Here is a 72,089-nt window from a genome sequence, read left to right as displayed (position 1 = left end):
TAGTTTTAGTTTTTCAATTTGATTTAAGATATAGATTTAATTTGGTTTAGTGTTAGGTTTCAATTTGGTTTAGTGGAAGGATCAGCCTTAGGGTTCAACTTGGAATATAGTAAGGGTTGAGATTAATATAATTGATCAATTAATTCTATTATTAATTAAGTTTTGGTTAGTGTTAGCTTTAGAATAATAATTTTTTCTGTCATAATTTAAATTAAACTTTATTGAATGTTTATATGTTAAATTAACAATAATAAAAATAATACTTTTCCAACATTAATAAGAAAATGTCATATAAAGTATTTAAATTAAATTTAATAGAAAGTAATAATTTTTTTTTACCTAAATTATTTTATATTCAATAAGATTACTTCAACATTTAAAAAAATTAGGTTGACCCTCACTAAAGGAAATCCCAAAGTAAAATCTAACCATTATAAATCTATAATCTTGATTGAACCCTAAAAATAATCCTAATTCAATGGTTAATATGTTTAATTAGGTTTAGGATCAGGGTTGAGGACCACCACTGAAATTAAGAGTTAAGGTAATTACAATTTATTTAGGTTTACTATTAACGTTTGGGTGAACAATTTATTTAAGAGTTAAGGTAATTACAATTTATTTAGGTTTACTATTAATGGTTTGGTGAACAATTTATTTAAGAGTTAAGGTAATTACAATTTATTTAGGTTAATAACTATTGGGTGAACAATTTATTTAAGAGTTAAGAGTTAAGGTAATTACAATTTATTTAGGGTTAGGGTTCAATTCCTTTTATTTTTGGAGTCAAAATCAAATAGAGAATCAAAATTACCATTAGGATTATAAACCAAATTATAATTTAACATCAACCAAATTATGAAGATAGTCAAGCAAGCATATTTCTTATACTTTGGTTCATGTTGATGGTACATGTTGTATGGTGTATATTATTCAAATATGCCAACCTTTTTCTTTTTAGAAAATTATATTCCAATCTTTTTCTTTTTAAATGGTATTGATGGTACATCCTATAATATGCCAGCCTTTTTCTTTTTATAAAATGGTATTGATGGTATGTGTTATGTTATTAATCAATTAGACCTATCTTTTACATTTATTATTTTTCGTAATAATTTTAGTTTTATGGACAATGGACATGATGATGTTTTACATTCAAGCATATTTTTTATACTTTTGTATATGTTGTATGATGTCTATTAATAAACTATACCAACCTACCAACCTTATTTTAACAAGGTGATATTGATATTTTAGCAATTGAAAGAATTATTACAAACATAACTGTATTGAATTTTTTTATGAGATTTTAAATAAATTATTTAGATTATTAACAAAAATAACAAAATATTAAATTAAATAATGTGGCTCCATTGCCTTCATTATATATTATATAATGACACATACCACAGTGAAAATACCTTCCCATTTAACCAAAATGAGTGATCATAACAAAGAAATTATAGATAAGATCATCTGATTAAAATTGGCATATGACAATGTAATATATTTGGTATCCACAGGTTTCATTTAAACTAAATACCATAAAATTGATAAAAGTGCGCTTGGTGACAGTCAGTTCATTCACTCAATCTTGCTTTCGTGAATGTAAAGTTACCCTAAAAAAAGTTTATTTAATCCGAAACATGCACTATCAAGTCTTCCTGGAAAATCGTATTTCCTTTTTTATCTTACCAGTCTGTTGCATACTCAATTCTTATCAAATATAGTACTAAAGCAATTCAATTCAGTTGTTTTCCACTGTTAGGATGGGTATCCAAACAAATATAGTCTGTATAAAACAAAAGGAAACAAAAAATTGACAGTAACCATAGAAAATATTTTGAATATTTCACTGAAAGCTTGCACAATATCATTAAAATCTGTCTCAAAAAAACTATTTCATCGTTTCTTGTACCCATTATTTGGAAGGAACAAACTGTTGTTTACAAATAATAAAGCCATCATTGTTTGAAAAATAAGTAAAGAAGGAGAATCTAAAGCGAATTTTATAGCAAATTGATTAGAACAGGAACTGCAAAATATCCTTAACAAAAAAAAAAAGAATTTTCAAACCCCAACTTTTTTTAAAATCAAAGGATGCACATTTAGAAAAAGCTCAAATGTTGCAGAATCTAAAAAACAAATCTGAAGCAAATTTTATAAGACAACAATAAGAATCTGAAGCTAGAAACAACCGCGAAGAAAACTAATGAGAAATAAGAAGAGGATTTTTAATGGTCTCAGCTTTGTAGCAAACAATATAAAGAGTAGTGCAAATAACAGACAACTGTGGAAATCAGAAAAAAACAGTTACATATCTACCAATGTTGTTCAAAAATATTACGGAGAGAAGGAAATAAGAAAAATGTTTTCAACCTGGTATTGTGTGGTTTGTAGATTTTTAATGTTGGCATCTTATATTTGAAATAACATCTGCTGCTGAAATCAGAAAAGAATGCTTAAAAATCGACAAATGTTGCACTAAATTCTTAGGAAAATAAGAATGTTTTGCACGTGGTATGATGAATGATGAAATTTTAAGATAATTTTCGCAACTTCTGTAGAAAACAATAGAACACAAATTTTTGAATGATAGAGAATTAAATGAAGAATGCACTGAATATAGTCGATAGTGGCTTACCTAGTATATCACTGCCATAGTAAGAGAGGTGAATTAAAATTCCTTTAAGCACAAAGTAGACTGGTTTGAAAGCAGCTGTATGTATGTAGAAGAAGAAGATTTACGTTACAGAGTAAAATGAAGTATGGATATTTTGTAAATAAAAAATAATGTAGTTACAGAAGGCAAATCATAGAGAATTATACCTCAGCTATAAAAGTGTATCATACGTTTTGAGAAATACATAGAGCAAAATGAAGCATGAAAACTTTTTTAATAGAAATGTTGTGTTTAATCGAATTGATAACCGTTTTTAATTGCAATCTTGGACGGTTGCAAAATAACTAATTTGGCGTCGAGAGAAATGCGATTTCATTTGCATAAATATCGGCTTACTATAAATTAAATCTTTAAAATATCTCCATCATATTTGCATGCCCACAAATTTCGTTACAAATAATGACCACTCAGGTTGTTGGCAATTGTGACGAAAATATCTACGCCGGAAATGTTGACGGATAAGCTTACGTCGGAAATGTTTACATCGGAAATGTTGACACGGGTTCACCCATCCTGCAAATGAAGGAAGCCTCTCGGCTTAATAACACGTTTAAATAAGCTTTTTAAAAAATTAGGGGAAATGATGAATAGCAATGAAAATCAAAGAATTATTAGAACATATTTTTTTATGTTGCCACAAACTCACAGATAAAAATGTATGAATAAAAGATCCGATGTTAGCGATCAAAGCCCACCATCGTTACGGTCTATGAGAAAAGTAAAAGAAAAGATCATTTTATGCAGTTCTTTAGATTTTGAGTTTGAGGCTTCATGGAGGAGTTTTTTCCTTTTACATTTGCTAAGCTTAATCATGGATAGCATGGTCCTGGATGTATATTGTATATTCTTAGTTTTTATATTATGGGCACAAAATTTATCCTTCTTAAGGAGAAATCTTTCTAGGCCCTTGTCTCAGTTAACTTCTTTATACTTCTCTTGTCCTATTCACCTTTTTTATCATATTCTGGCTTTCTTATGTCATCTTTCTCTATTCACTTACACACACGTTTGCATTGAGGTTGATCTTTTAAAATATTTGAAAGAGTAAGATGATATTCCAATTGGTCAAGTGCATCGTACGTAAGGGGCTATCTTTCTTCATTTTTCTAATACTTATTACAAATCTTAAATTTTAATCTTCTAAGCACAAGAGAAAGAATTATCCTCTTCTTATTTTTAGAGTCAACCTTGTTAGATTTTGCAAGAAGTGAGAATCGAGCCAGGATATGATGTTGGTTGTTGATCGTATGCAACTCCAAGCAATAACATATCGAAGATCAAAACAACTAGATGAAGAGAAATCTGAAATGAAAGAAAAATAGAAACAAAGAAAGAGAATTTTAAGAAGACTCTCAATACCCTCATCGCAGTATTAGTGAACTAGGTAAGGTGAGAGTAGAGTGCTAATTATATAGAAAAATAATAACATATACATCCAAGGGGTGCATTAACTCTTACTCCCCATAAAAAGTGGAAGGTTTTACTTGGTCAAATGCCAAAACATGTGGCATAAACTCCTTACATGAAGACAAAAAGGAGTTGTGAAATGTGTCACATAAAGCCAAAAGAGGGTGTGAGAACTAACTACCTCATAACCCACTTAAGAAATGACAAAATGGTGATTATGTGAGGTGGTACAACAAGCTAAAAGAGGGTGTGTAACTCACCTACCCATGTGAGGGAGAGAGTTACACATGTAGGTGAAGTATTTTACCACGTGTCCTCAAATTAATCACGCCTAATAGTCTAAGCAAGCTTATTTTATATGTGTAGGAAAAATAAATTACCCTTAACATAAGAAAAATAAAAAAACCACAATAACAACCCCCTTAAGCATAACTTAGGTGGGTGAAAAGATAGGTCCTAATGTAAATGAGGCCATGTTAGGTACCCATGTACATGGACATCCCCCTGAAAGAAGCCCTCCTTTAATAGGTTTAGCCCCCTTAAATAGAGAGTAAATGCACCAACCCCAAAAGTAGAAGCATAGAATGAAGGATTAAGAAGTCCCTTTTGAAGTAGACACATATTGTGTGACATATGACAAGCAAAACTCACAAATGAAGGGACTTTCTTTCAGCAAGGGGTTTGGGGAAGATGTTTGTAGTCTACTCTGATGTAGAAAAATACATAAGATCAATGTGATAGACTTATAAAGCACTGAGAGGGGAGGGTGAATCAGTGATAGCAAAAACAATAACACTTTAAACACAAACTGGTAAAAACAATTAACTAGTTTACTTAAGACTTTGCATGCAATCCAAAGTGTTATAACAACATCCACAGTAAGTAAAACATTCACTATAACACAAGTGTTTATACGTGGATAACCCAACTGGAAAAAACCACAGTGAGATGGGACTCACAAGTTAACTATCTGTAGAAATAGGTAACTGACTGGTTAAGGTCTACAAAGTTCTTTGTTGGGAATGAATCTTGTTAAAGATCCCAAAGCCCTGTTAGGAGCTATACCCAGCTAAAGGTAGTACCCTGTTAGGAGTAACCTCGATAGAGGATTTCAAATCCAAACTAATGGATCACCTGGCTAGAGGATTTGTACAATGAACCTTGTTAGAGCATACCCGGTTAGGGGATTTAACTATTGTAGTGATTAAAAAACAACAGGTGGAATAATCTAGAAATAACACATCTTTCTTGTATAGATCCTCTTCTACTCACTCAATATTGTATCATCAACATACTCTGAAATTCGCATCAACTCGAACTCATAACATCACTTGTATCTCGCATTATAAAAATAATTCATCACAATGTCATTTTATAGACATTAGATTTCATGTCAGTCTTAAGAACCTCATTACAATTTCCTAGGTTCAGTGTATTTGGACAATTTTACATAGCACATCATAGATCACCGTCAAAACTGTCAGTTAGAGATAACTCATCACGACCGGTGATAACTCATCACAAAATTTGTGAAACCGGTTTGAACACCAATACTAGTTGAGTGTTAACCACTTCCATTCACCTCCTTGTTGATTTCCACTTCATCTCCAAACTGGTAACAATGGAATTGATCAAAACAAATTGTCATTCTTGCATATACTGGTTGTCTACATATACTAGTTTAGACACCTTCATACCGGTTGGACTTCACTATACAAATGATACCGGTTTGCAATACAAAGACATAGGAGTAGTACCGGTTTGACTTAACTAATATGTATGTGTATATGTGTTCTATCAATGACAACACATAAAGTCATCTAATACAAAAATCATCATCAAGCCAACAATCTCCCCCTTTGGCATTGATGGCAACACTTCAAAATTTTTGAGACAACTAAGTGTGCTTACAAAAATGTACATACATATTTCTACTCCCCTTTGCAAACTCCCTCTTAACAGTACATACAAAATTTTACATCACATACATATTCCTACTCCCCATTTGACAACAATGTCAAATTCAAAAGTAAAATACATATATTACATCAAAATTTGCATTAAAAACTACATATAGAAATATAAGAGTTTTTACAATGGAAGTCTTAAGAAAATGTCAATGAAATGAGACTTCATTTGTCCAAAATCATTATCCCATGTCTCTAATAATGTTTCAAATATCTCAATAGTTGTCATAACTTGTGTAGCAAATTCTTCCATTGCATCCACTGTGCTCATCTCTGGTGTAGCCAAAATTGCTTTAGAATCCTTATATGCCCTCTGTAGAATTTCAAGTTTGGGAATCAACTGGTTCTTCAGTTCTTTCAAGGATCTTACTCGCTTAACCTGTTCAAAATAGTAGACATCTAACATATGTTGCAAAGTATGAACCGATATGCCAAAATCTAAAGCTGAGTCCTGAACAGGGTTATATGCAGTACTTATCTAGTCCAATTCTTTCTCCGTTCCTTCACGTTTTTGCTTCAAATTAGAATAGAAGAAAGAAACTTTAGATATATTGACCAAAATTTTACCTCCTTTTTCTATAGCGGTCCTCAAAAGATCTTTTTTTCATAGATAAGGCAATCTCGCCTTTATCAATATCTGACATTAATTGCTCTTCCCTCTTCTTCTTATAACCTTTTTCAGCTAAGGCATGAGCTACCTCTTCAAGAGATTTCATTTGGTCAGTAGCATCAGTAACTAGCTATCCATGCTTGGAAATAGGGGTAGACAAATTACCAGTGTCAATCTTCGGTAGAAGACTTGACAGAATGTCAACAATAGTTTGAATTATTTCTGCTTCTTTTCTCTGCTCTTTCAATCTTTTCTTTTGAGCCCTAGATTGCATAACAGAAGCAATCTACATAATTTTAGATGCGCTCAATTTGTCCACATCAATTGGACCTTGTATACTGATTGAGTCATCATCATCGTTAGTTTGTTGCTTCACTATTATTTTTTCCTTTTCATCTTTTTTCTTTGCTATCTTCTCCCGTGTTTTCTCTTTCTCTTCATCCTTTTGCTTTCTAGTCTCCTTCTCTTCAACCTCTTTCTCCAGTTTCTCTTTCTTTGCCTTTGTTTACTTCTCCCGTGTAGCTGTAGTGACCAGTTGTAGTTGTCTTTCAACTTGGGGTTCACTTTCCAGTGGTAGTTGAATATCCACACTAGGTTCTATTATCGGTGTTTCAGTTCCTTCCTATGTATGAGTAATGTTCAGTTGCTATATAGTTTCCTTAACTAGTTCAATGACATTACCAGTTGTGTCAATAGTGTCTTGGATTTCTTTAGTATCATCTACAAAGAATATAACCGGTGGAGAACTAGTGTCATCCTTATGCTTTACAGGATAGACAACATCTAGTGTAATAACCTCTTCAACATCTAGCTCTAGTGGAGGTCTAGTCTCTATTTGATCAGGTTTATTTTCATAGCCTTCCAAAAGTGCATTCATCCTTTGAATATTTTGGGCTATAAGATCAGTATCATCTTCAACAAGTTGAGTCTTTCCACCCAATAACCCCAGTCTTCTTGTCTTAGAATGAAACTATCCTTTAAACTTAGCAAGCAATGCTAACAACTCATCTCTAGACAACTCAAGAAAATATTCAATGAAAACTCTATCAATAATTTCTTGATCCTGATCTACAACCATTTTCCATTTATTTTCAAGAATAGAATATAAAGAATCAGAAATGTTCTTTTCAATATCTTGAGACAACCGATTGTATTGGCACAGATGGTTGATTACCTCTTGAACAATTTCTTGTTTTTGATCTTCATCAAATGAATCCAAATGTTCCTTTACATTATCAAACCTTTTCCTCCCTAATATTTTTAATGTCCTCTCAAAATCAATCATTGGTTTGTATGATGTAACATTAATAGGAGTACTTTTCTTTGAAATGTCTCCTACTAGTTTGGATTTCTTACCAGTCAATTTCATCTTCTTTGGTTCTTCTTCAGTGTCAGTATCCTCAGAATCTGCTTGAAGAATGATATGTCTACCTCTCTTCTTTGTTGCAGTCCGCTTCTTTGTATATAATTTGGGTATAGGTTCCTTTTTGATCTAAATACTTCTAGTGATCCTTGTACCAGTGGTCACAGAAGTTGCTTTCTCAACTTTCTTCTTTTTCTCCTTGGTACTACTGGGTTGAGCAGGTGCAATCCTTTTCTGTTAAGTTCCTAGTATTTTCTTCTTCTTATCCTTAGAAGATGCCAAATGGTTGTTGGCGTAACCGATTAACAAGTCATAGTTGACTTCATAGCTCATTTCTTCCATCTCTTCTTCTTTGGGTTCAATGGCCTCCATAAGGAAAAAGTCAGTGGTTACAGTGAAATAAATGTCTTTTTCAAAGTGTTTCACCACTTAATCTGATAGCCTTAATCTCATGCTCATCTTCTTTTGAAACTCATTTAAATATTTGTTCATGGCAACAGGATATGTGTTCTTCACAGCCTTAATGCTATTCTTTATTTGGGCTATAACCGATATGTCCTTTGACCATTGAATGTCATCAATTCCTGGTATGGAATTATGAAAGTAGAAGAATAAACCAATCAACAGTTGACCATATTTGAACTTTTGGCTATTGTCATTCTTAATTGATTTTAAGTTCAACATCAATTGATTCCTCATTGCCTCGCATAAATCATAATTTGCATTCTCTACCATCATCCTGTTAGTGGCATGCACAACAACAGATGGTACATTGTTCATCCTAGTGGAATGGAAGATCTGATAGCCAATAACCATAGTTTCAAATCTGACTATTGGATCTGCATTGTTGTTGACCGATAGAGCACGACCGTCAATAGTGGTTTGTGTCAGTGCAATCACAGTATTCTTTGAGATTATTCTCAATTTTGGTACTTCACCGGTTCGCCAGAAACCAATCACTACATGAATAACTTCCTTTGTGATTGTGTATGACCTATCAAGATACATATTCCCTCCATGTACACGACTAAGGATAATCCTAACATTCTCTTCCTCAAAATATTCAAGAAAATAAGTTGCATTATGAAATCCCTTTTCATTAACCCTAATATATTTAGGTTTGATTTTCTTGCTCTTATCACACAAAGATTTGAGCCGAGAATAGATTGCTAATGATCCTAGATCCTCAATTTTGCAATCAATGTAACTAGACAAATCTCCTTTAATAAAAACACCATTAGGAACTTGTGGCAATGTATTATATGATTCTATCTTATCTGATCCCATAAACTCCATAGCTTGTGCAACAATCATAAGATTCTCTACAGGTGTAGACAATGATTGCATTTGAAATAATCTGTCTTACAAGAGAAGATTGATCAAAATGCCTTAATCCCTTCGAGCTAGTAGGGTTTCCAGTCGATCTCATATTTTTACACCTATTTTTCCTTTCTTTATCTTAGAACCTGATTCAACTTTTGATCCATATCACAAATCTGTTCGCAATCAGCTTACAATGCTTTGTTTTGCTCTGCAAGTGCTCACAAATTCTTCTTCAAATGCAATTAGGGTAATAATAACTTAGTAAAACTTTCTTTTATAAACTTACCCACTGCATTAATTACACTACCAATAGGGTAACAAACCCTAATTATTGCTTAACAAACTTGCTTATACCGGTAGGCATATAACAGGCTGGTAATCCTTAGAAAACCGATAGATAATAATATAAAAAATTCTCATGTTACAACTCGAAATGAAAAACTCTCTTACCATACACTCTTCAAGGGGTCCAGAAGTAGATTTTCCACTATGCTCCCCTTAGGCTTGTTGAAAAGCTCAGTTCATTGGTGTAGGATTCTCCACAATAGGTGAAGGGTTTGATTCTTCTATTGGCTTGTTCTCACTTTTTTTCTTGCATATTTTGTTCATTTCTGCTCTGGTTTCTTCAACATCAACCTTATATTTCTCTTTTTGATCTTCAGAGTGGTTTACTAGTTTGTTCTAGTTTTCTCTACAAAACTTAGCCATGTGTCCCAGTTTGTGACAATGATAGTAGGCCATCCCAGATTCTCTCCAAGGTCCCACATTACCTCTTCCAGTCCTTCTCCTACAATTCATAGCCACATGACCAAAATTATTGCAAATTGTGCAAATTATATTGTTTACATTTTTCATCTCATAGGGATTGAATCGGTTGACATAGGGTTTTTGCTAGTTCATGTTTCTTCGGTTGTCATAAGTCCTTCTCCAGTCACTGATAGGTCTTGGATTCATGTGAGGTGCCATATTGTTCACTCCATATCTGCATTCAACTGATCTATGTCCATACATATTGCATGTGTAACAATGACCTTCAAATTTCCTAGATACATATCTAGTATTTGCATTATAGCCTGTGTTCTCATTAGATCTTCTTCTATACACATTAGAAGTATGTACATATTTGTGACAAATAAATCAATCAGGTTTGAAAGATTTATTACCGGTAGGCTTCTTAGCCTTAGGAGCAATTTTACCTTCACGCGTGTTTCTCTTGGTACCAAAAGATTCTCCTTTCTTTGATGTGTTGAATCCTAATCCAGATGTGTCATATTTCATTCTTTGAGATTGGATCTGTTCATCCAACAGAGAGGAGCTCTTGTTAAATTTGTCAAGCTTTCCATTAGCCTCAGTAAGATCTTTGGTAAAATATTCATTATTCTTGGTAAGAGTCTCTCTAAGAGACATTGCCATCTCAAGATCTAACTGCAGTGCTTCTTTCTCTTCCTTCTCCTCTTGCCAATGTTCATGTAAAGCTGCATTCTCCTGCTTGATCTTGGAAATCTCATGATCTCTCTCTTTGATCAGGTCTTCAGCTGCCCTCCTTGCTTCAAGTTCTTGACTCACACAGATTTTTAGGGCTTCAAGCTCTCTCCTCAAGTTTAGATTTTCACCATTCAGTTTCTCCACTTCTTCAGCCAGTGCATCAATATTAGCCTCATCTGAAGAACTATTATCAGAGGTCTCCAATAATTGCTCAGTCATCTCTCTCCTCTTCACTTGTGAAGCTTTGAATCTACCTCCGAGGGTTTCAAGTTGTTCCTTGGTTGCATCAAGTACTCTAGCAATCTCTCTATAACTCATATCCCTCATATTGACTTTAGGGTTTCCTTCCAAGTGGTTAAGCCTTAAGAAAGTTAGGCTCTGATACCATTTGATAGACTTATAGAGAACTAAGAGGGGGGGGGGTGTGAATTAGTGATAGCAAAAAGAATAACACTTTAAACACATACCGGTAAAAATAATTAACCAGTTTACTTAAGACTTTACGTGCAATCCAAAGTGCTATAACAACATCCACAATAAGTAAAACATTCACCATAACACAAGTGTTTATACATAGAAAAACCAACTAGGAAAAACCATGGTGAGATGGGAATCACAAGTTAACTATCTGCAGAAATAGGTAACTGATCGGTTAAGGTCTACAAAGTACTCTGTTGGGAGCGGATCTTGTTGAAGATCCCAAAGCCCTGTTAGGAGATATATTCGGTTAAAGGTAGTACCCTATTAGGAGTAACCTCGGTAGAGGATTTCAAATCCAAACTAATGGATCAACGGGTTAGAGGATTTGCACAATGAATCTTGTTAGAGCTTACTTGGTTAGGGGATTTAACTGTTGTAGTGATTAGAAAACAATAGGTGGAATGATCTAGAAATAACACATCTTGCTTGTATAGATCTTCTTCTACTCACTCAATATTGTATGACCGACATACTCTGCAACTCGAATCAACTCAAACTCATAACATCACTTGTATCTCGCATTATAAAAATAGTTCAGCACAATGCCATTTTATAGACATTAGATTTCATGTCGGCCTCAAGAACCTCATCACAATTTCCTAGGTTCAGTGTACCTAGACAATCTTACATAACAAATCACATATCACCATCAAAACTATCCATTAGAGATAACTCATCACGATGGATGATAACTCATCACATAATCTATGAAACTAGTTTGAACAATGATATCAATTGAGTGTTAACCACTTCCAACTCATATACTGATTGTCCTCCATCCACCTCCTTGTCGATCTCCACTGCATCTCCAAACTAGTAACATTGGAATTGACCAAAACAAATTGTCATTCCTGCATGTACCAGTTTTCTACATATACCAGTTTAGACACCTTCATACTGGTTGGACTTCACTATACAAATGATACTAGTTTGCAATACAAAGACTTAGGAGTAGTACCGGTTGGACATAATTAATATGTGTGTATATGTGTTCCATCAATGACAACACATAAAGTCATCCAATACAAAAATCATCATCAAGCCAACACAAGGATGGCTTCCTAAATTAGCTCTTGAATGTAGTACATATGTATCTCAATATGTTTCATCCTCTGGTGATAAACTGGATTTCTTGAAATTTTTATAGCATTCTAATTATCACAAAAGATGATGGTAGGCTACTTTACTAGAATACCAGAATTAGTGAGAATATTTTTAAGCCAAATAGCCTCAGTGGTAGCATTGACAACCCTTTGATACTTAGTCTTTGTTGATGAACGATCAATTATAGACTACTTCTTGATTGACCAACAAACTAGACCAGAACCAAGACAGAAGAAATACCCTCAAGTAGACGTGTGATCTTCAGAATCACTTGCCCAATTAGAACTTGTATATCCCACCAATTCAATATCCATGCATGTTGCAATACTGAATTATGTACTTGTGAGTACCCTAAATATAGTGGAGGATTTGCTTGGATACTTTCCAATGCAACTCATGTGGCTCCTACATGGTTCAAGAGACTATGCCCACAACATATGAATGTTAGGTCTTGTACGAGTCAAGTATATGATACTCCCAACAACCTATAGATATAAGGTGTGATCAACCAAGGGTGAAGAAAATTTAGCCTCAAGTTTGACTACTGATAAAAATGGAGTTGGTGCAAGCTTATAGCCATCCATACAAAATATGGAGAACATATCAAGTGCATGCTTAGGCTGTCCAAGGTAGATACCAAAAGATGATTGAGTAATCTCAATCCCTAAGAAGTATTACAAAAGACCCAAGTTTGACATCAGAAATCAATTTGTGGAGTAGTTCTTGCAATCTTGATGGTGGTTGAGTGACTCTTTGTGATCAACAAGTTATGAAGATAAAGAACGACAAATGTGAGAGTGTCATCCCTGTAAAATGTATATGTTTGAATAAAAATGGAATTGAGTAAATCTATTTGTTAGAAGGAATAAGTTCATCTTGGCATGCCAATCTCATGGAGCCTATTTGAGGCCATAGAGAGACTTTCAAAGTTGACACACAAGTGAGGGATCTAGAACAAACCCTTGTGGCAACTCCATGTAGATTTCCTCCTGAAGTTCACTATAAATAAAGGCACTCTTCACATCCATTTGATGAAATTCCCAATGATGGGTTGTAAATATAAAAATGACAAGTCAAATAGAATTCTGTTAGAATAACCGGTGAACAACTGAGAGGGGGGGCGGTGAATTAGTTCTCAATAGATTATATTAATCAAACCACTTTATAACCTTTAACTGAAGAACATAAACATTGAATACCAAAATAGTAGAAACAAATACTGGTAAGAAATAAAAATTAAGAATGAAACAGAGAATTAACACAATGCAACCATACCACATAACACCATGATTTGTACGTAGAAAACACGGTAAAGGGAAAAACCACGATGGGAAGCCTACCCACAGTCAGATAATACTTTTGCAAAAAGTATGTGATACAATAAGGGCCCTGCACATGTAGAAAGGCACACTGTTTAGAGTGTACTACTCATTACAAAGGAGTCTCACTGACTACATAGAGGTTGTAACCACCTCAATATAACTGGACAACAATCCAAAAGAATGAACTGCTAGTGATAACATCTACCATGCCTAGTTATAGTCCTGATAAGGTCAATGTTGGTATTTTGGTATGGTTTTGTCATTGATGTCAACACTTATCAACACTTATCAACTCTGGCACTTTGGAGAATCAACAATGTTCACCGACAACCAAGAGACTTATACACAGTCATCGATATCTGCTACACCGGCAGGATATAATGTTCACCGAAACTTGGAATGACATGGAAAACACCTGGTTATGTCAAAGACATCATTTGGACACTTTGTCTTGAAGATTTGTTCATTGGCATATTCGTATTTGCATATTTGCTGTTACCGGCAAATAGGTCCAGGTTATGCACTGGCAGGCTTATCTATTCCAGATAAGCACAACACGTTTTGGAGATGATTTGGTTGTTATTATAAATGTATTAAGCTGACATGTTGAATCAGATATTGCATCGGTTATTGATTTACTTGTAGTTATTTCATTGTAATATCTTTTAGAGATGACCTACTAAAATTGGTCTTAGGTTATGGTATATATTGAAGATCTTATTTGTAAGATCGATATGCGATTGGGATAAGGAATTGAAAGAAGGTATATGCGAGATTAAGAAGAGCTATACACACAGACATTACTTTAAGGTGAAGCAAGGTATTTGTAAAGACAATCAGAACTACACTGGTACTGAATCTAGCATATGAAGATGTTATTTTGAGCAGTACATTCTTATTGGATTTAACCATCCAATTGTAGTCAGTGTGACTCCTATTTGTGTTTGAGCAGTGAGCTCTAGGCGCTTGGCCTTTCTGCATGTGCAGACCCTATTTGTATACACATACTATCTACAGTAGTATCATCTGATTGTGGGTAAGGTTTCCCACTGTGGTTTTTCCCCTTACAGGGTTTCCACATACAAATATTGGTGTTATGTGTTGTGGATGTTATTGTCTTTTTGTTTCATGATTTAATCTTAATCGGGACTGTAATTAACTGATAAACTATCTAGCGACATAACATTTTGTTTACCGGTATTAGGCATTAAGGTTAGCTAAGTTGTTTTTGGTTTGAATTTATTTGACAACTGATTCACCCCTCCCCCTCTCAGTTGTCTTCGGGACCTAACAATTGGTATCAGAGCTTAGTCCTCTTTTTGCAGAAGCTTAACAACTTGAGGAGATCTAATGTCTACTAACTATTTCAGGAAGGACAGTCCCAAACTTGATGGAACCAACTATGGTATATGGAAGATCATAATGGAGACACATCTAAATTGCATTGGAAAGGACATCTGGGATGTTACAAAGAATAGCTATATAGCTCCTACATCCGGTCAGCCTAATCCACCTACATTGAGAAAAGATGAAGAAAATGATTGCAAAGCAAGAGAAGCACTTTTGAGTGCATTAACAGATTAACAAATCATGGGATTATCAGATAGGTCTACTGCTAAAGCTATTTGGGATCATTTGGAAACATTGAATGAAGGAGATTCCACAGTTAAAATTGCAAAACTTGAAATCTTCCGGGTCGGGTATGAAAATCTAAAAATGGAAGAAGATGAAAGGATTTTTGCTTTTATGGAAAGAGTAAATGAAATTTTTTTGGGTATTAAATGTTGTGGAGGAACCTTAAGTGAAGATGAAATTATTTCAAAAGTTTTAAGAGGATTGCCACCGACATATAAAATGAAAGTTATTGCTATAAATGAGTTGAGAACAATGCCTAATACATCAGTAACTAGGGATACATTGATTGGAAAATTTTCAGCTTTTGAAATTGAGGAATTTGGTCATGTTGCTACTATAAAGATAGATTTAGCTTTTAAGGCATCAACATCATTTGCACCATCTTTTGACAAATCTGATTGGAAAGCCTTCTATGCAAGAGAACTTGAGGAAAGCAAGAGAGAAATTGAAGAACTTGAAGAACTTGAAGCACTATTTGCAAGGAAAATGCCTAAAGGTCCAGTTGGAAGTAAGTATGAAGGTAAAGCACCCTTTAAATGTTTTAACTGAAATAAGATTGGTCATATGGCTTCAAGATGCCCTGATAGACATGCTAGACTAAGAGAAGAAGCTAGAAGAACATACAAGCCTAACCCTGAATATCAGAGATACAGATTTAAGAAGAATAAAGATAAATCTTGTTATCTTGTTGATGAAGGAGTCACTGATGATTGTGATGAATATCTGGCAGACAATGGATGGGTTTTTGTTGCTATAACAAAAGATCAACTGACACCTACTGTTCAACTGGTAGAGTAGGCCCTCGCAACTAAAGTTGAAATTAAGGATGAATGGATCATTGATTCAGGATGTTCACATCACATGACTAGTGATAAAGGTAAATTCTTGAACTTTCAGGAATACAATGGAGGTCTGGTAATATTTGGAGATGATAAAGCTTGTTTGATCAAAGGAAAAGGTACCATATCTCTTAATGGCAAGCATAATACTGACAATGTTTACTATGTAGAAGGTTTAAAGCATAATCTTTTGAGTGTTGGTCAATTAGTTGAAAAAGGATTTCAGTTACAATTCAAGAATGGTAAATACAAAATTATGAACAGAACTGGTTTGGAAATTGCAACCGGTAATCAAACTAGAGGTAATATCTTTCATTTGAATAACAGTGAAAAGACATGCTTGATTGCACATATTGATGAAAGTTGGCTATGGCATAAGAGACTCTATCATGTAAATTTTGATTGCATGGTAAAAATAAGTACTACTAAGGCAGTTAGAGATTTACCTAAGATTGTTAAGCCTCACAATCTGGTATGTAAGGAATTGCAATTTGGAAAACAAGTTAGAGCATCTTTTAAAACTATTCCAGAAAAATCAAATAATGCTCTTGACTTAATTCACACTGATTTATGTGGTCCTGCTAAAACTAAAAGCTTACAAGGTGATAGATATTTCATGCTAATCATCGATGACTATTCTAGAATGTGTTGGGTTACTTTTCTTAGAGAAAAATCAGAAGCACTCGGAAAGTTCAAACTATTCAAAGCAATGGTAGAGAATGAAACTGGTAAGAAAATGAAATGTCTGAGATCAGATCAACGAATTTATTACATTCTGTGAAGTGAATGGAATCAGAAGACAGTTATTAGCACCCTGGACACCACAACAGAATGGAGTTGTAGAAAGGAAAAACAAAACTATCTTGGATGCAGCCAAAAGTATGTTATCTAAAGCAAATCTACCACATGTATATTGGAGAGAGGCAGTAAGCACAGTGGTCTATACATTCAACAAAGTTCACATCAAAGGAGAAACCGGTAAGACCCCTCATGAACTACGGTTTGGTATTACTCCTACTCTTAAATATTTTAGAATATTTGGAAGTAAATGCTATATTAGAAGAGATGAGTATATTGGCAAATTTGATCCTAGAAGTAATGAAGGAATATTTCTTGGTTATTCATCTAAGAGCAAGACATATAGATGTTTTAACAAGAGATTGTAGAAAATTGTTGAGAGTACAAATGTAAAGATTAATGAATAATTTAGAGGAACTTCAAGGTATATAGACTCTGAACCAGCAACAAAGATACTGACAAATGAATTGAATCCACCGCTACAGAATGAAGATCCAGTTATACCACTATCATCTGAAAATTCCACTATAACTGAGGAACAACAACAAACGAAAACACCCTGGTATGTAAGACTGAATCACTCTTAAGATCAGATAATTGGAAACAAGTATAAAGGAGTTATGACAAGAGGAAGACTAGAAAATGAAGAGGTATGTCTTATTTCTCAAATAGAACCATCATCAATTAATGAGGCATGTAAAGATAAACACTGGATTAAAGCTATGGAAGAGGAACTAGAACAAACTGAGAAAAATAACACATGGACATTAGCTCCCCAGCCTAAAGACAAAAATGTGATTGGAACAAAATGGGTATTCAGAAACAAACTTAATGAAGATGGTAAGGTAATCAGAAATAAAGCAAGATTAGTGTGTAAGGGATATTCTCAGAAAGAAGGAATTGATTATAATGAAACCTTTGCACCGGTAGCTAGAATTGAGGCAGTCAGATTGTTCTTGGCTTTTGCAACACACAAGAAATTCAAAGTATATCAAATGGATATTAAATGTGCATTTTTGAATGGAGATATTGAAGAAGAAATTTACTTTGAGCAACCTGATGGATTTTCTTTGAGAGATAACAAAGATATGGTTTGCAGGTTAAGAAAATATTTGTATGGGTTGAAGCAAACTCCAAGAGTTTGGTATGCAAGATTGGATAAGTATCTTTTGAAGATTGGATTTTCTAAAGGTAATGCTGACAACAACTTATACTATAAAGTGACTAATGATGACATCTTGGTTATTGAAGTTTTTGTTGATGGTATAATCTTTGGAGGAGAAGATGGATTATGTAAAGACTTTTCTATTGAAATGCAACAAGAAATTGAAATGTGAATGATTGGAGAGATAAAATTCTTTTTAGGATTGTAGATTTCACAGACTAATAAAGGTGTATTCTTAAGTCAATTCAAGTACTTGAAGGAGTTACTAAAGAAATTTGGGATGGAGAACTCTAAACCGGTAAGCACACCTATGACTACAAATGACAAATTATCACTAAGGGATGAATCTACACCTGTTAATCCGACTAGGTACAAGTCTATGATAGGAGGCCTACTGTATTTGACACAAACAAGACCTAATCTTATGAATGCAATATGTATTGTTTCAAGATTTCAGAGTAATCCTAGAGAAAATCATGAATCAGCAGTAAAATGACTTTCCGGTACTTACAAGGAACTACAAATCTTGGTTTATGGTATCCTAGAGATGAAAACTTTGAATTATGTGCATACATAGATGCAAATTGGGCAGGAGATGTGGATGATAGAAAAAGAACCACCGGCGGAGAATTCTTTCTTGGAAGCAGATTAATTTCTTGGTTGAGTAAGAAACAAAGTTGCACATCTTTATCAACAGCAGAATCAGAATATGTTGCAGCAGCAACTAACTATACACAGGTATTATGGCTTAAACAAATGTTGAAAGACATAAAGGTAAAATACAAGGAACCTATAACTATCTATTGTGATAACACTATAGCAATTGATATATCTAAGATTCTCGTATTACATTCCAAAATCAAACATGTTTCTATCAAACTAAATTTTTTGAAAGAGAATGTTGAAGCAAAAGAAGTAAAACTAGTTTATGTGAATACTAAAGAGTAGATTGCAGATATTTTCACTAAACCTCTGCCTAAGGAGACCTTTGAATATCTTAGAGATTAGCTTGGGGTCATACCCCCGCTGGTAGAAACTTAGACAATTGATGTTTGTCATCAACCAGGAGAATTAACAGAGAAATCTTTTACTCCGACTTTGATGAGGAGAGCTACTCTCAGGGGGAGTAGTTGGCATACTGAATTGATTGGTATTTTGTACTTGACCCTGGCTTTTTGGCTTTGGAATTTGATGTCAAAGGGGGAGAGATAGATATGGAAAAATAGAAGGAAAACACATGTTACTCTCAGGGGGAGAGATTGTTACTTTGGAGAGATTGTTTCTGAATTTTGATTTCTGGTTATGATCTCTTTTGAGAGATTGTTGGTTTTTGGTATTTGGCATTTCTGTTTTGGCACTTTGATGGTTTTTCCATCTTGTGTTGCCATCAATTCCAAAGGGGGAGATTGTTAGTATTTTGGTATGTTTTTGTCATTGATGTCAACACCTATCAACACTTATCGACTCTAGCAATTTGGAGGATCAAAAATGTTCACTGACAAGCAAGTGACTTATGCACAGTCATCGGTATCTGCTACACCGGAAGGATATAATGTTCACCGGAAGTTGGAATGACATGGAAAACACTTGGTTATGTCAAAGACATTGTTTGGACACTTTGTCTTGAAGATTTGTTCATTGGCATATTCGTATTTGCATATTTGTTGTTACCGGCAAATAGGTCCAGGTTATGCACTGGCAGGCTTATCTATTCCAGATTAGCACGACACGTTTTGGAGATGATTTTTTTTTTATTGTAAATGCATTAAGATGACATGTTGAATCGGATATTGCATCAGTTATTGATTTACTTGTAATTATTTTATTGTAATATCTTTTAGAGCTGACCTACTAAATTGGTCTTAGGTTATGGTATATATGTAAGATCTTATTTGTAAGATCGATATGCGATTGGGATAAGGAATTGAAATAAGGTATATGCAAGATTAAGTAGAGCTATACACACATACATCATTTGAAGGTGAAGCAAGGTATTTGTAAAGACAATCAGAACTACACCAGTACTGAATCCAGCATATGAAGATGCTATTTTGAGCAGTACATTCTTATTGGATTTAACCATCCAATTGTAGTCAGTGTGACTCCTATTTGTGTTTGAGCAGTGAGCTAATGGCGCTTGGCCTTTCTACATGTGCAGAGCCCATTTGTATACACATACTATCTGCAGTAGTATCATCTGATTGTGGGTAATGTTTCCCACCGTGGTTTTTCCCCTTACAGGGTTTCCATGTACAAATATTGGTGTTATGTGTTGTGGATGTTATTGTCTTTCTATTTCATGCATTAATCTTTACTGGTATTGTAATTAACTAATGAACTGTCTACCGACATAAAATTTTGTTTACTAGTATTAAGCATTAAGGTTGGTTAAGTTGTTTTTGGTTTGAATTTATTTGACAGCTGATTCACCCCCCTCTCAGTTGTCTCTTGGACTTAACACTCAATACCAGAGGCCTTTGACCTCTTACATAAACCTAATTCGATCACCTATGACAGACCAAATCTCCTTCACATATGATTTTTCATTCCATGACTACGACCATGATCTACAATGAGATCTTACATCAATTTATACAAACCCTAAGGCCTAAAAGATATTACAATAAGATCATTACATACATCCACATTACAATGATATGCCTTGTCATCTTTAGACGAAAACAACATTAACCAATCTATAAATCATCCTGGTAACATGTAGAGAACATGTTACATGATACCAGTACATAACCTAGATAGGTACTGGACCTAATTTGGGTCCACCATGCCAAAGCGATGTCTCCAATCAGTCGAGGCACAATCAAGGATCACCTTCTAGATCCTTAATCCCATCTAGAAGTCGCATCGACACCACTTATGCATCTTGTTAAAGATTCTCAATAAAAGCTCTGCGGGTAAAACCTTAAACCCTTACCGGTATAGGTTTACTAGAGTGTATGATAGAATCCAATCATCAATTCAATACCAACTAACCAAAACATACTCCTAAAACATCAAACCAAACATATTCCATTGATTCAAACATGTCGATAGTATCCAACTGATAGTTCTTTCTACCGGTAACCAAAATTTGTCTGTGGGTAACCAATCATAATAGCTAGTGTTGATATCAATGACAAAACATCAATGCAACTCATAATCAATTCCTTCATATTGCTAGCAATCTCCCCCTTTGACATTGATGGCAACACTAGATGTGAAAAAGAAAACATCTAAGTGCTAAGAAATGCCAACCATTTCTCATAGAAGATATAACAATGAAAAACTAAAAAAATCCCAACAACTCCCCCTGAGGAGTGCAATCCAATATGAAATTGTCTGAGTCTCTCTCCCATATGACATATTATGACATTATTTTTCACATATAACTCTCCCCCTTTGACACCAATGCCAAATATATGACATAGATATCAAAATCCTGTGAATCTCAAAGCTAACTACTCCCCCTACGTAGTAGCACCACTACATCAATCCAGAGCAAAGGATAAGGATGATGATGCATACCAAACTAATGCTATACTCTATTAGTTAAGTTTCTGTCGGAGGGGTAGATACCCCTAACCTATCTCTCAAATATTCAAATTATTCCTTAGACAGTAGTTTAGTGAATATATCTGCAATCTTCTCTTTAGTGTTCACATAAACCAATTTGACTTCCTTTTCTTCCACCTTTTCCTTCAGAAAGTTATATTTTATTGAAATGTTCTTAGTCTTAGAGTGAAATACCAGACTCTTAGATATGTCAATAGCTGTAGAGTTATCACAATAGATAACTACCAATTCACTGCAATTTACCTTGATATCCTTCAATATTTGCTTCATCCACAAGACTTGAGTGAAATTAGTTGTTGTTGCAACATATTCAGCTTCTGTAATAGATAAATAAATGCATGAATATTTTTTCCTAATCCATGAAATGAATTTATTTCCAAGAAAGAAAGCTCCACTAGAAGTGCTCTTCCTATCATCAGTATCTCTTGCCCAATCTGATTCTGTATATGCACATAAAGTGAAGTTATCATCTCTACAATACCATAAGCCATATTCTATTGGTCCTTGAAAATACCAGGATATCCTCTTTACTGCACATTCATGATTTTCTTTAGGATTACTTTGATATCTTGGAACAATACTTACTGCATTCATAATATCCGGTCTAGTCTAAGTTAGATATAACAAGCCACCAATCATATATTTCAAATTCATTCTTCATATTGTTAGAGAATTCCATGCACAATTTATCTTCACCTCCATAAATGATATCATAAACAAATACTTCAATATTCAGAATATCATCATTAGTGATCTTGTAATATAAATTACTATCAACACTTCCTTTATTAAAACCAAGCTTCAAAAGATATTTATCCAACCTTGCATACCAGGCTCTAGGAGCTTGTTTCAATCCATATAATGGTTTCCTTAACCTGCAAACCATATCTTTGTCATATGTCAGTGAAAACCCATCAGGATTCTCAATGTATACTTCTTCCTCAAGTTCACCATTCCAAACTGCACTTTTAACATCCATTTGATAGACCTTATAGTTCTTGTATGCTGCATAGGCAAGAAATAGTCTAACAGCTTCAAGTCTAGCTACTAGTGCAAATGTCTCACCATAATCAATTCCTTCCATTTGAGAATATCCTTTACAAACCATTCTAGCCTTGTTTCTTACAAATTGACCATCCTTATTTAGTTTATTTCTAAAAACCCATTTAGCTCCAATAACATTCTTATTTTTAGGACAGGGAACTAAAGTCCAAGTGTTATTCTTCTCTATCTGATCTAATTCATCTTCCATATCCTTTAACCAATGTTTATCTTTACAAGCTTCACTAATAGATGCCATTTCAATTTGAGAAATAAGACATATACCTCTTCATTTGCTAGTCTTCTTCTTGTCATAACTCCCTTGTTCCTATCTCACATGATTTTATCTTCAGAATGATTTAATCTTACATACCTTGGTGTCTTTTGAACTTGAGGTTCACTATTCTAATCCTCAATCATAGTTGAATTTTTTGATTGTACTGGTGTAACTATCTCAGTGTCTTGTACCGGTCGAGGCATTGCCGGTTTAGTTAAGATCATTTCCACTGTCGGTTCTCTATCATATGATATAGATTGTTCTCTATATTGCTCATCCACTTTCACATTTGCACTCTCCATAATTTTTTGCAATCTTTTGTTATAACATCTATATGCTTTTCTCTAAATTGAATATCCAAGAAATATCCCTTCATCACATCTAGGATCAAACTTCCCAATTGAATCATCCCTTTTGATATAACATTTACTTCTAAAAATTATGAAATATTTAACAATAGGTGTATGTCCAAACCATAATTCATAAGGAGTCTTACTGGTTTCACCTTTGATATGAACTCTATTGAATGTGTAGACTATTGTACTCACTGCTTCTCTCTAGTAGATGTGAGGCAATTTGGATTCCATCATCATTGTTCTTGCTACATCCAAAATGGTTCTATTCTTCCTTTCCACTACTCCATTTTGCTGAGGAGTCCAGAGTGCAGATAACTATCTCCTAATTCTATTTGTCTCACAAGAACTATTAAATTCATGAGATGTGAACTCACCGCCTTGATCTGATCTCATACATTTGATTTTCAATCCAGTTTTTGTTTCCACCTTTTCTTTGAAGATCTTGAATTTCTCAAAAACTTCGGACTTCTCCCTTAGAAATGTCACCCACATCATTCTAGAATAATCATCAATTATTAGCATGAAGTACCTATTACGTTGAAAGCTTCTGGTCCTTGCTGGACCACATAAGTTAGTATGAATCAAATCAAGCACATCATTAGATTTATAATGTATGATCTTAAAAAAAGTTCTGACTTACTTTCCCAATTGACATTCCTTACATATCGGATTATGAGGCTTTATAATCTTAGGTATATCTCTAACTGCCTTTGGTGAACAAATTTTAATAATATAATTAAAATTAACATGACACAACCTCTTATGCCATAACCAAATCTCATCAATATGAGCAATCAAACATGTCTTATTACCAGTGTTCAAGTGAAAGATATTACCTCCAGTCTAAGTACCGGTTGCAATCTCCAAACCAGTTCTGTTAATGATTTTGCATTTTCTATCTTTGAACTGAAGTTGGAATATTTTATCCACCAATTGACCAACACTTAAAAGATTATGCTTTAAACCTTCTACATAATAGACATTATCAATATTATGCTTGCCATCTAGAGAAATAATACCTCTACCTTTGATCATACATGCTTTGTCATCCCCAAATATGACTTGACCGCCATTGTATTCTTGCAGGGATAGAAATTTTCCTTTATCTCTAGTCATATGATGTGAGAATCCACTATCAATTACCCATTCATCCTTGTCTTTAACTTTTGCTGCCAAGGCCTTTTCTTCATTTTTGATAGCCGGTTCTAGTTCATATTCCTTTAAATCATAGAACACCCATTCTTTTCCATTGTCGGATCTACTAGGAGAGTCTCCTAGTGGTTCATCCTATAAGTCATCACTTACTCCTTCCTCATCTGCTATGTATCATAGTTTGTTTTTCTTGAATCTATATCGGTTCTGGTTAGGCTTAAAAGATTTCTTAACCCTTTCATCAAACCTTACATTCCTTTCAACACATCTAGATGCAAAATGACCAATCTTATTACATGCAAAACATTTAAAAGGTACTTTTCCTTCATACTTACTTCCTTTCGGGTTTTTAGATACTCTTCTAGCAAATATGGCTTCAAGTTGCTCAAATTCTTCATCCTCTTTCCTCATATCTTCCAATTCTTTTGCATATAGGGCTTTCCAATCATGTTTTTCGGTAGATGATGATGCATGAAAAGAAGGTTCAGTCTTTACAGCTCCAGAGGGTCCAAATTCTTCAAGCTCAAAAGCAGATAATTTCCCAATCAGAATGTCTCTTTTAACTGAAGTGTTTGCCATTGATCTCAATTCATTAATTGCAGTAGCCTTCATCTTTTAAGATGGTGGTAGGGCTCTCAAAACTTTAGAAACTATTTCATCTTCACTCAGAGATCCTCCACAACATTGAATTCCCATGACAATCTCATTTACTCTTTCCATAAATGTATCAATTCTTTCATTATATTCCATCTTCAAGTTCTCATATCTTTCCTGGTAACCATCAAGTTTAGCAATTTTGACAGTAGGATCACCTTCATTTAGAGTTTTCAATTTATCCCACATAACCTTTGCAGATGATTTATCAATCAATCCCATGATTTGTTGATCAGCGAGTGCACACAGGAGGGTTTCTCTAGCTCTGCAATCATTTTCAATATTTTTGTCCAAGTCTGCAGGAGAAGGATTGCTAGATGTCGGATCATAAGGTGTATATCCTTTCTCAGTGATCTCCCAAATATCTTTTCTAAGACATCTAAGATGAGTCTCCATTCAGATTTTCCATATCCCATAATTTGTTCCATCAAGCTTAGGGATTTCTCTTTTGAAAATAGTTGCCGGTGGATTTGAAGTACTAGTTGCCATGGGATCTATCTCAAGTGGTTAAGCTTCTACAAAAGAAGACCAAATCTCTGATACTTATTGTTAGAATAATCAGTGGACAAATGAGAGGGCAGCGGGGGGGGGGGGAGGGGGTGAATCAGTTGTCAATAGATTATATTAATCAAACCACTTTATAACCTTTAACTAGAGCACATAAATATTGAATACCGGAATAGCAAAAATAGATACTGGTAAGCAATAAAACTTAAGAATGAAACATAGAATTAACACAATGCAACCATACCACATAACACCATGATTTGTATGTGGAAAACCCGGTAAAGGGAAAAACCACAGTGGGAAGCCTAACCACAATTAGATAATACTTCTACAGAAAGTATGTGATACAATAAGGGGGCTGCACATGTAGGAAGGCACACTGCATAGAGGGTACTACTCATTACAAAGGAGTCTCACTGACTACAAAGAGGTTATAACCACCTCAATATAATTGGACAAAAATTCAGAAGAATGAACTACCAGTTATAGCGTCTACCATGCCTGATTACAGTTCCAGTAAAGCTCAATACTAGAGGCTTTTGACTTCCTACATAAGCCCAATTCGATGACCTATGATCGTCCAAATCTCCTCCGCATATGATTTTTAATTCCATGACTACGACCATGATCTACAATGAGATCTTACATCAATTTACCTAAACCAATTAGGTTGGTCACCTAAAAGATATTACAATAAGATTATTACATACATCCACATTATAGTGATATGCCATGTCGGCTTTAGACCAAAACAACATTAACCAATCCATAAATCATCTTGGTAATGTGTAGAGAACACGTTACATGATATCGGCCCATAACCTAGATAGGTATTAGACCTAATTTGGGTCCACCATGGAAAGCGATGTCTCTCATCAGTCGAGGCATGATCAAGGATCACCTTCTGTATCCTGAATTCCATCTAGAAGCCGCACCAACACCACTTATACATCATGTCAAAGATTCTCAATAAAAGATCTATCGGTAAAACCTTCAACCTTTACCGGTATAAGCTTACTAGAGTGTATGATAGCATCAGATCATCAAGTAAATACCAACTAACCAAAACATACCCCAGAAACATCAAACCAAACATATTCCATTGATCCAAACATGTCGATAGTATCCAACTGATAGTCCCTTTTGCCGGTAACACTAGTTCTTCTATCGGTAACCAAAATTTGTCTGTTGGTAACCAATCATAGCAGCTAGTGTTGACATCAATGACAAAACATCAATACAACACATAATCAATTCCTTCATATTATCAACAAATTCATCTTAGCAATTGGTGTAAAAGTCTCAGAGTAGTGAATCTTGGTAACTTGGGAGAATATTTTTTCTACCAAGCAAGCCTTATGCTTATCTATCAACCCATCTACTACAACTCATTTTTATAGATCTCACTCTAGAATACTTGAAGCTTCTCAAAATGACTATGTATTAGAATTTGAAGCAATAAAGAGATTGGGAGCTTGCTAAAACTATGACCATGTTCTTCTAGTATCTAATGGATTGTTGGCAATTGACACTCATCCAGTGAATTTTAATGCATGGGTAATGGATTAGGGTTGTCATTGATGCCAACTCTGCTTGGAAATCCTATCTGGTAGTCATGGTTTTTGGTAACCAGTGGAGGAAGTGATTTGGTAATCTGTCATTGGTATCTCAAGTTAGAATAGCACTTTTGGTTTGGAATCTTTATGATGATTATCATGGCGAGATTTGTGCATGGGATGATAGGGCCAACATATAGAAATCATTTAGACATTATTTAGTTGATCCACATATGTTTTGGTTATCCGGTCTAAGTTGACACCGAGTTACACGTTACATTACATATTATGCTTGGCCAACTTGACAAATATTTAATTTTGTGATTGTGGATATATATGACTGATATAGAAGATATTTTGGGTGATGATATGAGCGAGTTGTGACCGAGAAACTCTTTTGGCAAAGTTTCACATGCACATTCTTGATTTGGTACCTGATTGAGAAGAAGAACACAGTAGAGTTTCAGAGGTGCTACAGTGATACCTTTTGCACTTAACCAGAACTCATCTAGGCATTGTTTGATTCTATTTCGGAGTTCATTCATTTTAGTTATCATTGTAATTGATGTGTAAGTCAGTGAGACTTTCATATTGTAATTGAACCTTTGATTCTAGGCAGTGTGCCTGAGTGCAAGTGTATACCCCTTATGTAATATTTATGTACTCTTGATCACAATATATAAATATTGTGGGTTCTAATCCCACTGTGGTTTTTCCCTTTCCACGTTTCCACATAAAAAATCTCGGTGTTATGATTTTGTGGTTGATTATCTTGTGTTTCTACATTTTACTTTCTTACATTTGCTTCTGGTGGTTTGAGAATAAGTTTGAAAGTGTATTTACTAGTAGAACACTGATTCACTACCCCCCTCTCAGTGTTTCTTGATTACAACAATTGGTATCAGAGCCCAGTTCCTCTGAGGAAGTCTAATCTCTTGAGGAAGGTCTAGGAGATTGAATCAATGTATTCTGGTTTGCAGAGATAGCTTTGTGTGGCACTTGAGGATCTTGATGTAGCAAGAAATAAAATTAGTTCCTTAAAAAGAAACTTGAATGGAGTTGAAGATTTCATTAATTATTTAAAAAATCAAGTAAAGACTTCAAGAAACAAGAGGAAAGAGTTGATGGACATGTTGAAGGAGAAAGAAGAATAAACCATGGTAAATCAGGACAAAGTTGATGAATGTGATAAGCTTTCTAGAGAGAATTTTGTATTTAAGAATGATATACAATCCATTGTGATGAAATTGACTAAGGAGATTGAAGACCAGAAGAAGAATGAATAAAGTTTGACTCAACTCATTGAAAGACATATCGGATGAATACTTCAAGTTTACTTATGAGAATGATCAGTTGAAGCTTGAGTTGACACAACCAAGGAATAATGGTTAAGAACTTGAAAGACAAATTGTTGCCCCAAAAGATGACTTACTACTGTGAATGAATACAAAGACAAATTCAATTCTAGCTCAGCAAGGCTTGATAAGATGCTGGAAAGTTAGAGACATGGAAAATACATGTGAGGACTCAGATTTGAGAAAGGAGAATCCTACGAATTTGGACAAGGCAATGCAAAACCTAATTATAAGAAGAGCAAGAATCCTTCGGTAAGACAACATAATGCCTATAAATTTAATTGCAAATTTTTTACTTGCAATAAATTTGGTCATATGGCAAATCAATACATAAGTAGGATGAATAATGGAATGAATAATATGAACAATGGTCCTACCTTTACTGGACAATGTTTCATATACTATAATTTTGGTCATAAGTCAAACATGTGCAAAGCGGCAATGAACAATTTTCAGAACAAGAGATGTTATGCTTGTGGGATATTGAGACATATCTCTGACCAATGCAGGATGAGACCAAATCAGATGAATTTCTGACCTATGTAGAGAAATGTTGTTTGCAATGCATGCAACAAAATCGGTCACATTGCAAAATTTTGCATAAGAAAAAATAATGATCCGGTAAACAAAGGGAAATCAGATGAGAAAGGCAAAGCAAAGGTAGAAGAGATCAGGAACAAGCATGAGAAGATGTGGGTCAGAAAAGATGAATCCAAGGCAGACTGTGGATTTGCAGCTAAATCCGGTGCGGGATCTTCATCTGGTAACTAAGCCATTTGACCTTAGGGGTGGTATCTTCATGCACAATCCTGTAGAACCCCCTAGAGAGATCTGTGATCGATCAACATTGATTGTAGATGCTTGGAGACGATTATCCAATTACACTATGAGGTCCATATAATTTTGTGTTGAACCATTTGTATGATGATTATCCTACACTAATTAAAGTGATAAAAATGAGTGACAACACTATCCTCAAAACTTTGTACAAATTTTTTCTAATTTTGAACATTTCCTCAATTATTAGTATTAGTGGAATATGAATCATTCACAAAACTAGTCTTATTGTCATCCATCTTTAATGGATTCTCTAGTCAAATGAATGTCTTAAAAATTAGTTAAATAGTGTTTCTACTTTCATTAAATTTCGTTCACATCACATCCACAATATAAAAGTTTGACGTCGTTGTCTTTCACTTTAGTGGATGTTCAGTATCAAGCTTGTATTTGGCTGAAATACAATTGCTTATATTAAGAAAATAATGCAGAAAAGGAAACTAAATGTAACACCCATTGAGAAAAACAATATATAGCATTGTACAAGTGCATGCTCATTCTTATAATAATTCATTTGTTCATTTGTTTTATCCCAACCATGGACATAGAACTTGTTCCAGTAATCTATAATAGCGCTTGGGTTTACATCAATTGATACATCTGCTATACAAAGGATGCAAGTTTTGTTTCTGGTGGGTTTACCTTGCAAATGTTAAGAAAATCATTAATGCTTGTAAACTTATATTCAAAATAAAGTTTAGTAACCTCCAAATCTTCATTTGTCATCTCATAGTTGGTTTGATCACCTTTGATAAAAATACTGTGGAAAATTGAAACGGGGATGTTATCTAGATTAGGTAAAGTTACAATAATACATACTAGAGTTAGAATCTTTAATTGGGATTATAAATATCAATAAATACTAGGGAAGAGCATCAGTTATGGGTCATGTTTCAGATATGTTTTCGCTTTGTTCACTCAATTTCTCAATTACTCATTTTAAATAAATTAAAAAAATGATAACTAAAAGTCATGTATCAATAGCCAGTCATTTTATTCTCAATAATTAGAAAATTTGGAATCTGTGCGTGAATATTGGCTATTTTTGAAGTGGTAGTATTTTAGAGTAATTGGGACATCTTTAACTATGTAGTTCAGTGTTATTGGGACATCTTTAAGTATGTATTGCTTGAAACTTTTAGCCAACCTTAAACCACACACACTAAGAAACATATTAAGCATAGAGAATATCAGTGAAGAGTGTTTAACACTTTTAAGCCTAGAAGGCAAAGCTTAGTGTGTGTGATTTAAGTCGTCTGACTTTGAAATGACCACTTTTTAATCTTTGTACACAATAGATCCTCACTACCAAAAATTCAAAACAATAGCTATAAGTAGTTAAGTCGCATACGAAAAGAAAAAAGAATCGTCTAACTCTGATATACCCTTTAAAATCTGTGGGCATGTAAAAAATATCAACAAATAATAAAAAATTATGTATCAAATGATTTAATCTTACTTTCCGAGAGATTCACCATCTCTGCTTCAGGCGAATAGACCCTTTTAAGAGTCCGTCCAGTTTTCTTCTTCCATAGTGAAACAACCTTGCTTTGGCTAATGACATTCATTGGAGGTTTGTAAATCACTAGCTTGTTTAGTGTTCTGGGATCATTGGCCACCATTATGTTTAGAGCGACGATTCCATCTTCAAAATTCATGACAGATGAACAACAACATTAAGTAAATATCAGATAAATGGTAATATAATAATACATTTTTACTATAGGGGATGTTGAAGCCATACTTTCTACGTAAACTCTTAATTTCTGCAAGTGCATATACCTTTAGTAAAACCATCTCCATAGATAACAAGTTTTGTAAGTGATGGTTTCTGACAAGGATGAAGGAAGTAATCAATAAAATAAGGAGCATTAGAATTTGCAGAAACGAAGGTGTATGGAATCCGTGCCTCTTCAGTTGCTCTACGAATGGTCTTCCTAACATCATTTATTCTCTGAAAGGGAGCCAGTGACTTGATTCTGTCCACTTCATTGCCGAATTCTGATTGCAGGAACTCTATTTCAACCAAAATAAGATATTAAATGTTCTGAATACCCAAATTAATATAATCGGGTCATACTGCTATGTGCAAACTGATATAAATTATAAGTATATTGACCAATAGTAGGTGGGGTTAAGAATTTTTCTATTGTTTCTTCTGTTATCTAACTGTATTTCTGTTGATTTACCTCTTCTTCTTAGGTCAGGGCTATTTTGGTTGTAATGAGGGATTTATTGAACAAAAGAAAGTTCAACTAACAAATCTTCACTTCTCATATCAGATTGTTAGATAAACAGCCCCAAAAAGCTGATTTAAGTTAGATGCATCCTTATTGATTCCAACTTTGCTATTACTTAGTTGGTTGCTCTGTTTAAGTTGTTTTCCTGATTTGTTTTGTCTTAATACTTATTTTTTATGGTACATATTTCTGATATGTAATGGCTTCGAGTCCTCCTCCATTTATATTAATAAAAAACATTCATAAGTAGTTGAACTTATTTGGGTCTGTCACATAAATTAGGAAATTACGAAGCACGCTATGTACAATCTCTAGAATGCACCAAGATATCCTTATATTTTATACAGTCTAGATATTTGATACATTCTAGAAACTAAATAGTGATGGACTTGAAAAGAACTGAGAGGGGGGGGTGAATCAGTGACTCCAAAACAAACACTATTTTAAACACTAACCGATAGATGAACTTAACCAAACAGTTAAACAAAATACATGCTATCCAAAATGAAAAAACAACATCCACATAAAGTAGAACATCCACCATAACACAGGTGTTTATACGTGGAAAACCCAAATAGATAAAAACCACGGTGAGATGGAACTCACAAGTTAATTATATACAGTAATAGAAAACTGACCGGTTAAGGTCTTACAAAGAGCTCTGCTAGGAGTGAATCTTGTTAGAGATCCCAAGCTTGATTAGAAGCTTATACCCTGTTAAGAGTAACCTCGCTGGAGGATTGAGAATCCAAACTAATGGATCACCTTGTTAGAGGATTTGTACAATAAAGATTGTTAGAGATTACCTGGTTAAGGGATGTGAATCCCTTGTAATGACTAGAAAACAACAAGAATAGCTTGATTTGTTCTGAGTAGCACAAAACTTGCTTGATCAGATCCTTCTAAGTACATTCAACACTGCTCTGCATCTTAACACTTATCACCTTTCAACAAAATATTTTTTACTCTTTTCACATAACAAATCTCTATCTGTTATCATCATAAAATTGATTCTCTACAATGTTTTTAAATAGACATACAAACCTTATGTCGGCCATAGGAACACAATTCCCTAGGTGCAGTGAATCTAGACATCTTAAACATAACTCATCACAAAAATGACCGCCAAGCAAATGGTGCTGGTAACTCATCACAAAAATAGATACCGGTCAGAGCAGTTTACTACTAGTATAAAACTAATGAATCGTTGTTATAGTTTCTTCCACTTGATCTTCTTCTTCATCTTCATCCCGATTCTGATGCCGACTTAGTGTTACCACAGGTTGTCTCTTAGGCACATACCAGTTGACACAAAGTACCGGTTAAAGATAGACCTTAAACATACCAGTTGATAGTGTAAACCAACTGAAGTTACATTGGTAGTCAATGTTATCATATATGTGTGTGAGAGTGTTTCATCAATGACAACAAGTGATGAATACATTATCATCATCAAGCCAACAGTCTTCCCCTTTGGTATTGATGGCAACACTTAGAAAATTTTGAGTAAAACACAACAGATCTATATATATATATATACTCATACTCCCTTTGAATGTAGCACTTCTTCTTAATGCTGTAATACCCCCCCTTAATGCATGCATAAATCATACATATTATTACTCCCCCTTTGACAACAATGCCAAAAAGATAAAGTAAAATATATACATATTTATAGAAAATATGTATTAAAGAGCTCAACATATATTACAATTTAAAACGAATTCATGCAATAGCTATTCTCATGAAAATATTATTGAAATTCTACTTCATCTAGGATAGAGCATTCTGCCAGGATTCCAGTATTTGATTTGTATACTCTGAAGTAGATAGTAGCTGAGAATAGAATTCTTCCATTAAGTCAAGCGAGCATGTCGCAGGTGTAGCAAGAATAGCTTTTGCACTAGAGTAGGCTCTCTGAAGAATGTCAATCTGTGAGGTGAGCTGACTCTTGAGCTCTCTTAGAAATTGGAATCTCTTAGCTCTCTCATTATCATTCCTGATCAGTCTGTCATGCAGATCATCTATAGACCGGTTAAAGACATGAATGGAGTCCTAGAGTGGAACATATGCCTTGCATAACCTTTCTATTTTTTTCTCAGTTTCAACTTGATTCTTAGTAATATCAGAATAAAAGAAAGTAATATTGGAGGTAGAGGAAAGATACTTTCCTCCATATTCAATAGCTTTCTTCAATAGACTGCCATTACGAGATATAGCCATTTTGCCATTTTCAATGTGCTTAGCTAGCTTATCTCTATATGCCTTCTTGTGGCTCTTCTCAGCAGATATTTGAGTAGCATCTTCAAGTGATTTGATTTTATCAGATGCCTCTGCAAGTAACTAACCAAGTTTGCTGATAGGAGTGGGAAGATGTGTGACAAAGGTTTTTGAAAGTAATCCAAACAAAATTTCTACTACATTTTGGATAGTCTCTGCCTCAATTCTTTGTTCTTTAAACGTCTTCTTATGTGCACAAGATTGCATAACACTGGCAATCTTCATCATTTCAGATGCACTCAAGGTATTCATATCGATAGGTCCTAAAATGCTTAAAGAGTCTTCATCATCATCATCAAGCAATTTTTGCTTTGCTAGTTCAGGGGGTGTACTCTTAATGATGACTCTTTATGTATTTTCTTCATTTTTATCTTCTGCTTCTTGAGTAGCATCTTCCTCAGTGGATTCCTTTTGAGTGATCTTAGTGACCGATGGAGACTGGAGTTTCTCTAGTTGTTCAGTTGCTGGTATACTGACCTCCTTTAGTTGAGTACCCGGTTGATCACCTATTGTATCATGTACTTCTATGATTGAAGGCATATCTGGTGTAGTAATATCTTCAGATAGGTCCACTGTATCCTAAATATCCTCATCAACAAGAATAACGTAGTCATCCTTCTTCTTGGTTGAATATACTATATTAGCTGGAACAATTTCCTCTATATCCATTTCTAGTGGAGAAACATCATCTGTGGTTTCATCCTTATTGATAGAGTGAAGGTTCTCTACCCTTTGTTTGATTATACAGGCTAGTTGGTGAGTATCTGACTCAATAACTGTCCTTTTCCCATTAAGAAGCTTCAATCTCCTTATTTTAAAATCAAAATATACTTTGTATTCCTCAGTCAAAGCACTAATTCCTTCTGATGATAATGTGGGAAAATACTGTACAAATACTTCATCAATAATCTTCTTCTCTAATTGAGTGGCTTCTTCCCATTTTTCTAACAAAGTATTATACAAAGAGACTAAAATATCTTTCTCTAAATCATGTGGAAATCTACTATAGTGATTTAACAAAGTTATTACCTAGTTGGAGTATTTCCTTTTTCTCATCTACAATAAAAGAATCATAATGTTTTTTAACATTTTCAAACTTGTTTCTTCTCAATGATTTCATTATTCTCTCAAATATTATGTCAGGTTTGTAGGTGACAATATCTAGTGGTGTAGTTTCCTTTGGAAGTACCTTTACCTTCTTAGATGTTCTGCCGGTTGCCTTTTCCTTCTTAGGTTCTTCTTCAGATTTTGTACCCTCAGACTCTGGTTGCAAAATCAGTTTCCTGTTCCTCTTCTTTGGTACAATCTCCTTTTTCTAAATTATTTTAGGTGTTGGTTCCTTCTTGTTTAGGACACTTCAAGTCACCCTTGTAGTTTTCTTTACAAGAGATATTTCCTCACTTTTCTTTTTCTTTCCTTTAGCTTTAGATGTAGGTGCAGTACTGGTTTCAGCAGGTGCAGCTTGGATTGCTAGAATGTCCAATTTTGCCTTCTTTTTGTCTATATAGGTGATGCTAATAGGGTATTGGGATAGCCAACCAATAAATCGTGATTGACCTCGTAGCTCATATCTTCCATCTCTTCCTATCTAGGTTCTCTTGCTTGCATTAAGCAAAAGTCAGTTGTAACCATGAAGATTATGTATTTTTCAAAATGTCTTACCACATCTTCAGATATCCTCATTCTCAAGCTCATTTTCTTCTAAAATTCATTAAAGTACCTGTTGATGGTAGCTGAAAAGGTATTCTTTACAGCCTTAATGTTGTTCCTTATCTGAGCATTGACCGCTTGTTCTTTGGACCATTCAATGTCACCTATACCAGGTAGAAAATTCTGAAAGTAGAAAAATAACCCAGCCAATAGCTGACCAAACTTGAACTTCTGAGTACTATCCTTTTTGATGGACTTCAAATTTAGATATAGATGGACTTTGATAACTTCATACATATCATAGTCTTCATTTCCAACAATCATACTATGTGTTGTATGAATTGCTACAGATGGAACACTGTTAAGTCTACTGGAGTAAAATACTTTGTAGCCTATCACCATTGCTGCAAGTTTCACCGCAGGATCTCTAATATTGTTAATAGAGAAAGCACACCCATCAGAGGTAGAACCGGTTAGCTTGAAGATAGTGTCTTTTGTAATTTTCCTCAACTCAGGAACTTTACCAGTTGAGCAATAACCCATTACAACCCTAATGGATTCCTTGGTAATCGTGTGAGTCCTTTCCAGATACATATTTTCTCCATGGACTCGGCTCAAGATTATTCTTATGTGATCTTCCTCAAAATATTCAAGAGGGTAGGCGGCATTATGAAATCCATTTTAAAAAATCCTAGCATATTTAGCTTTAATCTTTCCTTCCTTATCACAAAGAGATTTCAGCTGAGTATAGATGTGAAGAGTTCCCAAATCTTCAATTTTGCAATCTATATAGCTGGACAAATCTCCTTCGACCATGACTCCACTTGGGACTTACAAAAATGCATTATAAGACATAATTTAATTTGCCTTTAGAGCTTCCTCAGGCTTAGCAGTGATCATCAACCTCCCTACAGACTTAGAATTAGATGCCATTCTAGATAGACAAGTTTCGAGGCAGTATACAAGGAAATACCTAGAATTTTGCACATCCCTTTGATTCCTAGTTGGACTGTTCAAATTCTCTCTTGTTCGCTTCTCTGCAACTTCAGATTCAACTAGATTTCTCTTAAATCACAAAGCAATTCTCCAATTCACACCAAGACAATCTTGCTCAGCTCTACAATCGCTTCAATTTTTTTTCGAAAGGGTTAGGATAAAACTGATAAGGTAAAACTTGTTTTTATCCTGTTTATCGATCGTAATAAATGCTCATATTTTTAGGTTACAAACCCTAATTTCTTCGCTTAAGTGAAATATTGGATGATTAACACGCCAGCACAAAGTTACCAAAATTTAAAATTCAAAAAGATTCTTTCTCACCTATTTTATAAAAAGGGTCCGAAATATGTTTTACCGTTACACTCCCCTTAGCCGTTTTAGACAGGCTTAAGTCACTGGTGCTGGACTCTCTTCACTGGGTGAAGGAGTGATTTCTTCTATAGGAAATTCTTTGATTTTCTTCTTCCATGTTCGGTTCATATCTTCTCTTGTTTCCTCAACATCAATTTTCTACTTGCCTTTCTGATCCTTAGTAGAGTTGACCGGTTTGTTGTTTTTGGTTTTGCAAAACTTTGCCAGGTGCCCCAGTTTGTTGCAGTGGTAACAGACCATACCAGATGATGTCCAGGGTCCTGCATTTCCTCTTCCTATTATTTTTTTGCAGGTCATATCCACATGGCCAAAGGTTATTACAAAAGGTATAAACAACATTTGTGCACTTTTCCATTTTGAATGGACTAAACCGGTTGCCATAGGATCCTTGCTAGTTCTTGTTTACCCGGTTATCAAAATTCCTCGTTCGGTCACCATATGGTCTAGGATGCATGTGTGGTACAAGATTGTTTGATCCATATCTACACTCAATATGTTTATGCCCATACATTCCACAAGTGTAGCAATGTCCTTCAAACTTTCTAGACACATACCTATCATTAATATTGTAACTCGCATTCATGTTAGGTTTGTTCCTACAAACATTAAATGCAGTATGACCAGGCTTATGGAAAACAAAGCAAACAGGTTTAAAATCCTTCTTACTGGTAGTCTTATTGACTTTAAAAGCAATTTTGTTCTTTGGATTATTGCTCTTTGTGCTAGAGGATTCACCTTTTTCAGTTGTATGAAAACCAAGTCCAGAGATATCACCCTTCATTCTCTCTGATTGGATTTGTTCTTCCAGCATGGTAGAACTTTTAGCTAACTTCTCTTATTTCTCATTGGCTTCAGTAAGCTTTTTGACAAGATCTTCATCATGCTTAGACAGGTTCTCTTGTAGAGATGATGCCAACTCAAGATCTAGCTTTAGGTTTTCCTTTTCTTCTATTTCAGCTATTAAGTCCTCATGCATAGTATATTTTTCCCATATAATATTTATGATTTCTTGATCTCTTACCTTGATAAGGTCTTCAGCAGCTCTTGTGGCTTCCAGTTCCTGACTCATGTGGATAGTGAGACCTTCTAGCTCTCTTCTTAAATTTAGTTTCTCACCATCCAACTTTTCAACTTCTTCTAATAAAGCATCAATATTAGCTTCGTCTAAAGAACTATTGTCAGATATTTCTAACATTTTTTTAGATAGCTCTCTCCTCTTGACTTGAGAAGCTTTCAGTTTTCCCCTAAGGGATTCAACTTCATTTCTACTGGCTTCTAGATCTCTAGCCATCTTGAAGTAGCTTATGTCCCCCATGGTAGTTTCAAGATTCCCTTCTAAGCAGTTAGGCTTCAAAGAAGTTAGGCTCTGATACCAATTGATGGACTTGAAAAGCACTGAAAGGGGGGGTGAATCAGTGACTCCAAAACAAACACTATTTTAAACACTAACTAGTAGATGAACTTAATCAAGCAGTTAAATAAAATACATGCTATCCAAAATGAAATAATAACATCCACATAAAGTAGAACATCCACCATAACACGTGTTTATATGTGGAAAACCCAAATAGGTAAAAACCACGGCGAGATAGAACTCACAAGTTAACTAGCTACAGTAATAGAAAATAGACCGGTTAAGGTCTTACAAAGAGCTCTGCTAAGAGTGAATCTTGTTATAGATCCCAAGCTTGATTAGAAGCTTATACCCTGTTAAGAGTAACCTCGTTGGAGGATTGAGAATCCAAACTAACGGATCACCTTGTTAGAGGATTTATACAATGAAGCTTGTTAGAGCTTACTTGGTTAAGGGATTTGAATCCATTGTAATGACTAGAAAACAACAAGAATAGCTTGATCTATTCTAAGTAGCACAAAACTTGCTTAATCAGATGCTTCTAAGTACGTTCAACACTGCTCTGCATCTTAACACTTATCACCTTTCAACAAAAGCTTTTTCACTCTTTTCACATAACAACTCTCTATCTGTTATCATCGTAAAAATGATTCTCTAAGATGTCTTTAAATAGACATACAAACCTTATGTCGGCCATAGGAACACAATTCCTAGGTGTAGTGAATCTAGACATCTTAAACATAACTCATCACAAAAATGACCGCCAAGCAAACGGTGCTAGTAGTTCATCATAAAAATAGATACTAGTCAGAGGAGTTTACTACCAGTTGGAATAAAACTAGTGAATCATTGTTATAGTGTCTTCCACTTGATCTTCTTCTTCATATTCAACCCGATTCTGATACCGACTTAGTGTTACCACAGGTTGTCTCTTAGGCACATACCGGTTGACACAAAGTACTGATTAGAGATAGACATTAAACATACCAGTTGATAGTGTAAACCAATTGAAGTTACACCGATAGTCAATGTTATCATATATGTGTGTGAGAGTGTTTCATCGATGAAAACAAGTGATGAATACATTATAATCATCATCAAGCCAACAAATAGTCATTCCCCTTAAATTATTGTTATTAAATTATTTTGACTGTAAACAACTACTGTTAATAGGAAGCTAGACCTCAGACTCAAATCCTATTGTAGTCTAAGAGTTGATTTATAACACCTAATCTTAACTGTTGGTGCATTATTATTCAATAGTTGGTTATGCGAGACAGAAATTTAGAATCCATTCATACCTTTATGTTTCCTTCTTCCTTGATAGCCTTTATAATATTCAGCTGATCTAAATGATGGGGAATTGCAACTGCAGAGATTACTATATCCACTTGCTTTATTGCATTTACAAGGATGTTATGATCATCCAAAGATCCCTATTCCCATTAACAAAAGTGTTAAATGGATCCTTCTAGTTAAAGGACATAAGATCAACAAAAATATGGATATGAATCACTGACCTGAAGAATGATCATCTCTGAATTGTTGGAGTAATTGTGACTTGGAGGAATGAGGAGCTATAGTGGAAGGATGCACAAAAGTAAATGTTGGGTACCCAAGTGAAACATTGGCTTTCACCATATATTTCCCAATGTACCGAGTTGCTCCAATTATCAATATTCTATTCAACTTGGCACCCTCCCTTTAATTCACTGCAAAATCATAGAAATGGATCATAAGACAACTTAAAATAGAAATTCAAGATAGTCTTAACAAACACAAATAGTTATCCCTATTTCTTCGTGAAACAAATGTTGGCATTGTGTTGTCATTGATGTCAACTGGTATAGAAGGACAACCGGTATGGGAATATTGTTGACATGCAGTCACTCATGTCAACTAGTGTTGTAGGTCACTGGTAAAGAAGAGAATGTCATTCAAATGAATGACCACTGGATTCACCGATAAACAAGTCAATGTTTGATTTGTGTTGATGAAATGGATAGGTTACTAGTATAGTCTATCACTGGTAAGGAAAGGATGTCAACTAGTAAGTGTTTTGTTGACAGTGAGTAGTTTCCAACCGAAAAAGCTTATGACCAATGTACAAGCAAAGTGGGCAAGATGTTGAGCTGTTGTTTGTGATGAAGAGGCATAATGTTACCTAAATCACATCAACATAGGAGGAGAAGAATGTAAACATCACCAGTATGTTGTGTGGATGCAAAACAACAAGACTCCCACCAGATAAAGATACAATCACCATGTGAAAAGAAGACTAAAAATGAGTGTGCCCACACCACATCACATGTGCCTGTTTGATGATATGCTACACAAATAGGGAAGCCACTTGAGTGCATTGCAGGATGTAGATGACAAGGATTCACTACCACTGATAAGTGGAGATTATCTCCTATTATGTATAATGTGTATCATAATTCTGTGAGATAACAAAGGAGAGTTAAAGGCAGATGTTTGAAGGCTCACACCATATCTACTAGTGAATCAATGAAATGCCTCAAGTGCTTGAAATTAGGGATATGCATTGGACCAAAAAAGAAGGCATGTTGAGTTACCGAGATAGATGAAGGGTAATGGGTTTGTCACTTTGACAAACCAGTTGAGATGATGTCTGGTCTAATGATGACGAAGGCAAGTCTAAGCAACTGCAGATAGGTGAAATTGGCCGAATTGAAGATGGAGTCAGTTGAAGGTTAATGAGATGACATCATCAAGAGTGTTTCCTGGTATGTATGCCCACCAGTAATATGGATTACGTGCAGATGTAGAAGACTCCCATATGATGAAGTTGTGCATAAGGTAGGTTAGCAAGAGTGTTGATCGGTTGAGTTTGCACCGGAAGAGAAGCAAAGTGCAAGGTTGATGACAGATCGGTTAAGGGTTTAACCATTAGTGTTAGCAAGCTAGTAGATGAACCCAATAATGGAGTTGGTTGGTAATCCAATCCATACCAACACAAAGGTGGATGCTAACACATTTTCCATGTGGAGATGAAGTGGCATGCATGCACAAGTTGATGTGTTGAATCGGTGAAGTGTTAGGCGGTGAGGTAGATGATGACAGGTCAACATTTATGTCAATTGTGAGATTCATGGGATGCACTACAGAGGTTTGCAGCTCACGGTCAGGAGGACAATAGAGATCCAACTCATATTGATTGAGGAGATGGAGGCAAGGGAAGGAAAATGCAAAATCAATCTTCATGATCGACCAAGAAATCTGTCGACTAGTCAAAAGAAAATTGCCAAAAATAGAAGGCATGATCAGAAAGGCATGACAATGGTGGGATTAATTAATAATTTATAGTTCATCAATCCAGGTGATCAAATCAGATGAGATCTAATTGGATTTGATTTTCCTTGAGGTCAATGAGAAAACCCTAACAGCCTAAAATTTGAATTGGATTTTGGCGGGAAAACCAGGTTATAAATATGTAAGCCAAAATTGTTGAAGGGTGTCACTAGATGAGAGAGTGTTGTTGCATGCAAGGAGAAATCAGTCAAGTGATCATCAAGAAGAAGAAGAAGAAGAGATTGAGTGTGAGGAAGAATAGGGTTGAAGTGTTGAACCAACATCAGTGAGGCTACCAACAGTTAGCCATTGAGTCTGACAAAGGAGTGAATCAAAAGAGTTCAAACCGATAGAGAAGGAGTGTAGAAGACTGCAGAGAAGGTAGACATAGAACCGGCAGGGTGTTGTATTGGTGGAGAGCGATAGTGTAGGCGAGAGAAGAGAGAATCGATAAAGTGTTGAACCGACAGAGAGTAGAACCAATAGAGAGTAGAATTGACAGTGAACTGGATAGAAGATCCAACAGAGAGATTTGAAGAAGAGTTACAAAATCCATTTGTAATAAGAAGATAACTTTGGTATCAAAATATGTTTTTGTCTTCACTGATTTGTAGCTCAATGCAAGGGTTGTAGCTCCTTGGGTTGGTGCCCTAAATGAGGGGTTGGTGCTCCTTGGGTTGGTGCCCTAAATTAGGGGTTGTTGCTCCTTGGGTTGGTGCCCTAAACATTGTAATCAGAGATTCATTGTGACATTAGATTGGAGAAGTAGTCTCCAGCAACATTTCTCACCGAGGTTTTTCCCATCTTGGGTTTTCCTCATATATGTTGTTGTTAAGTGATGTCTTTTTATGTGAGTACATTTATGATTATTTTCCCTAGTAACTGGTAAGTGTTCATTCAGTAAGATCTGATAACTGGTATACTCACATAGGATAGTTAATAGAAATAATTTGAGAGCCATTGATTCACCCCCCTCTCAATGGTGCATTGTGTCTAACAATTGGTATAAGAGCCCTAGGTAACCAGTTGGTAAGCTTTCTCTAGCTTGAGTAGATTTTGGCTTAAGGACACAATGTTCTGTTTAGTATCAATCCCAGCTCCAGTGTTTAATGGGTCTAGCTATTCCATTTGGAGTTGTAAAATGGAAGTTCACTTATCCTCTCTAGGGTATGATGTATGGATGTCTATTGTAAATGGCTACCCTAGTAAAGTAAGTTCTCCCACCGATTCAGATGTATAAAGAAGAAACTAGTGCAATGAAGCAACAACGAAGGCTATACTTTGTGGGTTAATAGATGATGTCTCCTCATAGGTGGATAGATGGAGATCGACAAAAAGCTTATGGGAGAGATTGTAGAAGGTCTATGGAAATGAACCCACTACTATAGAACTAGCTTGTGATGATAAGATGAGAGATGCATCTCATTATCTGTAGATGATGAAGGCAGATCTACTAGTAGCTGCAACTTTGATGAAGAAGGAACCCACCTCTTCATGGTTCAAGAATAAGAATTTGAGAGTCACACATCTGAGAATGATCATGCAGATCACTCCTAATGACAAGATGTGTTTGGAAGTGATAGTGAAGGTGAAGCAAAAGTTGATCTTGAAGGTGAACTTGTAAATGCTCTTGAAGAACTCAGTAGAGTGAGAAATGAATACAAGTTCTTCAACAATGTTGCTACAGTGGAGCAAAACTTGTTGATAAAATGCCTTGAAGAATCTAAGAAATGTATCTCAGAGTTAAAGACTCAAGAATAAGGCACCGAGCAGTTTCGGTGTGAAGATCTAGCATCTAGGTTAGAAGTAAAAGATAAAGAATATCAACAGCTACTTGGAGAAATAGAGGTTGGATGAAATGACCTTGAGAAGTGTCAGGATGAGCTCAAGGTAAGAATCTAGTTTGATGGCAGCAGTGATGCCTTGGACAAGATGTTAAAGAAGAAAAAGCATGCCAAGGACACTGAAGGTTTAGGAAGTGGTGCTAGTGAATGCTCCACTAGCAAGAATGTCCCCCATAATGACATTTTGCTTGTCTTCTCAAATGGAGAGAACAAGGGATAGACCTTCATAGTTAGAAATGCTCCCCAAAAGAAGGTTGATCTAAATACAACTAGTGAAGATTTGTAGACAAGAATGAAGACCGGTGTTATGAGGAACAATATAGATCCCAAAGGAAAAGAGAAATTGGGAGAAACCAGCTTCACCAGAAGTAGGAACATGAGAAGACAACAAACAAGACCTCCTACTAGCAGAGGACAAAGAAAGTGTGGGAGAAGAAGAGACCAGATAGAAAGGCTGCATAGAATGGACAACCAAGGATCCATCCTCAGAGATGCAAAAATGGAGATGCTAAACCAGCAAGATCTCCCCATGCATGGCAGAATAGATTTGAAGGTTATAAATCTTCCTTCTCTGGTTATTGCTTTCCATGTAATGCTAATGGCCATAGGGCAAAAGAGTGTAGAAAGAGACCTAGAAGGAATAATCTAGGGTCTCATAGATTTCATGCATATGAGAAAAATGTATCCAAGAGTAGATACATGCATGTCCCCTCTCCCGGTTATGCAAATAATGTTTGTTATAACTGCAATGGATTTGGACATAGAGAGTTTGAATGAAGGAAGAGGAACTTGTAGACACATGGAGGCCGGTATAGTCGCTACGCTCAACATAGAAATCTATACAAACCATATGGAAGTCAGAGACCTGCATGGAATTTAAGGAGAAATGTCCCTATAGGATCAAGAGGTCCAACAGTTTCGGTTTCAACTCACAGCAACATGACCGGAAGAAGATGGTCAAATCAGTATGTTAAGAGATTTCCCAATCATGAAGCTGGGGTGGATGATGTGTGCTACTATAGCACTGCTTCAGGTTGTGATGTAAAATCCAAAAATGTAAGGACGAACCTGCAGAAGAAGGTAAGACATGTTCCCAAGAATGAAAAATGGGAAGAAGAATGAGACCAAGAAGGTATCGAGGAAGAGGCAAGAGGATACAACTATGGACTGGCACTGTGCATTCCATGCACAGGTAATATCTCCTAAGGTGTAAAAGAGATGTAATATCATAAGGGAAGTAATATATTGAACTTGTCTTTCACCCCCTCAATAAAGAAGGACACGTGGAAGAACAAGATGTTGTAGGTATGAAGGATGAAAAGGAGAAGATACATGTGTGTAGTGGTTGCCTTGGCTACACACCTACAGATCAGTGTTGGATCACTACTGCATGTGTCAATGGATGGAGATTTACAATGGAAATTAGATGCAAAGTGACACAAAATGATAGGAGTTATAGGAAGGTGCTCCGGTAGTGATGGTGGACTGGTACAGGAAACCAATATGTGAAGGATGTTGCTGACATGAATGCTAAATAGGTCCTTATAGGTTATGTAAGAAAATGAGGTTGAAGATCATTGCATTAGCCCCAAGAAATTGGAATGGGAAGTTTTGTCTCAGGTAATGTTGTTAAAAACCTAAATGACATATGTTGGCCTGGCTATTGATCATGTAGGCATGCATGTTTTGGGCTAACCGGTTTGATTCATGGAATGATGATGACATTGTATGGCATTGTAAAGATCCAAGATCATGTCATAGGCTGTGGTGGATATGATGGAGGTAAAATATCACTAAATGATCATAGTTGCATAGCTCAATGGGCATATGAAGATTATTGGTGCCCCAGAATTGGATCTGACCAACATTATGGACCTGAGATGTATAACTCAGGGGGGGTTCAAGTGCTTATGATGATGAGTTGGCATGCTTGAACTTGTAAAGTATTGACTGCCTAAACTGTAGATGATGGAAATTATTGTAGGTATACCAAGGAGAAATTCATGTTTAAGGGTATCCATTGTTTAGCTAGATGGTTGTATTCATAGTAAAATCACACTTGATTCTAAATAAATTTGGGATCAAATGGATGATGTTGCAGTTTGACTAATAGGCAAGTAGTATTCACTGACACATCCTTCTCCAATTGAGTGCTTTAACAAATAGTATCAAATTTGCATGCTCAATTGGTGTTAGTTGATGGTTGAGTCCCCCATCTTAAGTGTTGTGACTTGAGATGTTGTAACAAGTGGTATCAAAGGAGGAGATACATCCGATAAAGAAAAAGGGGAGAAAGATTCTTGTCAGTGACCGGTAAATTCAAGGAGGATCGATATCCTAATAGCACCGTTTGCCATTGTTATCAAAGGGGGAAAAAGAATATGTAGTACACAAGATACTACATGTGTGGGAATCCATGGATTATACAAAGGGGAAGATTTGGATCATACAAAGAAGGAGAGAGACTATGTAGTATGTCGGATACTACATGTGTTGACATCAATTCCAATGGGGAAGATTGTTGGTATTATGTTGTCATTGATGTCAATTGATATAAAAGGACAACTGGTATGGGAATATTGTTGACATGAAGTCACTCATGTCAACAAGTGTTGTAGGTCACTGATAAAGAAGATAATGTCATTTTGAGGAATGACCAATGGAGTCAGTGGTAAACAAGTCAATTTTTGACTTGTGTGGATGAAATGGTTAGGTTACTGGTACAGTCTATCATCAGTAAGGAAAGGATGTCAACTAGTAAGTGTTGTGTTGACATTGAGTAGTTTCCAACCTTCAAAGCTTATGACCAGTGTACAAGATGAGTGGGCAAGATGTTGAGCTGTTGTTTGTGGTGAAGAGGCAGAATGTTACCTAAATCACATAAACATAGGAGAAGAAGAATGTACAGGTCACCGGTATGCTGCGTGGATGCAAAACAACAGGACTCCCATGGGATAAAGATGCAATCACCATGTGAAGAGAAGACTGAAAGTGAGTTTGCCCACATGGGATCACCTGTGCCTGTTTGATGATATGTTGCACAAATAGGGAAGCCAGATGAGTGCAATGTAAGATGTAGATGAAAAGGATTCACTACCATTGGTAAGTGGAGCTTATCTCTGATTTTGTATAATGTGCATCATAATTCTATGAGATAAGGAAGGAGAGATGAAGGCAGGTGTTTGAAGGCTCACACCGGACCTACTAATGAATCAAAGGAATTCCTCAAGTGCATTAAATCAGGGATATGCACTGAAACGATATTGAAGGCATGTTGAGTTGCTGGGACAAATGAAGGGTAATGGGTTTGTCACTTTGACAAACTGGTTGAGGTGATGTCTTGTCTGATGATGATGAAGGCATGGCTGAGCAACTACAAACAAAGGAAAATAGTCGGATTAAATATGGAGTTAGTTGAATGTTGATGAAATGATGTCATCAAGAGTGTTTGTCGGTATGTATGTCAATCGGTAATATGGACAAGGTGCAAATGCAGAGGGCTCCCATCTGGTGAAGTTGTGCATAAGGTAGGTTAGGAAGAGTGTTGACCGGTTGAGTGTTGCACCGGAAGAGAAGCAGAGTGCAAGGTTGATGACAAACCGATTAAGGGTTTAACTGTGAGGGTTAACAAGCCATTAGATGAACCTTGTAATGGAGTTGGTTGGTGATCCAATCCATATCAACACAAAGGTGGATGTCAATACAGTTGCCATTTTGAGATGAAGTGGCATGCATGCACAGGTTGATGTGTTGAGTCGGTCAAGTGTCAAGCGGCAAGGCAGATGGTGATAGGTCAACATTTTTGTCGACTATGAGATTCATGGGATGCACTGCAAAGGTTTGTGGCTTGAGTTCAAGAGGACAATAGAGATCTAGCTCAGATTGATTGAGGAGATTGAGGTAGGTGAAGGAAACCGCAAAATCAATCTTGGTGATTGACCAAGAAATCTGTCGACTGGTCAAAAGTAGATTGCTAAAAATAGAAGGAATGATCAGAAAGGCACGACAATGGTGGGATTGATTAATGAGTTATAGTTCATCAATCTACATGATTAGATTGGATGAGATTTGATTGTATTTGGTTTTCCTCGAGTTCACTGAGGAAACCCTAACTGCCTGAAATTTGAATTGGCTTTTTACGGGAAAACAAGGTTATAAATACGCAAGTCAAAATTATTAAAGGGTGCAAATGGATGAGAGAGTGTTGCTGCATGCAAGGAGAAATTAGTCAAGTGCTCATCAAGAAGAAGAATAAGAGATTGAGTGTGAGGAAGAACAAGGTTGAAGTGTTCAACTGACATCAGTGAGGCTACTGACAGTTAGCCATTGAGTCTGGCAGAGGAGTGAACTAGCAAAGTTTAGACTGACATAGAAGGAGTGTAGAAGACTAGAGAGAAGGTAGGCATAGAACTGACATAGTGTTGTACCGGTGGAGAGAAACGATGTAGTACAGAGAAGAGAGAATTGGTAAAGTACAGAACCGACAGAGAGACAATCGACAAAGAGTAGAGTCGACAATGAACTAGATAGAAGACCCAATAGAGAGATTTGAAGAAGAGTTACAAAATCCATTTGTAACAAGAAGATAACTTTGGTATCAAAATATTTTTTTGTATTCACTAAGTTGTAGCTCGGTGCAAGGATTGTAGCTCCTTGGGTTGTTGCCCTAAATCAAGAGTTGGTGCTCCTTGGGTTGGTACCCTATATCATGGGTTAGTGCCCTATATCAGGGGTTGGTGCTCATTGGGTTGGTGCCCTAAACATTGTAATCAGAGATTCATTGTGAGGTTGGATTGGAGAAGTAGTCTCCAACAATATTTCTCACTGAGATTTTTCACATCTTAGGTTTTCCTCGTATATGCTGGTGTTATGTGATGTCCTTTTATGTGTGAGTACATTTTGTTAGGTTGCAGAGGCAACTGAGAGGGGGGGGGGTGAATTAGTTGTTTAATAATTTAAACCAAAAATAACTTAATCAAATTACTGCTTAATGCTGGTGAACCAGTCTGTTATACCGATGGATAGTTTTAATAGATAAATGCAATACCGGTAAAGATTAATGCATGAAACAAAAAGACAAAGTCATCCACAACAAATAACACCAATATTTGTACATGGAAACCCTGTAAGGGGAAAAACCATGGTGGGAAACCTTACCCACAATCAGATGATACTACTACAGATAGTAAGTGTACATAAATGGGGTCTGCACATGCAGAAAGGCCAAGCGCCTAGAGCTCACTACTCAATCACAAATGTGAGTCACACTGACTACAATTGGATGGTTAAATCTAATAAAAATTGTACTACACAAAATAGCATCTTCATATGCTGGATTCAGTACTTGTGTAGTTCTGATATGCTTTCACAAAAACCTAGCTTCACCTTCAAATGATGTCTTCATGTATAGCTTTGCTTAATCTCCCATATACCTTCACTCTTAACCATTTTCGCATTCCACTCTTGATCTTAAAAATAAGATCTTACATTTATATCATAACCTAAGACCAATTTTAGTAGGTTGGCTCTATAATTAAATCATTTTACAAACAATACATTATCCGATGCAATAACCAACTGAACATGTCAGCTTAATGCATTTACAACAATAATTAATCATCTCCATAGCATGCCATGCTGATCTGGAAAAGGTAAACCTACCGGTGTAACCCTGGACCTATTTGCTGGTAACAACAAATATGCAAATACAATTATACCAATAAACAATTCGCCAAGATAAGATGTCCAAACAATGTCTTCAACATTACCAAGTGTTTTCCATGCTATTCCAAGTGCCGGTGATCATTATTTCTTGCCGGTGTACCATATACCGGTGACTGTGCAAAAGTCACTTGCTTGCCGATGAATGTTACTGGATCTCCAAAGTGCTAGAGTTTTAGTAGGTGTTGACATCAATGACAAAACCATACCAAAATACCAACACATTTGTGATTAGTCTCCCTACTAACTGGTAAGTTTGCATTCAGTTAGATCTGATAACCGATATACTCACATAGGATAGTTAATGGGAAACATTTGAGAATCATTGATTCACCCCCTCTCAGTGGTGCATTGTGTCTAACAAAAAAACTAAAACAAAAGTATAACTAGTTTCTATAGTAAACACCCTGGTGAGCTCTTGACTTGAATTTTTTGCTAAATGAAGGAGATATTTATAGGAGGGTATAGAGAATGAGTCTATGATGAATGCTACTAGCTTCTGAATGTTTTACAATATCTCTAATTTTTTGGAGTCAAGTTGATTACTTTCTTTGTTTAGAGCTCGAAAAATCACTGTTAAAAATGCACGAATAAAAGTTAGTGGGGAGGGGCCAATTAAATACCCAACAAAATAAGTTTACTAAAATATAGTGGGTAGGGGCCAATTAAATACCCAAAAAAATAGGTTTATTAGAATATTCTATATGCATTAACGCATGATTATTTGTGTCTATTAAAATATTCTATATGTATTAACACATGATCATTTGTGCCTATTAAAATATTTTATATTCTTTACACACGAACATTTGTTTTGGCTGGGAATTTTTCTACGTGTGGGTGATCAGGCACTGTTGCTTTCTGCCTCTTTTATGCTTTATCTTTCTCCTGCTTTGTAACAAGGTTTTGGGTTCCTTTCAAAAACTTGTTTTTAATTAATCAAAACACATGAACATTTGTGTTTGTGTAGTTTACTATAATAAGAAACACAACAAAATCAAAAGATTATTAAAATATTTTATCTGTGAACACAAGGTCTTGTGTGCATGTGTAGTATATTATAATAATCAATACAACAAAGATCTTATTAAAATATTTCATATTTACTAAAACATGTGTCATGATCATTTGTGCATGTCTAGTTTTGTTATAATAATCAACACAATAAAATCAAAAGATTATTTAAATATTTCATATGCATTAACACATGGTCATTTCTACATGTGTAGTTTACTATTGATGGAAGCTAATCTTCCTCATATCTACTGGAGAGAAGTAGTGAGCACAATAGTTTATATATTCAATAGAGTACATATCAAAGGAGAAACCAGTAAGACACCTTATCAATTATGGTTTGACAACACATCTACACTTAAGTATTTTAGAATCTTTGGTAGTAAATGTTATGTGAGGAGAGATGATATCATTTAAAAAATTTGATCCTAGATGTGATGAAGGAATATTTCTTAGTTATTCTATTGAAAGTAAGGCATATAGATATTATAACAAAAGATTGTAGAGAATTGTGGAGAGCGCTAATGTCAAGGTGGATGAGCTGAATAGAAGTTAAATCGAAGTTTATGAGAAAGAACTGGTAGTGGAAATGATCATAACTAAACCAGTAAAACCTTTACCAAAACAGAATTTTGAACCAGTTACTCCGCCAATATCAAAAAATTCAACAGTAACTGAAGAACTGGGAAGAGGAACAGAGAAACATGTAGAAAGTTTGTATGTTACACCTACTGGAACTTTGATAGTAAATATAAGATCCACAGTAAACCAGTGTTAGAAACCTGTGAACCTCATCACCTCAATAATACTGAAACTTAAAGAAAACATATATTCATTTTTTAGTGTTGATCCCCAAGAAAAATAGAAAGAACTCCACGAATGATATCAGTTCCTTATCCAGGCTACAGAGTCACCCAAACTAAATAAGAGTTCTGAATCTGGACATTCGCATACATCCTATCACTTCTACTTCATCAACCTAATATATGCCTAACATATATATAAGTTTTTCCTTTATCCCAAAACTGTTTATCAAATTCAAGCAAAAAACTATTTATTTACTAATAGAGAGATTTCACATATATTTAATTTCTCTCCTGGAGAGAAAAACCTAAAAACATGTCTGTAAGATTGCCTTGCAGTCTCATTTCAATCAAATAACCCTAGATTATTTAAAAGAAACTAGTAAATCAATGAATGCACACAAGAAGACAACAGAGATATGAGCTCAAAATGATCTGATCTATATATTAATATCTATTTTCAGAAATCATACATAACTCGAGGTATTTCCTGAAAAACCAGAAAACCCTATATACATTTTGACAGAGTTTTCTTACAAATTCTTGTGATGATTCTTTCAATAGTCATGGTATAATGATATGGATGCAAACAAGCTTCGAACTTTCCTAGGAATAGTTTGTTACAACTATAATTCCCTCTTGAAAGAAGTTACAAATAACCTTCATCCCTAACTTCTTGAAGGTTGTTACAACGTTGTAGCATTGGTTGATTATTCTTGATCCTCTGCTTCTTGCAAACCATATTTGTCTTTCCATTCCTGAAACACATCATCATTGGGCCAAGAGTAACTAATAATTTTCTTCTTCAATTTATTCAATCTTTTCTAGGTGCTTCTTAACTGCTTGACCTCAGCCTCCAAAAATTTCTTCAATTTCTCGAATAAATAAAGATGTGTCATCTGAGTTGATGACTTCATTTATCCGTTGGGACAATTTATGTCCTAGCTCATCAAACCATACTTTTTCATCTTTCAACTGACTTGAACTAACAAAACCTCCAGGAAATAGTTCAAACATCTGGTTAGCATATTCTTTTCTGTATAGGTTAGCCTTTCTCTCTAAACTATCTCTTTCTTCTGCTAACCTAGACATACCTTTTACCAACTCACATGTGGATTTAATATTGGCATCAACCTCTCCCTCTTCATAGGATGAGCACATAAGTTCCAAATCTGCTTCCCTTGCCATCCATTTATTTAAAATTGGCTCCAGAGTAGCCTTGTCTTCCTTCAGATCAGTCAACATGCTTAAAAATATTTTCATATATATGTACACAATAGAAGCTCCTACCGTGTCAGCAAACTTCAAAATTGTGCCCCTAATCTTTTGCTCATATTTATTAGCAAATATAGATTGATGCTGCTTCAATTTCTCCATTTCATCTTGAATAGATTTAGTGGATTGGAAACTGAGGTTTACAGGAGACAAGGGAAACTCAATGATTGGACTAGCAGAGGGAGGTTTGGCTAGAGAAGAGGTAATCATCAAGGTAGAAGATACTGCCCTACTATTTGATTTTTCAATTTGGCAATCACACTATCCCTTTGAGCTATTTTATCTTGGGCTCCATTGTAGGCTTTTAGGATTGCCTCTAGCTTGACCCGGAGATCTTCCTTTTCTTTTGCCTCTTTCTCAACTATGACCATGTTGAATTTTGCTAATTCCAAGATTGTGCCAGCAACCTCCACTACCCCTGTGTCTTTTACCCTCTTCACAATCATGCCTCTGAGATAGCTTGATTCAAAGGTGTCTTTCCTCTTTTTATTCTTTTCTCTCTTTAGTGACCACATAACTAAAGCAGCATGATCATTTCTATAAGTTATTCCCTCGAGAGACTTTGTCTCCTTCCTTATGGCCTCAAGCACTAACACATCTTCTATATCCCATTCAGGGAGAATCAAAACCCTTGTTTCTGCAATCATTTCCCTCCCTTGTTCTAGGGTGATGCTCCCAAATTTTGTTAACATTTCTTGCTTTATGTCTGCTTCAACTGCAGATGCATCTTTGTGAGGATTCTCATTTTTTCTTTTCTCACATCTTTCCTTGAACTGGCCTATATTTCTCCTCTAGACAAACTGCAAGAAGGACCTTGTCTTGATAGAATTATCATTTGCCAAAAATTTCTCACTGGCTTGCTTAATGATAGGGTCTACTTCTTTTCCTATGAAGTCCTCTGCACTTAAGTCCATTTGGGAACTTGCCGACTCCTCGGGCATTCCTTCTTGCAACTCCTCATAAGTGAGGGCAATTTCCCCAAGGCTTCCTAATTGCAGCATTTGTTCTGCTACTACATGTTCATCCTCTATATGGATTGGGGATTTAGATGGAGAGTACAAAGTCTCATTTGTTTGTACCTCTTTTCCTACCCTTTGCCTTTTAGGAGAGGCTTTAATCTCAACTATATCTTGTAATGCCCTTTTACCTTTTTAAGTAGAAGGCTCTTCCATTATTGGCATTAGTACACTATACTTTGACATTTTCTGCACTGTGTATTTTCTTAGGGAGATCACCTTGGATAAGGAAGGGTTTGCTAAAGCCAATTTGGCCTTTTTAGGATCAGCTTTCATTACAACCTCCTTCTTTTCCTTCAAGGTTTGCATTAGATCCTCAAAGTAATCTATCACAAATTTAATATTTTCTTGAAAAGGATTAAAACTAACTAGGGGATCATAACTACTGTCAAAATAATGAATGAAATCCAAAATCTTCTTGAAAGCTAGCCATTTTTATTTTCTAACTTCTTTCTTAGCAAGATTGAACTCATTCCTTATTAAATCCTTAGGGAAATGGAACTGGTGTGCCTTAACTCTACATACGACTCTCTTCATAAACATACCATTAAAGAAATCTTCAGTGTCAACAAAACTTCCCACTGCTATAGATAACCTGTATGACCAAAATAAATCATCAAAATGTGTCCAACCACCCTTGGTGATTATAAAATGATGTGCTATGGTGATAGTTGGGAAAATGGTTCCTTTCCCCCTATTTGTCAATTCTGCTTCTTGCAAACCTCCAATTTGCCTTAGGACCTCTACAATTCCTATCTTCAATGGGACTTGATAAGGGAGCAAATATGGAGTTCCTTTGAAACCGAACACTCTGAACACAGTGGAGACAGGGTACAGATATATATCACCCCAATTGTGCACAATCTTTATATCTCCAGCAAATTCCTTAGGCCTAAGGAATTCAAGGAGAGCTTTAGGAATTCTAGGGTTCTGTGGGCACAAAAGGATTCTAAGCCTAGATGCAAAACATCTATCAAACTTTAAGTAACTTGCATCTTCTCTGTCCCAAGACAAAATTGTGCTCCACAACTAAACTGGCATCTCCTCACCATCCTTTTTCTTGATTAGGTCCATTTCATTAGCCAAATATTCAGCACCTTTATATAAAAAACATGTGCATGAGGAGAGAGTACCATCCAAAAGGTTTGTCCACCTTAGCATTTTTTATCTCCGTCAATCCCTCATGAATGGCATCAGTGAGATAAGGTGCAAAATCAAAAGTCACTGCCAGAGATGGGTTCAAAATTTGTACTATCATGAGCATGTAGTGGGTTGGCATAGTGGTTTCTGCATCCTCCCCTAAAATATGACATAAGGACCAATACATCCCTTTAGTCCTCAAAGTGAACAAGTTTAATGAAAACAGTTCCATGGTGCTAGGGCCTACAACTGTTAATCCTCCAATTTTGGCAAAAAATTCCTTCAGGGGCCATTTTTGAGGTGGTCTCTATGTGCATTATAAACCTATGCAAGTGTTTCAAAATTTATGGGCTCTAAATAATTTGATACCTCACTAAGTCTGAACACTTTCCTGAACTCATCATCATTAATCTCAATTAGAGACACACCATTTAAATTCTTTATTGTCTATGTATTGGGGTCATAGTTATTTGCAATTTGGGTTAATAGGTCCACATCCATGAAAACCCTAGGGACTAAGAGATTCCCAACATCTAGTTCCCATATACTATTCATATGAGTAGGGGAATTTCTCTGGCTAAAACCCACTTTGAAAAGTCCCAAACCTAATATTCCTATTTGGGGATCCCTCAACCAACTCCCTTTATTATATAGGCCATCACCAATTCTTAGGCGGGCAACTTTCGGGACAAATTATTTCATTTTACCTGGAGCATTAGTGGACCTAGTCAACTATTCTAAAGGGTCATCACAAATGGCTCTCTCCTGATAATTAACCTTCCCTGTGAAATCTCTTTGTGGCGCCATCTTAGAATTACAATTATTTAAATCAAATCTTAGATAGACTATTGAGAAATTAAGCACCTATTGATAACAATTCAACTATAATTGTCAGGCAATTTGCAGAAACTTACTTGTTGCCTGAAGAAATTTGCTTTGTGCATTGGTTCCTCTACAAGATTATTTGAATTGATGCTAAAGTCTCAATTGATGTGAAGTATTATGGTAACTAAGCATTTATTAGAACCAATTAAGCCACATGCTTCAGCAATTAATTCATAATTGAATTTAAAAATGGCTCCAACGGAGCACATAAATTTTCTAAGTGTTTTGCCTTTTTGTTGCTTTGAGAAGAGTAAACATCACACATCTTTGCATCGTGAAACAATGACAACTGTATGATCATGCAAGATGTGCACATTCTTTACCTTACCTGCATCATCCCCTTTTAAAAATGGGCCCCACCCCTTTTTTACTACTTCATGAAAGGTAAACATCTCGCATCTTCACCATACGAAACAATGCAGATCGTCAGATCATCAACTAACTGCTCGACCATTATCCCTCACTGTGATTGCTTGTCTTTTCCACCAACCATGACTACCACCGCTAGTGGTTCTTTGTTGCTTTGTGAAAGGTAAAGCCATGCAAAACAACACACAGCATCCAATCAACTTCAAGTTTATCAGTCTTTAGTCTCTTTAGTCTTCGAAGTGGGCCCTCTTAGCAAACTCACTCATCTGCAAACCTCCTTTAAGTATCTTCCATGTGGCTATCACTTATTTATCTAAGTGATTTTCCAGTCGCCACTTCCAAACTGCCACGTGTTTCATCATACCATGAATTTTACCAACACCGGAACCTTTTGAAACAGATCGATCCTGAAATCTAGTTGGAGTCATGTGTCCCCTTGACAAAACGCTTTCTTTATCAATCGTGCCTCGAACTGTATCACAACCTAAAGCAACACGTCAGAGCCAACTCTGTTTTGCTATTTTGTGAATAGTAAACTTCATTTTACTTCGAGTTACAAAACAATGCATAGCATCAGATCTTCTTCAAGATGCACTTTCTTTACCTTACAAGCCACCCATCTTGTCGGGCCCATTGCCTTTTTGCTACTTCATGAAGGATAAACTTCTTGCAACTTTTCATTATGAAACAACGCCAACCGCTAGGTCATGTTGAAGATGTTCGACCTTTAACCAAGGGATCCGCTTACCTGTCAAGCCCACCATCCTTTCGCTGCTTCACGAAGGATAAAATTCGCACATCTTCACAATGCGAAATAGCGCCAACCATTGGATCAACAATAAGATACTCAGCCTTTAGCCTTCATCATGATTGCTTTGCTTGGGCCCGTCACCTTTTCGCTACTTTGCACATCTTCTCATTGTGAAATAGCACCTGTTGTTGGATCCACCAGAACTTTCATGAACATTACAAAACCCGACACATGAATAAAATGAAATAAGACTTAGGAAAAAGGCACTTATCAAAAGAATTTTATATCCCACCAAGGCAAAGACCTAAGAAGGGACCCCCCTTCTAACAATGGACTGACCCTTCCATTTAAGTGGAAAAAGGTAACAAGAAAATAGAATGCAGGGTTTTCAAGATGAAAAAGGTGAATTTGCAAAAACCCTAAACCCTTAGACAAATAACCCTCAGAGGCAGAATGAAGCCATGAAATCCAAAAATTCAAAGGATTGAAAAGAGAAATCACCCTGAATTTTAAACAGTGATAAGAGACAATGCCCCTTATGAATATTGGTATGGAAGATCACCTGATGTTAGATATTTTAAGATATTTGGTAGAAAACGTTTTATGAAAAGAGGTGATTACATAAGAGAGTTTGAAGGTAAGAGTGATGAAGGCATATTTCTTGGATACTCGACCAAGAGTAAGGCCTATAAATGCTTCAACAACTAGACACAAACAATTGTTGAGAGTGCTGATGTTTGTGTAGATGAAAGTCCTAAAGTCTCAAAAGGAACTAGTTCAGAGAAAAAGGATAAAGGTCTTTTCATTTTTCTTTTGGAACCTAAAACTGTTAAATTGGAAACTGGTAAAGAAAATCTTGATGTACTTGTTCAACCAGAACAAATAAATTCAAAAGAAGATGATAATGAAGAAGTTGAACCTAAAGAGAATGATCATGTTATTCCTAGGTATGTGAGATTGAACCATAGTCCTGAGAAGATTATTGGGGATAATGATGCTAGAGTACTAACTAGAAGGAAAATAAGAAATAAATCTTGCATGATCTCCACCATTGAACCTAGAAGTGCTAAGGAGGCATTTGGTGATTATTATCGGGTAAAAGCTATGGAGGAATTGGATCAAATTGAGAAGAACAATACTTGGACCCCAGTACCTCGACTGATAAACAAAAATTTAATAGGTACTAAATGGGTATTCAGAAACAAGTTAAATGAAGTTGGTGTTGTAGTTCGCAACAAGGCAAGATTACTTTGCAAGGGTTATGCTCAAGAAGAAGGTGAAGATTATGGCAAAACTTTTGCACCAATAGAAAGACTGGAAGGTGTTAGAACTTTACTTGCATTTGCAGCCCATAAGAATTTCAAGGTATATTAGATGGATTTTAAGTTTGCATTTTTGAATGGGATATTAGAAGAAGAGGCATACATAGAGTAGACAGATGGTTATGCATTGACTGATGAGAAAGACATGGTATGCAGATTGCATAAAGCTTTGTATGGATTGAAGTAGACACCTAGACCATGGTATGAACAACTTCATACACATCTAATGAAGATAGGCTTTGCAAGAACCAGTGATGATAGTAATATTTATCTCAAGTCTGAGGGAGATGAAATACTGGTCAGTGAAGTATTTGTTGATGATATTATTTTTGGAGGTAATGATATCATGAGCAATAGTTTTGCAGATGAAATAAAGAATGAATTTGAAATGTCTTTAGTAGGAGAAACAAAAAAATTCATAGGCTTGCAAATACAACAAATGAAGAATGGTGTTTTCATTACTCAATCTAAGTATGTGAAAGAGGTTTTGAAGAATTTTGGCATGAGTGACTGTAAACCAGTTTGTACACCAATGGTTACAAGTTGTAAGTTATCCAAGGAAGATTAATCTTAGTCTGTTGATGAAAAGGAATATAGGTAAATGATTGGAAATTTACATTATGTTGTTCACAATAGACCGAATATTGCCCATGTGGTTGGTGTAGTTGCAAGATTTTAGAAGAACCCAAAGGAAGCACACCTGATTGCAACCAAGATAATTTGTAGGTATTTGAAAGGTACTGTTGACTATGGACTATGGTATCCATATGGAGGAAACTTTGATTTGAAGGCATACACAAATCCTGATTGGGAAGGAAATTTTTATGATTAGAAAAGTACTACCGGTGGAGCATTCTTTGTAGGAGGAAGGCTAGTTTCATGGAGTAGTAAGAAGCAAAGTTGTACTTCACAATCTACTGCTGAAGCTAAGTATGTTGTAGCTTATATGAATTGCACACAGGCTATTTAGATGAGGCACAATTTGGAAGGTTTTAAGATGAAGATCTTAGAACCTATTAAGATTTTATGTAATAATACAAGTGCCATAAATAATTCTAAGAATCCTATTTTGCATGCTCGCACCAAGCACATTGAATTGAAGTATCCCTTTTTGAGGGAAAAAGTTCAAAGTAAAGATGTTATCTTAGAGCATGTTTCTACCAAGGAGCAGCTTGCAGATATCTTTACTAGACCTCTGCCTAAGACCACTTTTGAGTATCTTAGAATTTAGTTAAGCATGATGCTGATTGCATCAGTCCCTAAATCACTTGCAAAATTTTATGGATTGATGAAGAAGTGGATGTATTCTATAGGGGGAACATCAAGTTGTAGTATGTTGTTGATGCACATTGAAATTTTGATATTACATGTTTTACTTTCAATTTGGCATTGTTGTCAAAGGGGGTGAAGAATTATGTGACTGGCAAAGGGAAACCAATGAGAGGTTGAAGATAGATAGAGCATGGTGAATACTTGGTAATGTAACCCAAGATTCCTATTCACCAATCACAATAACAATTAGAGGTGTTGATATTTGTATTGCCATCAATGCCAAAGGGGGAGTTTTTTGGTATTTGCATGAAGATTACATTAATGATATGTTATATTGTCATTGATGTCAATTAAACCAGTAATGGTATTTATGATATTGTTAATATTGTTGTTATTGATATTGTCTTGTAACCAGTAGGAAGAGCTTTGGGGAAGATGTTGTAAACCGGTATGTTAGTTTGTGAGTTGAACCGGTAAATTGGTGTATAAGGTTAAACCCTTTTCTATGTAATGTAACAAGTAAACCCTACCAGTTGTTTTTTTGTTAAACCCTAGCCATTCAAGTTTGTTGGTTTAAGATCTAATGATGAGCAAGAATGATGGAAACACATGTGATAATTGTATGAGGATAAGTTTAGATTGTTTTGGCGCATTTGTTCGTTTGTTTTATTATCTAGGGAATGAGAAAATTGGATTTCGTCTAATGCATAGTGCATGATGAGTTACAAGTTCAATGAAGTAGTGATCATGGAGTGGTTGGAATTTTCTTAAAGAATGTGTATAGATTTCCATGTAAATCCAACGATCACACTTGAACCGATTTGTTTGTAATCTCTATGAGATAATTAGGTTTTTGTTGTGTTACCGACCTAATTGATTTGTATTTAAGGTCGATGAAGTTGTTTGTAAAGTTTTTGGCAAAGTGTTGGCTGAAATCAATTGAGTGTGTGGTTGTCTAATCAGAGAATGGATCTGCAGTTTGAGTAAAGCCATATTGAAGCTTAAAAGGATCCGATCAAGCAAATGTAGTGCTATTTAGACAGATCAACAAAACCTATTGTTTTCTAACAATTACAACAAAAGTGAAATCCCCTAACCGAGTAAGCTCTAACAAGGTGGTCCATTAGATTGGATTCTCAAATCCTCTACCGAGGTTACTCCTAACAGGGTATTTGTTGTTTTATCAAGGCATTTTGTAAATCCCTTAACCGGGTGATTCCTAACAGGATCAATTCTTAATAGAAATTATTATAAAAGCTTTAATAGGCATGTCTCCTAATAGGGTGAACTTTAGAAGAGTTCGGATAGCTATCTTATGAGTCTCATCTCATCATGGTTTTTACCTTTTTGAATTTTCCACGTATAAACATTTGTGTCAAGTGGTGAATGTTTTTGTGGTTATGATCTTATTTGTTGATTTGATTAACTTATGATAAGGCATGATAACTGGAAGCATTGAGAGATGAAGTATGTTGATATATAATTAACCATTTTGATGTTTACAAGATTGAAGTTATTTACTATTAAGTTGTTATAATAGTTAACCGGTTGATGTTGAGTATTCTAATAAGTATTGATCTTGATAGTGAAAGTTTACTTTATGAGTTTGAATTTGAGATTGGGAAGTTTGATTCAATTTTTTAGTTTACTAATTCACCCCCCCCCCCCCCCCCCCCCTCTCACTAATATACCAGATACTTATTCTTTCATCATACCATCAAGGTGAACTTATAAATGCTCTTGAAGAACTTAGTAGAGTGAGAAATGAATACAAGTTATTCAAGAATGTTGCTATAGTGGAGCAAAAATAGTTGATGAAATGCATTGATGAATCTAAGAAATGTATCTCAGAGTTAAAGACTCAAGACGAAGGCATAAAGGAGTGTTGGTGTGAAGATCTACCATCTAGGCTAGAAGTAAAAGATAAAGAATATCAACAACTACTTGGAGAAATGGACATTCTCTGAAATGACCTTGAGAAGTGTCAGGATGAGCTCAAGGTAAGAATCTGGTTTGATGGCAGCAATGATGCCTTGGAAAAGATGTTGAAGAAGGAAAAGCATGCCAAGAACACTGAAGGTTTAGGAATTGGTGCCGATGAATGATCCACTAGCAATAATGTCCCCCACAATTACATTTTGTTTGTCTCCTCAAATGGAGAGAAAAAGGGACAAACCTTTGTAGCTAAAAATGCTCCCCGAAAGAAGGTTGATCTAAATACAATTGGTGAAGACTTACACACAAGAATGAAGACCAATGTTGCAAGAAGGAGGAACAATACAGATCCTAGAGGAAAAGGGAAAATGGGAGAAGATAGCTTCACCAGAAGCAGGAACATGAGAAGACAACAAAGAAGAACTCCTACCAATAGAGGACAAAGGAATACTACCACCCATAGGACAAAGCAAGTGTGGGAGAAGAAGAGATCAGATGGAAGGGCTTCACGGAATGGACAACCAAGGATCCATCCTCAGAGATGTAGAAATGGAGATTCTAAACCGATAAGATCTCCCCATGCATGGCTGAATAGATTTGTAAGTTATAAATTTTCCTTCTCAGGTTATTGCTTTGCATTTAATGGTCATGGCTGAATAGATTTGTAAGTTATAAATTTTCCTTCTCAGGTTATTGCTTTGCATTTAATGGTCATGGCCATAGGGAAGAAGAGTGTAGAAAGAGATCTAGAAGGAATAATCTATGATCTCATTGATTTAATGCATATGAAAACAATGTATCCAAGAGTAGATACATGCATGTCCCCTCTCTCGGTTATGCAAATAATGTTTTTTATAACTGCAATGGATCTAGCCATAGAGAGTTTGAATGTAGGAAGAGGAACTTGCAAACACATGGAGACCGGTATAGCAGTTATGCTCAATATAGAAATGGATACAGAGCATATGGATATCAAAGACTTGCATGGAACCAAAGGAAAAATGTCCCAATAGGATCAACAGGTCAACCGGTTTCGATTTCCAGTCACAACAACATGACCAGAAGAAGATGGTCAAATCAGTATGTTAAGAGATTTACCAATCATGAAGTTGGGATGGATGTTGTGTGCTACTATAGCACTACCTCAGGTTATAATGTAGAATCTATAAATGTAAGGACCAATCTGCAAAAGAAGGTAAGACCTACTCCCAAGACTAAAAATGGGAAGAAGAATGAGACCAAGAAGGTATGGAGGAAGAGGCAAGAGGATGCAACTATGGACCGACATTGTGCAGTCAATGCAAAGGTAATATCTCCTAAGGCCTAAAAGAGATGCAGTAGCTTAAATGGAGTAATATACTAAACTTGTCTTCACGCCCTCAGTAAATAAGGACACATGGAAGAACAAGATGCTGAGGGTATGAAGGATGAAAATGAGAAGATAAGTGTGTGTAGTGGCTACCTTGGCTACACGCCTACAGATCCGTGTTGGATCACTACTGAATGTGTCAATGGATGGAGATTAACAATTGAAATCAGATGATAAGTTACAAGAAGGTGCTCTGATAGTGATGGTAAACTGGTATAGGAAACCAGTATGTGAAGGATGTTGCCGACATGAATGCTAAACAGGTCCTTGCAGGTTTTGTAAGACAATGAGGTTGAAGATCATTGCATTAGCCTCGAGAACTTGGAATGGGAAGTTTTGTCTCAGGTACTATTGTTAAAAACTTGAATGACATATGTTGGCCTGGCTATTGATCATGTAGGCATGCATGTTTTGGGCTAACTAGTTTGGTTCATAGGATGATGATGACATTGTATGACATTGTGAAGAACTAGGATCATGTCATAGGCTGTGGTGGATATGATGGAGCTGAAAGATCATTAGATGATCACAGTTGCACAACTCAACTAGTATATGAAGATGATTAGTGCCCCAGTATTGGATCTGACTGACATTATGGACTCAAGATGTATAAATCAGGGGGAGTTCAAGTGCATATGATGATGAGCCGACATGCTTGAACTTGTAAGATACTGATGACCTAAACTGCAGATCATGAAAATTGTTGTAGGTATACCTAGGATAATTTCATGTTTAAGGGTATCCATTGTTCATCTAGTTGGTTGTATTCATAGTACAATCACACTTGATTCTAAAGAAATTTGGGATCAAAAGGATGGTGTTTCAGTTTGACCGACAAGCAAGTAGTATTCACTGACACATCCTTCTGCAATTGAGTGCTTTAACAAAAAGTATCAGATTTGCATGCTTAATTGGTGTCAGTTGATGATTGAGTCCTCCATCTCAAGTGTTGTGACTTGAGAAGGTGTAACAAGTGGTATCAAAGGAGGAGATACATCCAGTAAAGAAAAAGGGGAGAAAGATTCTTATCAGTGACTGGTAAATTCAAGGAGGATCGATATCCTGATAGCGCCGTTTTCCATTGTTATCAAAGGGGGAGAAAGAATCTATAGTATAAAACATACTACATCTATGGGAATCCATGGATTATACAAAGGGTAAGATCCAGATGACACAAAGGAGGAGAGAGTTTATGTAGTATGTCGGATACTACTTGTGTTGACATTAATGCCAAAGGGGGAGATTGTTGGCATATTGTTGACATGCAATCACTGATGTCAACTAGTGTTGTAGGTCATTGGTAAAGAAGAGAATGTCATTCAGAGGAATGACCACTGGAGTGACTAGTAAACAAGTCAGTGTTTGTCTTGTGTGGATGAAATGGATAGGTTACCAGTATAGTCTATCACCAGTAAGGAAAGGATGTCAACTAGTAAGTGTTGTGTTGACAATGAATAGTTTCCAATTGGCAAAACTTATGACCAGTGTACAAGAAGAGTGGGAAAGATGTTGAGCTATTGATTGTCATGAAGAGGCATAATGGTACCCAAAACACATCAACATAGGAGGAGAAGAATGTACAGGTAACCGGTATGTTGTGTGGATGAAAAACAATAGTACTCCCACGAGATAAAGATGTAGTCACCATGTGAAGAGAAGACTAAAAGTGAGTGTACCCACACCGGATCACATGTGCCTGTTTGATGATATGTTGCACAAATAGGGAAGCCACATGAGTTCTTTGTAGGATGCAGATGATAAGGATTCACTACCACTGGTAAGTGGAGCTTATCTCCTATTATGTATAATGTGCATCATAGTTCTATGAGATAAGGAAGGAGAGGTAAAGGTAGATGTTTGAAGGCTCACACCAGATCTACTGATGAATCAAAGGGATACCTCAAGTGCATGAAATAAGGGATATGTATTGGACCGACAAAGAAGGCATGTTGAGTTGCCAAGACATATGAAGGGTAGTGGGTTTGTCACTTCGACAAACTAGTTGAGATGATTTTTAGTCTGATGATGATGAAGGCAAGGCTGAGCAACTACAGACAAAGGAAAATGGTCAAATTGAAGATGGAGTTAGTTAAAGGTTGATGACATGATGTCATCAAGAGTGTTTGCTGATATGTATGTCCACCGATAATATGGAAAGGTGCAGATGTAGAAGACTCCCATCTCATGAAGTTGTGTATAAGGTAGGTTAGCAAGAATGCCAACCGGTTGAGTGCTGCACCAAAAGAGAAGCAGAGTGCAAGGTTGATGATAAACCGGTTAAGGATTTAATCGATAGGGTTAGCAACCTGGTAGATGAACCTGTTAATGGAGTTGGTTAGTTATCCAATCCATACAGACACAAAGGTGGATGTCAACACAGTTTGCATGTGGAGATGAGGTGGCATGCATGCATAGGTTGATCTGTTGAGTTGGTGAAGTGTCAGGCAATGAGGTAGATGGTTACAAGTTGACATTTATGTCAACTGCGAGATTCATGGGATGCATTGTAGAGGTTTGAAGCTAAAGGTAAGGAGGACAACAAAGATCTAGCTCAGATTGATTGAGGAGATTGAGGCAGGTAAAGGAAACTGCAAAATTAATCTTAGTGATCGACTAAGAAATCTGCCGATTGGTCAAAAGAAAATTGCCAAAAATAGAAGGCTTGATCAGAAAGCCATGACAATGGCGGGATTTATTAAAGAGTTACAGTTCATCAATCTCGACAATTAGATCAGATGAGATCTGATTGGATTTGGTTTTCCTCAAGATCAATAAGGAAACCCTAACTTCCTGAAATTTGAATTGGCTTTTGGTGGGAAAACCAAGTTATAAATACGCAAGTCAAAATTCTTCAAGGGTGTCGCTCGATGAGAGAGTTTTGTTGCATGCATGGAGAAATCAATCAAGTTCTCATTGAGGAGAAGAATAAGAGACTAAGTGTGAGGAAGAACAGGGTTGAAGAGTTAAACTGACATCAGTGAGGCTACCAATAGTCAGCCATTGAGTCTGACAGAGGAGTGAACCGACAGAGTTCAGACCGACAAAGAAGGAGTGTAGAAGACTATAGAGAAGGCATGAAGATAACCAACATATTGTTGTATTGGTGGAGAGCAATGATGTAGCAAAGAGTAGAACTAGTAGGCAATAGAATCGATAGTGAACTCGATAGAATATTCTATAGAGAGATTTTAAGAAGATTTACAAAATCCATTTGTAATAAGAAGATAACTTTGGTATCCAAATATGTTCTTGTATTCACTAAGTTGTAGGTCGGTGTAGGGGTTGTAGTTCCTTGCGTTGGTTCCCTAAATCAAGGGTTGGTGCTCCTTGGGTTGGTTCCCTAAATCAGGAGTTGGTGCTCCTTAGGTTGGTTCCCTTAATCAGGGGTTGGTGCTCATTGGGTTGGTACCCTAAACATTGTAATCAGAGTTTCATTGTGACGCTAGATTGGAGAAGAAGTCTCTAGCAACATTTCTCACCAAGGTTTTTCCCATTTTGGGTTTTCCTCATATATGCTGGTGTTATGTGATGTCCTTTTATGTGTTAGTACATTTATGATTAATCTCCCTACTAACCTATAAGTCTACATTCAGTTAGATCTCATAATCAGCATACTCACATAGGATAGTTAATGGAAAAACATTGAGAACCACTGATTCACCCCCTCTTAGTGGTGCATTGTGTCTAACAACAAAAATAAAATAAAAGTATAACCAGTTTCTATAAGAAACACCTTGGTGAGCTCTTGACTTGATTTTTTTGTTAAATGAAGGAGATATTTATAGGAGGGGATAGATAATGGGTCTGTGATGAATGCTACTGGCTTCCGAATGTTTTATAATATCTCTAATTTTTTGGAGTCAAGTTGATTAGTTTCTGTGTTTATAGCTTGAAAACTCACTATTAAAAATGCACAAAGAAAAGCTAGTGGGGAGGGGCCAATTAAATACCCAACAAAATAAGTTTATGACAATATAGTGGGGATGGGCCAATTAAATACCCACCAAAATAATTTTATTAAATTATTCTATATGAATTAATACATGATTATTTGTGTCTATTAAAATATTTTATATGTATTAACACATGTTTATTTGTTCCTATTAAAATATTCTATATGCTTTAACACATGATAACTTGTGTTTGTGTAGTTTACTATAATAAGCAACACAAGAAAATCAAAAGATTATTAAAATATTTCATCTATGAACACATGGTCTTTTGTGCATGCGTAGTTTATTATAATAATCAACAATACAGCAAAGAGATTATTAAAATATTTCATATGCACTAAAACATGTGTCATGATCATTTGTGCATGTCTAGTTTGTTATAATAATCAATACAATAAAATCAAAATCTTATTAAAATATTTCATATGCATTAACACATGGTCATTTCTATGTGTGTAGTTTACTATTGATGGAAGCTAATCTACCTCACATCTACTGGAGAGAAGTAGTGAGCACAATAGTTTATATATTCAACAAAGTACATATCAAAGGAGAAACTGGTAAGACACCTTATGAATTATGGTTTGGCAATACACCTAAAGTTAAGTATTTCAGAATCTTTGGTAGTAAATGTTATATGAGGATAGATGATATCATTGGCAAATTTGATCCTAGATGTGATGAAGGAATATTTATTGGTTATTCTAATGAAAGCAAGGCATATAGATGTTATAATAAAAGATTGAAGAGAATTATGGAGAGTGCTAATGTCAACATGGATGAGATGAATAGAAGTCAAATCAAAGTTTATGAGCAAGAACCGATAGTTGAAATGATCATAACTGAACCGGTAACACCTGTTAGCATATGGACACTCCAATGAGACATTGTGTGTGATTGAAGGTTTTGTCATTGATGACAACCTTGCAATCCTATGGCACCGGCAAGACATCATACCAGCAAAGCATTACACAGGCAAGACAGTGCACTGGCATCAACAAGATCACTCTACACTGGCACCAACACCGACACAGAAGAAAAGATGTATACCGGCATAAAGGCCGATAGGATTTTTGATATGTAATATTTTTTTTATTATTGTAAGCCGACTTCGCAAATTGTAAAATGACTCTTGTATATAAAGGAGATCATTGTAGACATTTAGAGAAGTAATGTAGCAAAAATAAAGAAAATTATTAGGCAAACCTAATGTGCGAAATATAGGTCAAGGGTATATGTAAAGAACAAAGTTAGAACCGGTATTGAATCTGCCATTGGAGATGCTATTGTAAATCAGTACAGATCATTGGATTAGTATAATCCTCATTGTAAGTCAGTATGACTTCTCATTGAGCAATGAGCTCTAGGTAGTTGGCCTTCCTGCATGTGCAGGCCCCTATTGTAAGTAATATTCTCTTATTGGCCAGTGAGTGAATATTGTGGGTCACAAATCCCACCGAGGTTTTTCCCACACTGGGTTTCCTCGTTAAACATCTTGTGTTATGGTGTTCTTTTCATGTGGATGTTTCTGATTCTGTTTATTGCATTAATTCTTGCATACCAGTATACTGCTATTTTATGTTCTGCATGTTTTAACTTAAGAAATTCTTATCACTGGTTAGATACTGATTCACCTGCCCCCCTCTCAGTATCTATGGGAATCCTAACAATTGGTATCAGAGCTTGGTCCTCTATTTTTAGAAGCCTAACAGCTTGAGGAAGATCTTGACACTGGTAAAAATAGAAAATCTGATGAAGCAACTTGAAGGAGCTCTTACTGACTATGATACAGAGAAGTTGAAAAATATCAAATTAGAAGATGATTTAAGAGCAGCTCAAGATATCATTTAGGCACTTCAAGAAAATCTTACTGTTACAAGAAATAAGAGAAGAGAACTTTGTGAAAAATTGCAAAATGAGAATGATGAAAAGGAATCTCTTAATGATATGATAAGCAAGCTGAAACAAGAAATCATGACAACAAAAAATGAAATGCAGGATATGACTATAAGATTTTGCAAAGAGATTAAGGATAGAAAGAAGAATGAAGAAGAATTGACCAGAAGACTAAGTGATGCAGCAAATGAGAACACAAGACTTAGCTATGAAAATGACATGTTGAAGACAGATCTGATGCATACTCAGAATGACTCAAATGAACTAATGAGACAAAAAGAAATCTTGGAAAGGGAATTGGAAACTGCAAATCAACATAAAGAAAAATTCAAGAAAAGCTCAGAAGAACTTGGTACCTTATTGAAGAATCAAAAACCTAAAGGTGACACTTCTGGAATTGGCTTTGAAATTGGTGAAAGCTTCAGTATTGCAAATACTCAGGATCACAGCAAACCGGTAAGACAACCTAATGCTTATAAATTCAATGGAAAATGCTTTAACTGTAATAAGTATGGTCATAAGGCAAATGAATGTAGATCTAGGAATTATCAAAATATCAATACACCCACCGGTCAATGTTCCAAATGCAACAAAGTTGGTCATAACTCTGAAAACTGTAGAATGAATGTGAGATGTTGTGTTTGTGGAAGATTTGGACATTTATCTAATCAATGCAGAACACAAACCGACATAGGTTATGGGAAAGCTATTCAGAAAAATAATGTAACTTGTTATGCATGTAACAAGATTGGGCATATTGCTAAATTTTGTAGAAGTAAAGGTACAACGGTAGATAACAAAGGTGCTAGCTTGAAAGGAAAAGAAAAATTTGAAGAGGTTAAGCAAGAATTCTCAAAGCAATGGATTAGAAAAGCTGATCTAAATATTGGGAATACTCCTCCACCAGTAGAACCAACAAATGCTTCACCAGTAGGACAGAGTGATGCTTCACCGATAGGACAGAGCAGTGTTCCACCAGCAGGAAGTTCTTCATCTAAATGAAGAAAATTTCTTGAGGGTTTGGCAATCTAATGACACATGTGCTATTATTCCCTCGGTTAGAGATAAGAAGTTGAAAATCACTTATTACCAGCAAACAATGTTAAGTGAATACTTAACTGGCATGCAATTAATGTGGTAGATAGTGAAAAAGACTTTATAAAATAAGGTTTTGGCTCCATTTCATTTCACCATGATTTCAAACTTTCAGAGAGCGCAAAGATTCTGAGCTAAGGCATTTCGAGCAAGAAGCAAGCACACTCCAAGCAATCATCCATCCAAGACAAAAAAAGGTATTTAATCATGGCATCCACCTCCGCAATTGAATACATAGCAATACTGTTGTGGAAGTAATTAAAAGACCTAGGCCCGTATTTCAATTAGTCTGCGAAATAGAAAAGAAGGATGATACCTTAGGTGTATTTTCTCAAATTCCTAAAGGTGTTGTATATGCTGAAGACCCTAGAATGTACATCCACTGCAACATTGAAGAGTTAGGAGATGAGGAAATCAAAACCATGTATAAAACTGAGATATGTGATGATACCAGCAATCTTAAAACTGAACACAAGGTTATTGAAACCCTAGGATTCATAGAAATCCTTAGCATTCATGAATTTCCTAAGGATTTTATTAGGATAGTGTTAAGCAAAGTTCATGGAGAATTTTTTTGGTTAGATGCAATTCATAAGATCACTAAGGAAGTGGTAAAGGGTGTCACAGGGTTACCGACCACCGGTAAAAGACCAGACAAAAATAAGAAGGTTTCAAATGATTTAGTCATAGACCTAACAGGTGCAACATTTGATAAGAGATCTCTAAGGGTTAACGATGTAAAGAATACAAATGTGAACTTCATAAGTATGATATTAGGTTACAAAGCCACTCATGCCAATAGACTTAACACAGTTTCAAGTTTATGCATTAAGAGTGCTTATGATATGATAACCGACAATGCAAAAATTGACATTTGTGAATGGTTAAAGGATGAACTGATAGACAAACTTGGAAAGATAAAGAAGGACAAGAAAGGAACTTTCAGATTTGGAAATCTGTTAGTATGCCTAATGCTTCACATAACAAAATAGGTTCCCAGTATAGGATATAAAGAACTAGGATATGACATACCGGTAGGAAAGCAATTGACAGAACTATTTAATACCATGGGTGAGAACAAGGAAAACAACATTCATGACTTTTTCCAAGCATTGAAGACAAAGATGAAGAAAAGGATAAGGTTATCTCAGAAAATTGTAGATAAATACAAAGATGCTATATGCTTTGTTATTAAAAAGGATGAAATATGGATGGAAGTAGTCATCCCAAGGACAATCTGGGTAACAGAAATGGGTTATGAGATAGATGACGACATAGTTGAAACTTATGCCAAAGCACTTCTGGAAGCTCCCAATGAACCTAAGGAAGAAGTATTTGGTAGTGCTGAAACCATAGAAAGCCAAATACAGTCCAAGAAAGGAGTGAAGAAGGTAGAGGCTTTTGTGAGGAAAGGATCCAGACAAGCAAAAGCCATTAAGGAAGATGTATTAAAGAAAACCGGCATAACTGAAGATGAGTTGGCAGCCCCACAACCTAAAGCTCATCTATCACCGGTAGGTACTTCTTCAGAAGGTGACATGCCAACAACTTTTAAAAGAGTTGTCAGGAAAAGAGATCCCTCACTGACAACCACTCCTTCACCTAGAAGGACAAGGCAGAAGCAACAAGCTATGAGATCTCCGGTCAAAAAGGTCACACCTAAAAAGAAGCTAACTCCTAAGAAAAAGAAAAAGACAAAAACTGACTTGGCACCTCTAGACATATTGCTAAATGAGATCACAGAGGAAGGAAAACTGAAAAACATACAGAAAATTTATGACACCCTATCTACTGATGAGAAAGGGCAAGTTGAGGAGAGTGTAATATTGCATATGGACATGTTCAAAAAGTTTTTGATGGAAGTTATAAATGAAATTGCTGATGATTTATACAAAAGACTTGAGGCCAGAAGGCAAGGAGTGATTGAATTAGACAAGAAAATAAAAATAGAAAAACTACTTGCTCTATATCCATTAAATTCTCGAAAGGAAATTGATGATCTTATTGCTTAGGCAAACTAGACTATTTTCTCCACTGCACACCGACACATTTCACTGATGGCAGGAAGAGTTACAGAAGTTACAGAGGAAACAAAAGATGGTTGGGACATATTCTTGGTTGAAAAGGAAAAACAAGAAGAATACAGGAATCCCAAGACTATTAAGGTATATCAGAAGGATAAGGACAAAGGGAAAGGCAAAGTTGGTGGACCTCCAAGCATAAAGGTTAAAGACAACCTACCTCCACCTGTAAAAATTACAACTCCTGAAAACCAACCGGTAGCAGAAAGCATGGATGTAGAGGATAGTAATCCAAATCCTGAAGTCCTATACACTATAAATGTTGATACCCAAAAGATCAACACAACAGTTGATAAAGATACAATTGAAAAGTTAGATACGGCTAAAAATCCTTGGGTAACAGGAGATATAGAGCAACCGACAGAGGATACACGGAAAAAGATGGAATCTAAGGCACAAATAGAGAAACCAATAGAGCTAAAGGCTCCGGAACAGGCTCACAAGGAAACAATGCCACCAATAAGCAATGAAGCAGGAAAACCAGTGCTAAAAGAAATACAAACACAAACTGACCTACCAGAGGTCAATACAAGCATGGTCACTTCCATTGGTACTCAGAGTCTTGGATCATCATCAACATTCAAGTCAACTAATGTGATTGAGGTATTGCTTGAATCCATTAAGAAAATAACTGACTGCAGTTCATAGGCTT

At 35.7% G+C, this 72,089-nt stretch overlaps 1 protein-coding gene across 1 annotated transcript; it reads right to left on the bottom strand.

The window, feature by feature from the left end:
• Positions 1 to 30,922: 30,922 nt before the first annotated feature.
• LOC131046075 (isoeugenol synthase 1-like) lies at positions 30,923 to 52,323 on the bottom strand. Its single transcript, XM_057979732.1, has 3 exons — positions 52,173 to 52,323; positions 31,272 to 31,505; positions 30,923 to 31,134 (listed from the first exon to the last, which is right to left on the bottom strand). The coding sequence occupies exons 1-3, from the start codon at positions 52,321 to 52,323 to the stop codon at positions 30,923 to 30,925; spliced, it is 597 nt and encodes a 198-aa protein (XP_057835715.1).
• Positions 52,324 to 72,089: the final 19,766 nt, after the last annotated feature.

The sequence above is a fragment of the Cryptomeria japonica genome, chromosome 7, assembly GCF_030272615.1.
Source record: "Cryptomeria japonica chromosome 7, Sugi_1.0, whole genome shotgun sequence".
NCBI lineage: Eukaryota > Viridiplantae > Streptophyta > Pinopsida > Cupressales > Cupressaceae > Cryptomeria > Cryptomeria japonica.
Note: the sequence above shows the minus strand (reverse complement) of the source record. Positions and strands in the feature narration are given on the sequence as shown.

Coding starts and splice junctions, on each gene's coding strand:
- LOC131046075 (XM_057979732.1), bottom strand. CDS start 52,323: ATGTTGACTGATCTGAAGGAAGACAAGGCTACTCTGGAGCCAATTTTA. Junction 31,506..52,172: donor CACATGTGAGTTGGTAAAAG/GTATGTCTAGGT, acceptor TGGTTGAAATAG/AGTTCCTGCAATCAGAATTC. Junction 31,135..31,271: donor TGGAGATGGTTTTACTAAAG/GTATATGCACTT, acceptor TGAATTTTGAAG/ATGGAATCGTCGCTCTAAAC.